General features: G+C 32.5%; 5 protein-coding genes and 2 long non-coding RNA genes across 12 annotated transcripts; 4 read left to right on the forward strand and 3 right to left on the reverse strand.

Annotated features, from left to right (window-relative positions):
- Nucleotides 1–2865: 2865 nt before the first annotated feature.
- Nucleotides 2866–6972, forward strand: LOC105787343 (uncharacterized). 2 transcript variants are annotated; one of them, XR_001131558.2, is made up of 3 exons: nt 2866–3032; nt 3149–3247; nt 5982–6972. It is a non-coding gene; the product is annotated as an uncharacterized LOC105787343 (long non-coding RNA). The 2 variants fall into 2 exon arrangements; XR_008194337.1 differs by having other exon boundaries at nt 6649–6972.
- A 5642-nt stretch (nt 6973–12614) lies between these two features.
- Nucleotides 12615–13620, forward strand: LOC105787344 (uncharacterized). The gene has a single exon (XM_012613705.2). The coding sequence runs from the start codon at nt 12675–12677 to the stop codon at nt 13290–13292; it is 618 nt and encodes a 205-aa protein (XP_012469159.1). The 5' UTR covers nt 12615–12674; the 3' UTR covers nt 13293–13620.
- A 4386-nt stretch (nt 13621–18006) lies between these two features.
- LOC105786192 (magnesium-protoporphyrin IX monomethyl ester [oxidative] cyclase, chloroplastic) lies at nt 18007–19774 on the reverse strand. The gene is made up of 5 exons (XM_012612527.2): nt 19262–19774; nt 19117–19181; nt 18704–19031; nt 18505–18603; nt 18007–18393 (listed from the first exon to the last, which is right to left on the reverse strand). The coding sequence occupies exons 1-5, from the start codon at nt 19721–19723 to the stop codon at nt 18130–18132; spliced, it is 1218 nt and encodes a 405-aa protein (XP_012467981.1). The 5' UTR covers nt 19724–19774; the 3' UTR covers nt 18007–18129.
- A 6407-nt stretch (nt 19775–26181) lies between these two features.
- On the forward strand, nt 26182–27097 carry LOC105786193 (uncharacterized). The gene is made up of 2 exons (XR_001131334.2): nt 26182–26343; nt 26699–27097. It is a non-coding gene; the product is annotated as an uncharacterized LOC105786193 (long non-coding RNA).
- A 1666-nt stretch (nt 27098–28763) lies between these two features.
- LOC105786194 (alpha-L-arabinofuranosidase 1) lies at nt 28764–39142 on the forward strand. Of its 3 annotated transcripts, none has more exons than XM_012612531.2 (18): nt 28764–29004; nt 29628–29846; nt 30159–30213; nt 31071–31282; nt 31525–31646; nt 31760–31913; nt 32632–32701; nt 34905–35050; nt 35161–35206; nt 35334–35386; nt 35904–36048; nt 36504–36622; nt 36762–36833; nt 36907–37010; nt 37391–37447; nt 37532–37730; nt 38417–38563; nt 38763–39142. In XM_012612531.2, exons 2-18 carry the CDS (start codon nt 29670–29672, stop codon nt 38907–38909), a joined length of 2025 nt encoding a protein of 674 aa, XP_012467985.1. In that variant the 5' UTR covers nt 28764–29004; nt 29628–29669; the 3' UTR covers nt 38910–39142. The 3 variants fall into 3 exon arrangements, with proteins under 3 accessions (XP_012467985.1, XP_012467984.1, XP_012467983.1); XM_012612530.2 differs by having other exon boundaries at nt 29667–29846; XM_012612529.2 differs by lacking the exon at nt 28764–29004 and adding an exon at nt 29038–29197 and having other exon boundaries at nt 29667–29846.
- A 6693-nt stretch (nt 39143–45835) lies between these two features.
- On the reverse strand, nt 45836–50224 carry LOC105786196 (pentatricopeptide repeat-containing protein At1g80270, mitochondrial). Of its 2 annotated transcripts, none has more exons than XM_012612535.2 (3): nt 50058–50224; nt 48801–49392; nt 45836–47266 (listed from the first exon to the last, which is right to left on the reverse strand). In XM_012612535.2, the coding sequence occupies exons 1-3, from the start codon at nt 50090–50092 to the stop codon at nt 46019–46021; spliced, it is 1875 nt and encodes a 624-aa protein (XP_012467989.1). In that variant the 5' UTR covers nt 50093–50224; the 3' UTR covers nt 45836–46018. The 2 variants fall into 2 exon arrangements, with proteins under 2 accessions (XP_012467989.1, XP_052490811.1); XM_052634851.1 differs by having other exon boundaries at nt 48801–49257; nt 50058–50221.
- Nucleotides 50225–51899: 1675 nt separating this feature from the next.
- LOC105786195 (kinesin-like protein KIN-14L) lies at nt 51900–58986 on the reverse strand. Of its 2 annotated transcripts, none has more exons than XM_012612534.2 (19): nt 58787–58986; nt 58524–58611; nt 58156–58313; nt 57911–58057; nt 57589–57838; nt 57186–57277; nt 57013–57084; nt 56181–56255; nt 55641–55722; nt 55224–55319; nt 54966–55139; nt 54768–54874; nt 54506–54684; nt 54243–54407; nt 53843–54093; nt 53564–53727; nt 52751–53418; nt 52365–52549; nt 51900–52263 (listed from the first exon to the last, which is right to left on the reverse strand). In XM_012612534.2, exons 2-19 carry the CDS (start codon nt 58588–58590, stop codon nt 52178–52180), a joined length of 3018 nt encoding a protein of 1005 aa, XP_012467988.1. In that variant the 5' UTR covers nt 58591–58611; nt 58787–58986; the 3' UTR covers nt 51900–52177. The 2 variants fall into 2 exon arrangements, with proteins under 2 accessions (XP_012467988.1, XP_012467986.1); XM_012612532.2 differs by having other exon boundaries at nt 58524–58615.
- Between the last annotated feature and the right edge of the window lie 12813 nt (nt 58987–71799).

Genomic DNA, 71799 nt, shown 5'->3' on the forward strand with positions numbered 1-71799 from the left:
TCAAGAAAAACCAATAATGTCGAAATTTTTAACTCCTAAATAACAAAAACCACAATATGGCTTCATAGAATTGTTGAACATGCAACAAAGGAATTATAATCCCAAACAAAAATGAAACAATTTTTCTAGAATTTCATAGGGAAAGATGCAAAAATCCAAGAGATACCCACAAAAGGTAATCAATCCCGAAAATCATAATTGTTTTAGAGCATGATAAAATTCAAATCAGAACAACCCATAAACAAAATAGATCTGAAGATAAGATAATACATCTGAAATCCCACTTAGAAATCGCAACTATAGTGGAGAGAAAATAAGTATCATTAGGCACTAAAGGAGAAGCTTAGAGACGAAATCCATGGCTGGTGTATATATATATATATATATGGGCAAAAACCAGGGTGAATAGTTTCTATCTCTGTGTGTATATATATCTCAAGCATAAACATTAAACAATTGCAACTAACACAAGATTTCATCTTTTTAGTTCAATTTTTAGGAGGGAAAAGAGAACCCTTTTTTTTTTATTCCTCCTCCTATAAATCAAAGGCAGAGCTTTAAAAAAAATAGAGTTGAAAGAAAAAAAAGTTCAAAAATGGTGGAAATGTTTGCGACTGAGAATGGACTTAAAAGGAGACCCAAGGCTTCAAGCTATATCAATCGCCATAAGGGTTGTTACCTTCGGTTTCTCAGTCAAAAAGCAATAGTGGTGATTGGTGAACGATGATGGACAAGTGGGTGTGTGGTGGATCGGTGGTGGCCAGAGTGGTAACGATGATGGTGGTGGCCGGTGGGTGTTGGAGTGGAGAAGGGATTTAAAGGCGTTAATGTTAGGGACTATTGGGAGGGCCGGTTGAGGAAATCAGGAAAAGAAAAAAGGGCAACCTGTTAAGCCATGCTATTCTCCCTAGGGGTGAGCAAAACTCGATTCGACTCGAAAAAATTGAAAAAAAATTCGAATTTCGAGTTAAACGAATAAAGTTATTCGAGTTAATCGAGTTATTGAATCAACTCAATTTTTTGAATTTGAGTTCGAATCGAGTTGAGTTTTAATTGAATAACTCGAATAATTGAATATCAAACTATAATATTTTACATTTTACCCCAAACTCCCAAACCTTTTTACTTTTCCCTCAAAACTTTTACTCCTTCCCACTTTCCCCCCAAAACTTTTATTCTCTTCCTCCCATTTCAATCTACCCAAAATCCATTTCCCACCAAAATTTTACTCACCCATTTATTTTTCTCAAAATTTTACTCCCAAAACCCTCAAAACATTTTATTTTCCCCCAAAATTTTTACTTCCTCCCACTTTTCCCTTAAAACTTTTATTCCCTTCCCATCCCACCTCTCATCTATCCCAAACCCTTCCCCCTCCAATTTTTTTTTAATATTTTCCCTCCATCTATTTACTTTCCCTCAAACTTTTATTCTCCAAAACTTTTATTTTTCCCTAAACTTTTACTTCTCACCCTTTACTCTCAAATAAAAATCAAAATTATCCAAAAAATCACTAAACATAAATAGTAATAATTTTATTTATTTCTACTATTTATATTATTAAATTAAATTTCACATTTTATATTATTTATATTATTAAATTATTTAGTCATATTGAATATTTATATTAAAATTGAATTATTAATTATGCCATAAAATATTCGTGTTAAAATTTTATATTGGTATCAATTTCACATTTTATTTTTAAAATAACTTTTATTAAAAATCATATTTTTGCATTTAATATATTTTTAATTCTAAAATACATAGTGGCAAGAATCAAGATAATTGAAACAACTAAGCAAGCAAAAAGCTAAACAATATATAAAAATTAATAAATAAATTATGAAGTGATTAAAGTTAATAAAATTTTGATTAAGGTGGACAAATTTTATTACGATGGGTGACAATGGTTACAAGGACCCAAAATTATTTTTTAAAATTTAACTCGAACAAATATATTCGATTCGATTCGATTCGATTCGAATTCCATCTCACTCGACTCGATTCGAGAAAACTTCAAATAAAGTTAGGATGATAAAATGAGATTCGAAAACTCGATTAACTCGAAAATTTTTGATTCGATTCGATTCGATTCGATCGAATGCTCACCCCTAATTCTCCCTATTTTTTTGAGGTCATATTTTTACCTAAATTCTAAGTTTCAAATGGATTTTTGGGTTCTTTTCATGGACTTTTAGGTTGGATCGAGTGATTTAAACCAAATTGAAAAGAAAAGAAAAACTAAATAAGACATTAGTGACAGTTCTAGGGATAATTTCATTTCAACCACGTAATCCTGAAGTATGTCTTTTTTTTAGAGGATCAACAATCATTAGTTTTGTATATGTGTTTCAATGAGCAGTTCCAAGGATAAGTACTTGATGTTTTTACTTTCACTTTTGTTGTTCTTGGTAAAGAACACAATTGCAATGTAATGCCTCAAAATTTTTGACATTTATGATTTTCACAATTTTAGGATATAATTAATTAAACTCCCGAGAACATGCATTTCATTATTCATATTATATTGCCAGATTAAATTAGACACTGATAAATATCGTTAATCGAATTTAAACATGAAATATTGAATCGGGATATAGATTAACTTGTAAAAAGTTTAAAGCATAAGGTATGAATGTGAGATATAGAGAATTGTCATTAAAATGGAATGAGGAGGACTAATATTAAGATTTTTCCAAGGACTAAAGTTATAATAAGACCATGGGTAAGCCATTAGTGGAGGAACTCCATCTAGACCGTTAATCTCCACTAAATTTAAGCTTGAATGAATCTTGTACTTGGTTTATGTTAGTGGAATCTGATGAGAAACCACGAAGGAAATATTTAGAGGAAATAGAGGAAAAGAGGGAGAACCTAGCCAAACTAAGTCCATCTCTTCATTCTTATGAATTTCAGTGTTATTTTGATTAAAAGGATGATGCTAAGTTTAAGTAGCCTTATTAACCATGTCAAGAGAGGTTAATTTGAAGACTTGATTGTCGTCAAGGCTGGGTTTTGGATGGAGAAAGGTAAGAAGTTGTGCCATTTATACATTCATAAACTTTGAATTGAAATTTTGGAATTTGTCATTGTATTATCTTATAGTAATTAAGGTCTTAATGTTGTATATGTGTATATTTTTAAGCTAAGGAAACTCTTGGAGAAGGAGCTAGTAAAGGAAAGACTAAAGTGGTAGATTGATAGCTTGAAAGATGGGAATTGGTATTTTGGAAGCTTAATCAAGGTTAGTGCTCCATGATTTCTAGTGTGTTTATTATTGATTATTAATGTGGCTAAAATGTGAGGTAATAGTTAAACCCTGAACTAACTCAATTAGCTAAATAGACCTTTTGATTAACATTGACTGCTAGCATTAATGACAACATTAACGTGGCCGTTAACATATGTCATGTAAACATCAATTTGTTGATGTGACCGTTAACAAATGACATGTTAGTATCGATTGTTGACTTAACATTATCACATCTACAAAAAATAAAAAGTTTTTTAAAATAAGTACACAATAAATTTAGACAAATTATTGTTTAGAAGGTTCATTTGGTTAAGACACCCATTTGTCTAGATTCATTCTATAATTATAAGAGAAACATAATTTTTTTATAAAATTTGAAAAAATTATTAAAATTATAAAATAAATTAGATATTGATTAAAAATTATAATTTTTTTATAAAATTTATAGAAATAATTTATTAAAAACCATAAAAATTTTAAAAAATAATTTCCTCATTTTGATCAAATTATTTGACTAATATAAACTTGTTCAAATTGAAAAATATAACAAAAAATTTGTTAATCTTGATTTTATGATATAAGTTGTTGATGCTCGTTTTCATATTTAAAATAAAAATAATAAACTATTTTTATAAATTTTATAAAATATTATTTTAAAATTAATTTATAATAAATTTTATGTTTTTATAATTTCAGAATGTATTTGGACAAACTTATGTCCAAATTCAAATGAATTTGTACAAAACTTGTCCAAATTCTTTGTGTACTTATTTTAAAATATTTATTTTTGAATTTTTATTTTTGCTGATGCCATTAGGTCCATCTTAGTCAAAGGGACAATTTTTTAATTCAAAAGTTCAATTGGGTGAAAAAAAATTAAAGGGATTTAATTTTTTTTATTTTTGAAAAAGTTTGATTACTTACATTAACCCTAACTTTAGTATGGAATGAATTAACTTGAGTATGGAATAAATTGATTGGTAAGATGTGATATCTACATGAAGAAGAGAGTGTTGTTTAAAGAGCTTAATAGTTGTTCAAAAGAGCTAAAAATTATTATGTTCAAAATTATGTGATTGATGAATAAGGATGTGAAAAGAATTATTAAATGATGAACTAAAGACCTTCTGAACTATCTTGAATATAGAATCTATATATATGTAAAGTGAATTTATATAATGGTGTTATTGTTGTTTGATTGAAGAGATAGTAAACAAGCATGGCTTTATAGTGATCATAAACATGTTAAATGGTAAGTTAAAGGTATGATTAACTTTATTTTAGCGATGCTAATAGCTTATTATGTGATCATAATTTTGTATGAATAAAGAAAAAAGCGAATCATCATTACAATTGTTTATAGCCATTGTAAATCGGTGTAAAACTAGTCAGGTATAAATGACATGTCATAAAATATAGATAATAGTACTGCATAATTATGAGATATATATTGTATAGGTTACATTTCACATCTGAAAATATCGTTTATGTTTCACGTATTGTATTTTGAATGATTATCGTTAGCACTTTGCAACCCTGAAGCACCATTAGCCCTTTACACGCTAGGGAGTTTGGTTGGAACTATCATTGGTGTAACCGGTTAAATTTTTATTGGTGTTTATTCTCATAGGTATTGAAAGAGTGATTTGTTTTCACTCACCGAACACAAGAGTTAGTTTGAAAATGGAATAAGCATTTCCAAATTAATAAGATGTTACTTTTAAATATTTTATTAAAAGAAGTGTCATCTTTCTGGGTATTTTCCCACAAGAATCCGATCGATTTCCCTTTTGTTTAAATTTCAAACACAATTTCAAAGTATATTGATGAAGGTTAAAGAAATAATTAACTTTTCTGCACCTGTAAAAATGGCATGGAAGCAATCTATTATATATAATAATTTTGGACCCTTTCTTTTTGGGGGCCAGAATTTTTGTACCCCTTAGATTATATATGTGTATATATATATATATATATATATATATATATATATGCATTTGCATGTGCATATATTTGTTACAAAAGATGTTTTAGTCCGGAAATAAAAAATATATATTTCAAAGATAAACTTCTTGATATTGTATGTATGAATCAATTTAACTAAATCTAGATTCAACTAACATCTATTTTAGACTTATATTCATCGTTTGCCATCTAATCATGTCACTCGAAAGTGAGTAAATTATAATATTTCGTAATTATATATGATGAAAATCAAGCATATGGAATTATCGAGAATTAAATGGAGTTCTGAGTAGAAGTAAGGTTTGTATATACATCTATATACATATAAAGCTTTGTTAAATTTAATGTATGTTATTCAGCTTAGTGAAATCATAATAACTTTGCATAAAGAAGTTTCATGTTTTTAATCTTAGAGGTTAGAATAAAACTTTGCATAAAGAAAAGAACAGAGAAAAGTAAAAGATATCGGCATGATATTCCCGGCCCCATTGGGTCATAGTACAGGAAAAAGTATTTTTTTTGTGTCTTCTCTATTTTATTGTTCATGTTCAGATTTGTGACTATGCTTCTTAACAATGTCGTTTTCAAAATTTAAATCCGGATGAAATACTTGTGGTTTAAAGTACCATTGTTGAAACTAAGAAAAGGGCACTAAAATCTCTCATTCAAGCCCAAAACTTAAACTCAAATTATTAGAATTTTAATATTTATAACTAGTTTTCTTATTCATAGAAATCGACCTCGTTTGAAATAAAAACAGTTACCAGAAATCCATGGCACTAGTGAAAGTGCAAGTGTCAGAAGACTGATAAAGTGAGGAAGAGGTGACAATCACTGCAGGTTGCAGAAGCTGAAAGTTGAGTGCATCTTTGGGAACTGGCAAAGACTTGCTGTTGTTTGAAGCCCCCACTGATTTTAAAATGTACCAACCAAAAGTGAAAACAAAGGATGAATGATTTTAAAATCTGTCAATGCTGGAGATTAGCTCTACTGTTTTTTTCTTTCTTTTTTCAATCTATTTCTGCAATTTTCTCTTCTTTCCTTTGATGTTCTATTGCTTCTGCCTAGATTTTGGCATGTTGGTAGCAAATTTTCCCAACTTTAATTATATGTCCTTGTACCATAGTGTGAAGTGCAGTTTGGTCCTAGATTTTGTGACAAATGGGAAAAAAACTGTTAATTTTACTAGGTGGAGTAGCATTTTTAAGTGAGGGATATGGCATATTCAGTCAACTAATTATAAGATAACCCGGACCCTTGTAGTTAACCTATACGTATGAAATAAAGTCGAGTTAAATGCAATGATTTTAAGGCACATGAGGTGGAAAGAAGACAGATACACAAAATTAGCAAAAATGTAGATGGACCAAAAATGAATTCCGTACTATAGACCTTCTTTTACCCAAATTTTCATGCTTTTTTTGAAGGCAGTGTTGATCCAAAACCAAACAGAACAGAAAACTGAAACTGAAACTGAAAACAGAAGAGGACCAAGACAAGGTAGGGCAGGGGATGGAAAGCTGAAAGTTGAAATGTTGAATTACAAGGGACATTTTATGGTTAGCACAAGTTATTCTGAGGGAATCAAATAAAGAAAAGATGATGTATTGCAATCTTCCAATGTCATTGATTTTATCTTTATCTAACATATTAAAGTTGGTTTGGTTTTTTTTTCCCCCTCACCTGTCACCAAGCAAAACCCTTTGCTTTATTTCACTGTGTTCCATAGATTCTCTTGAAACATCCCTGGTAATGTCAGGAGGAAAAAAAAATACAAAATCTTATCTTGTAATAGCTTTACAATTCATTGACAGATCTTGGTTTAACGAACTTGTGACCGTTTTTTATATGGGTTTAGCTGTTCATCATGTTTTGTGAGGAGCTTTTACAAATCTGTTGTTTTTTGAGATACAAATCTTGATTATTTGCCTAAGATTATGTTTGAAGTGACAGCTTAGTTGAAATGTTCCAAAGGATGCCTTTCTCATGGCAATGGGCATCTCATTTTGTTATTTGTGGATTAGATTCCTCACGACATTACAGGGATTTAAACTGATGAATTGTTAAAATCCCAGCACCTTCAAAGGAAATTAAAGAAAACATGATCTTTGTCTGTCAGAAGAAATGACTTGTTTCAATGTTTAACTTTGATAGAACCACACCATAATATAGTTTCTCTTCACATCCAATTAATTGAACTAATCAACTGTTAATCTCACTTTTGTACTTAAATCTAAATCGTTTCTTCTCAAAGATAGTGTAAATTGATTGGTTCAACTTTATTTACTTACAATATATGCAGTAGTAAAAAGTTCCTATTTAAACAATAAATGTGCTCTTCAATCCGTCCAAATAACCTAAGTTGTCAATGTATAAGGGTAAAAAGACTTGTTGAAATATAATCAACACATTCACTTATTTCACTAAAATAGTCACCTAAAAGATTTTCTAATAATTAACATGTTGGCAAATATATTCTCGATCTCAAAATCCTTTGAAAATATAAGAGAACTTTGATAATATTAAAATATCTTATTTCTTGCACACATAAAGTCTCCACAAATGAGTTGCTACCCAACGGAACCAAAACAATTTAATTAAAATATGTCAATCAAGTAAGTCAAGTTATACCAATTTTTTCTTTAAGCTGCAACCGACAGTTATAAATAGCACTAACAAAAACTTTAATAATATAATCAACTCAACATTTCTCCTTACCCTTAATCCATTAATGCAAAGTAACAAAAGCATTAACAATGAGGAATCGTCAAATAATATATTGGCGACATTTCACCACCAAATACATATCGAAATCTTATTAGTATCGTCGTCAAAAAATTTCTCCAAAAAAAAAAACTTCATCCACATCAAACAAGAACTTCTTCAAGGAAAAAAATTTCACCTAGCTAGCAACCAATACTCTCAGTATCTTCATTTGGAATTATCTCCTCAAAATAAATCTACTACCTGTTTTCCTGCCACTTGAAAGAATACTTCAATTTAGGTAGCATAGGCTTCTTCTAGGTCAACTCTCTCTGACCTTTGCTTCATAAGAATCTAGAATGTGAGGGAGGAGAAAGGCGATGCCAGCCTTGTATTCTTGGTCTCTACGTGCTTAATAATTTCATTCAATATCATCTCGCCAAGCTCAGCATGAGCAGGAGAAACAACCTTTTGAAGGAACACAACCAGCTTCTTAGTAACGAATTCCTTGTTGCTATGGCTTGGAATGTTGCATATATAAGCTCAAGCTCAAAAGCTTTAGTTTTCACATTGTTGGTCAACTAGGTTACAAGATCATCATAGTCTACCTCTGATTGATCATCATCCATTGTTGGTCAAAGAAGGATTTTCCTTGCATCTTTCATCCCTCCTCAAAGGAAATTTCTATTTATTTTATCAAACTTTGTCAAAATATTTATAAGAAGCAATCGACATTGCATAAAATAGGAAGGAATGACCGTTTTGGTAGATTAGAACACTGTAAGTCTATTAGCTTGAATGAGGCAATTTCTTTTCCAAGCAATAAGCTTGTTTTTATTATACTTGAACAGATATAGAAACTCATTCTTCATTTTTGCATGCACATACGGCATTAGGTGCATCCTTTTCATACTGTAGAAAGTAGTTTTCCAAAGGTGATTGTAGAAACCAACTTTTATTTTAAAAAAACAAATATTAGTTGTCGATGAAAATTGAAGTCGCCACCAATCTTTTATTGAGGTGTGATTGGATCACCTAAAAAATAGCTTTGGTCTACGAGTTTTAGAAAAATGGATCCGGGAGTCGGTTACGTACGAGGAAGGATTAGCACCCTTGTAACGCCCAAATTTGTACCTAGTTAATTAATTAGTGTCTTAATGTCGAAAATTTAAAAATATGATCCTTAATAAAAACTTAAAAAGCGTTATTTATTAAAACTCATATCATTTCGAAGAAAGAAAATGTCACACCCAATGCGTTAGGGCATGACATTCTAATTCCTCAAAAATGAATTAGTCCAAAATACTCGTGTAATAAAATTTAAAAGAAGATTCATTTGTTTAAGATTTATAAAGAAATCGCGGCCCAATACGTTAGGGCACAATTTCTCAAAATCCTAAACTTGAAATATTTCCTTTGTTATTATTATTTTTTTTAAATCTTTGTCTCGAGAAATCAATACGTCACATCCAATACGTTAGGATACAACATATTAAATTCCCGACAACAAGCTTTTCATTTTATTTTTTGATTAATGAGCAATTCTCGATTGTTAGATTTAACGAAGAAAATTGGAACCCAATACGTTAGAGCTCAATTTCCTTGAAAATCCTAAATACGAGTGTTATCTCAATTTTGAAAATTTTAAAATCGAGTAAAATTATGTAATGCTACATTAAGTGTAAAATACAATAATAAATATACAACAATGGCATAGAAATAAACGAAATTAATGTACATAAAAAAACAACATGTAAAGTATCAAATGAACAAAATATAAATGAAAACATAAATCAATAAGGAAATGAAGGAAATAAACAAAAAATATAAAGAGAAAAAAAGGTACAAAATATATACATGAAATTATAAAGAATAAAAGACATATACATGGGTTTACATATAAAATTTTGGACTATAGAATTTATAACAATATATATATATAATGCATTTATGAAAATAAAGAAAATATATAAATATACATATATATTATAACATATGTGTTGAAAATATAAGTTTGTATTTAAGCAAATAAAAACATAGGCATGTGCATATATATATATATATATATATATATATATATATAAATATTCATTAGAAAATATATAAATACATACATGTACATATATACAAAAGTAAAAAAATTGAAACTAAATATAAAAGTATATATATGTACATAAAAGTTAGGAAGTAAAATAAAAATAAAAACATATGTATAAAATATATATAAGCATACGATATTATATATAAAACAATATATATTACATAAAAACGATACATGCATGAATATAAAAATAATAATAATAATAATAATACAAGATTAATGATGCCACATAATAGTATTAATAATATTAAAATAATTAATTTAATAAAAAAACTAAAATAACAAATAGAGGATTAAATAGCATTAATAATCAAAGACCAATGAATTTAAAACAAAGAGTATAAAATAAAAAAATATAAGGCCAAATAAAATGTAAACAAATTTGAAAATAATGAATTTGAAAATGAATAATAAAGGAAAAAGAGATTTGAAATCAACAATATACAAATCAATAAATAAATTATACACAAATCAACAAAATAAGAACGCAAGAAAGAGAGAAATTTGAGTAAATACTCTTAAGAATTATTATTACTCCCCACTTCCAGCCTTTACAATGAAGGGAGAGGCATCTATTTATAGTTGAGCCTCCCCAAATCTAACGGTACAGATTAATTACATCAATAGCTAAAAGGTATCTACAAATTAAATCTCTAAGATTACAAAATCATATCTTCTAAGATTGCATATCATATCTAAGATTGCATATCCTTGAAGATTATGTTTCCATATGCATCAAGCTTGTAGATAGACCTTCAACCTTTTCAAATAATGGGCCATCCCGATCGGGCCAAATGATATAATTTTGGACTTTGTTTTATTATTTTGGGTTTATTATTTTTTTATGAGCCCGGGCTAAATTGGCCTATTACAGTGATCATTGCTTGAAATGTCTTTTTTTCTTTAATTATTATATGTACATTAATCTATGTGTAGATACTAACTTTTGAGGTTCTTTGTAAATATTAATGGTTTACTTCAGCTAATAATTTTCATTTATAAGGCATTTATGGATCATAGTAAAAAGATTGAGGAAAATAACTTTTCCTATAATTTTTATTAATTAATAAATATTACTTTACCAAAATAAATAAATAAAAATTCATTCTATTTATTCATTCATTTATATATAATCAATAATGCCATTAAAAAGTATATTTTTAGTCCTAATATATTATTTTATTAAGATTTTATTTAATTCGAGACGAAAACTCAAATTTAACAAATCTTAAATATTATTTTGACATGGAATTCAAGTCATGCACGCTTACAATTAATATATTACAATTCATCACGTTTGATAATCTTATTATTCAGATAAATTAACTTTAATTTAATTTAATTTAATTCGAACCAACACTAAAATATCTATATCACATTCTAAAAAATCTTTGAACTTTTTTTTTTATGGTAGAATTCAAGCCCCATCACATCTATTTTCAGAATCATTATATTTAACCTTCATTTACTATAATGGGTCAATCAAGTTGTTTTTACCATAATAAGGATAGGTTTGGATGGGCAGTACATTTACATGCGATTAGTATAAATTAATAGTGGTGACGGTGAGATTAAATATTGTAATAATACTATAACGTGAGACAAAAAGTAAGCTAAACGTACAGTATTGCACCCAATTAGCCATCTAAACCCACCCTCTAAGTCTACCAAAACTCTCACTATTGCTCTTCTTTTCCTTTTCAAGATTTTGGAGGACAGTGACAAGTTTGGATTTTATTAAGTTTAGATTTTATTTCTCAATTATTAGCAAAGCCAAAACCCCCATCATCTTCAACTGTATATAGTCAATCTAGTTTTTCCCCAAAAGTCTACAACAACTCTCCAATATATTATACGTAATTCACTTCCTATATCTACAATAATAAGAGCAAGACTGTCTAATATAGTTAAATAAGTGCTCGCAAGTTGGTGAACATGACTAATCTCAAATTGTAAAGTGGATAAGGTGCATGTAAGTATGATACTTTCAAGGTTTGAGTGCAAACAAATAACCCAATATGTAGATTATGTTATTCCTTGGACTGGTAATTTTGGCTGATAATAAGCCTTAAACATAGCCGATGTTGAGTTTCTTGTACACTGTTTTTAAAGATTTTTAGATGCTAAAACCTACGATAGATGATAGACCTCGTCCCAAGTTACTTTACTAGTCTTGGGTTAATGCCTGAATGGCCCCAGTTACACTTTTTAAACAGTGAAAAAAAGTGACAATTTCAAACTATGTAAGCGGGTCTTGAGGGGGAAAAGCCTTGAAATTTGCTTGCTACCAAAATCCAAAAATTTACCGGCCATGGCCTAAGATTCTAAGCCATATGTGCTTATGAAGCAAATTGATAAAGAAATTACTGAGCTGATTGATGTTAAGCAGCAAATAAACACAACATAATTTTATAGTACCGTAATACAGGCTAAGGGTATTCAAGAAAGAGTAATATAGGATCACTTATCAATCACATATGGTTGCTGGAACCAAACAATGTCTTATCAAATTCTAAAATCCATAGAAAAAAGGAAAAAGTAGGCAAAGAGTATTCCTAAATCTGCAAAGTCGATGGCAATGTTTTAAATAACTCAAAAGTTGAGTGGTAAATTCCTAATCAACACCCTTTATAAACTCCATTTGAGAACATGGTTCTGGATTCCCCTTATACAATAAAAATGGTGGTTGGTCCTTCTTACCTAAAAACCTTGCACCCCCTTCAAGCCTTTTCATTGAAATCACCATCTTCAACCTTAGGCTTCATGAAAATCAAAGCTCTAATTCACACCCTTGTCTATGCTCAGTTTTATCGTCTAATTCGAGCATTTTCCAAAGCAAAATCTACTTTCATTCTAATTTGTAAACAAAGCAAGCCTATTCAATATTTGATTTCCAACTCAAAGACCACAAGAAAGAAGTACAAGCACAAGAAACTCTTCTTTGGTTCATTCAGGCTACACTATAATTGGTGCTCTTCTCATGTAACACCAGTTCCAGCTCCAGTTCTAGAAGCAACTCATTCGACCTGGAATTCAGCGGTTTCAACTGATCAGCAATGTGATGAGGACACTGTGGAGTCTGAGCTTTCAGGTTACCTTCAATGGCTAGAAGAAAAGAAGGGTAATGGTAATTCTACTGTTGAGACAGATATCAATGAGATTGATAAGCTAGCAGAAATGTTTATAGCTAATTGCCATGAAAAGTTCAGGTTGGAAAAGCAAGAGTCTTATAGGAGATTCCAGGAAATGTTGGCTAGAAGCATGTGAAGGGTTTTCTTAATTATTTGCTAATAATCCTTTTTTTTTTTGTTAATTTTATATCCTAGTAAAACTTTTCACCTCTTATATATTTTGTGTTTGGAGAATTGTATACATGATAAGAGTGTGGGGTGCTTACTCCTATTCTTCCCTTAAATTTGTGGTGACAGGCCCTCCTTTGTAGGAATAGAAGAAAAAAATCCAGTGCAAATTTCCAGAATTGTATGATCACTTTCATTGAGACAGCTGGTAGATGAATGCTTATCCACTTTGATTAATATATTAGGTTAATTTGGGATCAGTAGCTTTATCATTTGTTAAAGTTATACATAGAGTTGTTACACTTCTACCAATGTAATTAAGCCAACTTTTTCAACCAACTTGTGTAAGAAACATGAACATCTGAAATTAATTATTAGTTCACTGATTTTGTCATGGGAAGTGTACTAGATTCAATGTCTAAATGACATATAATCTCCTTGCTCTAATTCCTTTATACCTATTTTTTTACGAAGTCAAAGCAATTGGGGAATCTTCTTATCTATTCAAAACAATGATATGAAGCTCCCCAAAGAAAGGCAAACTAAAGGAAAAACATTTTGTTGAACCTACTACAAATCCTAAAAAAGGAATGATGATCTTGATGAATCTCATATATGATGAAAGGCACATGTATATGGCCATGGCATGAAGCTCTTGTGACATAAGGTACCCATTGACATAATCAAAGACACATCCTTGTTAGCTTAACTTTCATACACAAATTAATTCAATTTGATTGAATGATAAGGAGTTTGATACTTTTAAATAAAGTCTTGATTTTGAATCTTGTGAATGGAGAAAATAGATATTAAAAAAAAATTTTCTTTACCCAACTCGATATAACTTTGAAATAGTCGATGCCAATATGACTACACTAGGAGATCTTCAACTAGATGCAAAACTTTAGTAAAGTCAAGGACACCTTACACTCACCACAAAGATTTATGAGAAAAATTATAGAAATATGAACCCCTAGCTGTGATTTATTGGTCAACCTTCCCAAAAATAACATAAGTTAAAATCTTGTAATATATATATATAACTATTAAAATTGCATTATCATTTATTTTTCATTTTACATTGCGATGATTGTTTTTAAACTTGTCAAATTAATTGATTTGTTGTAAATATTAATTTACAAATTAATTGATTATCTCTTAAGAGCATGTGGCACATCCATGCTAACCATGACAACTTCTTCGTGAAGATTCTTTTGAGTCAAAGCAAGAGCCTCGAAATTTCTTAGTGACGTTTGTTGATTACCATGAGCACAAATGCTCATTTGACCAGGCCTTAGTTGTTGTTAGCTAGTTGATACTCACAGGTGTCACTGATAGGGTTGATAGGGGTATGGTTCGGCCTTCTTTAATTTTTTGAAACTTCTTTTGCAAAATCTGACATAGTTGTTGTGATGGTCACTAAACTAATTATAAATACAACTAAGGCAAGCGCATCTATCGAATAATAGTATAGTTATGGTGAGTAGGGAATATTGTATCCACGAGGACTAAAAGTACTAGTAATTACCATTTTTCTATTATTTAGCCGACAAATTGGAGCGGTTGTTTTTAATCTAAAACTACTAAACTAATCTAAGTAAGAACGCAACAGAGAATGAAATAGAAAAATAATCGAAGATAACCAATGAGATAGACAATACATAGGAAAGAATCCACCTAGACTTCACCTATTATTATGAATTTGAATTAAACAATTTATTCACTTGTGTCTTGATCGGTAGAAATCCCTAAATTATGTTAATATCTTTTTCGAGAGTAAGAACAATTGACTCTAGGTTGATTAATTGAAATCTCTTTTTAATTAAAACTCTTATTGTCGCATTAACTCGATCTATGGATTCCCCTATTAGATTTGACTCTAATCCGGTAGATTTATGTTATCTTATTTCTAGGATTACATGTAACTCCATTCAATTATCCTAGATCTACTCTTAAACAGGGACTTTTGCTCCACTGAAATAAGCACATTGAACTTGAATTAATATCTTAGAAATATTAATTAAAACAAGAAATAAGCATACATAATTGAGAACAAGAATCAAGTATTTATCACGTAAACCAAAAATCAAATAATAAGATTCATCATTGGTTTCATCTTCCCTAGGTATCTAGAGAACTTAGTTCATAATCTTGAATGAAAACATCTCAAAGTCAGAATAACCACAAGACATAAAGAAACTCAATAAAACTTCGAAAGAAATTAAATGGAGATCTTCGATCTTGAGTGAGATCCGCTTCTGAGTTGATTCTGATGGCGTTCTTCGAGTGCTTTCTTCGATCTTCTCTCAGTGCCCCTCTTAGGTCATCTTCTAATTGGTATTTATAGACTTTAGAATGCTCAGAAAGCCTAAAAATCAGGTTTTTTTCGCGTATTTGGGAAACAAGGTGCGACACCGACACGGGCTGGCACATGGGCTTGTGGCCAGCTCGTGCGGCTCACACGGGCATGTGGCCAGCCCGTTTGGAAATGCCCAGGCCGTGTGGATCCTAGAAACAGCTCTATTTGTCCGATTTTGGCTCGTTTTTCGCTCTTTTTGCTCTCAAATGCTCTTCTAAGTATAAAGACATGAATTTAAAGGATTAGGAGCATCAAATTCACTAATTTATATAATTAATCATCCAAAAACGCATTAAGAATGGGATTAAAAATATGTTACTTTTATGGCTTATCATGTTGCAACTTATGCAAGAGCACGCGAGGGCCAAATAAGTACTTATACTTGTGTTTGGAATGATACCTACTAGTCATGCAATCCATGAGTTTGAGAATTGTGGAGAAGATCCAAATGGTTAAAAGCAAAAATTAAAGTTATGTTGAAAATCTGAAATAAATCTAGTAGGATTCCATGGTGCCAACTTTGATTGGACTTTTCAAGTCTTTTTGACAATCTTTTGGTGTGATTCTAGTGTCCAAATCATATAGGTTCAAGTTATCTTCAAAATGGTTTTGAATCACCTAATTTTGAGGTCTATAGCTAAAGATGTGATTGCTTTCATAAAATAATACATTTCCCTACAGGAAGTTCAAGCTTTATCACAACATTTCATAAAGATGAAATGAATTGTCATTGTAGATATGAAATGTAATGGAGTTGATCAGATAGTAATGTTAACAAGTAATGGTTAAGCTTTTGTATGTAAGGGATTGAATGCGTGCGTAGTTCTCTTAATATACTTAAGATATCATTTAGGTTCTAAATGGTAAGAAATAAAATTGTATGCTATACTTATTGATTGTTTGCTTATAATATGTTTTAGTTGCCTTAATTGTATAACAAAAAGTAAGATAATATTGAAGTCATATTGAGCACCACTAAGCATAGGGGTATGGTCAGTGCGTTGAATTCGTTTTCCATGCATAAGTTGAGGATCAGACACGAGAAGAAGTAGCAAAGCTCTGCACTAATCCCAAGTTACATCACACTAAAGTACATTTGTGCTTTCAAATTCTTTTGATTATGTACAAAGTTATGGATATTAGTTGGTACGTACTTAGGGATGTTTTGTATTTCACTCAGTACTTGTTATTAGTGGGAGAAGTTATGTTTAATTATGGCATTTATGATTAAGTATGCATATGTGTTTCATATGGCATAAGATTATATGGTAAATTTTATGGCATGTTGAATGGTATTTTGGTTAGCAATTAGCTTTATAATAGTTGAGTATTATTTTTATACGTGAATTTTGGATTATTCTACATCAAGTACCGTACTTTGTTACCAATACCCATTAAAGTTTCTAGAACAACATTTCGCTAAAATAATTATCCCTTATAACAATATTTCGTTATAACAATTAAATTTTAGAAGAATCAATTTTTATATTTTATTTTAACCCTTAATAACAACTTGTCACTTATAACAATAACATTCATACTTATGAAGTATATTCTTTATTAAATTAGTTCTCTATAACAACATATTGTCTAAATTTTTAAGTGCAATTATAGTTATTTATATAAGCAAGCCTATTAATTATCATTTATTAAATGAAAATTATCTCAATTAAAGTATTATTTCAATAAAATGATTTAAAAGATATTTATTTGATGAAAATTCATTATATGAATTCTATTGTATTCTTAAAAGTTAAAACAATTATCTCTTCTATAATGAATTCGTTATAAGTTCAGATCATATCTATTCTTTTTGACACAATGCTTAGAACTACACATAGCCCCTCCTCAACCCATAAATAGGAAAATAATACACTCCAACGCACTTGACCCCACGTCCTCTTGTATTGGTAACAATGCTCATACCAGTCGAATTAAGACTTTATCGACTTATATATAAGATTTTTAAAACCAAGTGTAGATACAACAATTTCACAAATTGATTGATATATATATATATATATATATATATATATATATATATATAAACAAGATATATACACATTTGCATAAAACCAAGCATAATCTAAGATTAATCATTTCACTAGAAAAGCACTTCATATTTATGTTTATGTATATACAAATAAGATTATCATGTATAAGAATTTATAAACAACTTATAAAATCTTTTGATGCGAAACTTCATAGGTTATATAGACTATACCATTCCCAACATTAACCAAGGAAAAAAAGCATGCAAGTGAGAAAGCTAATGCAAAATGGCATAAACTTTGACATTTACAAAACATATATAAGGGTGTCATTCGGCGCTAAAATTGTTTCAGTTTCATTTGCTAAAACTTGAGATCATATAACTTGACAGGCAGCATGACTAAAGCTGAAAATGTACCACACCAAAAAATGGAAATCCTACAAAAGAAACATTCTAGTACACAAGTTGTGGTTCAAATTCAGCAAAATCAACAGATCCAGATTCGATCGGCGGCATCAGATACGTAGCTAGGAGCTCTGAAGCCAATGCTGCAATTAATGGAATCCTCTTCAAGTTCTTCACCAATGGAATATCAGAGGTCTCCCCAACAGCAAGCAACTGTTCATTGATCTCAACCATTTTGTCCAACCTCCTCTTGAACTCTGGATTCTCCACATCCAGCACAGCAGGGAAAATCCTGGCTGTTGTGCGGTTTGTCTGTATGCAAGAAATTTCATTATTAACAAGTAAATGATGACCAAAACTCTAGAGTTCATTAAAAGTTATATGCCAAGGTCTTACAGAATAACAGTGGAACCAGAATCTAACCTCAATGATGACATGCATGTCAAATTCTTTGGTGTCGAGTCCAATGCCCTCATAGAAAGCAGTGCGCTGGCAGTCGTTGAGGTACATAGTAACATACACCTGCAGGACAAATTTGTTAAATTTGAAGGCTATGTAGTATTGGTATAAATAACAAAAAAGCTGTATGCGATCAAAGGTGATATGGAAACAAATGGATTACCGAGAGGCAGAAAAATCTAGACCATAGCTTAGCCTTCCAATCATTAAGGAATTGAGGTTGTGCCTTGAGCAATGCAGAGAAGAAGTCGCCGTGACGGTTTTCATCCTGACACCAGTTCTCAAAATACTTGAAAATAGGATAACATTGGTACTCTGGGTTTTCTTTCAGATGCCTGTAGATAGTAATGTATCTCCAGTACCCAATTTTCTCAGATAAATAAGTGGCATAGAAAATGAACTTTGGCTTGAAAAAAGTGTACTTCCTAGCTTTTGTCAAGAAGCCAAGGTCTAATGCCAAATTGAAATCGGATAAACCCTTGTTAAGAAACCTGTAGTCAATCAAATGGTAAAGTTACTTGGGTTTTTTGTTAATGGATTGGCCATAAATAAAGGGAAAAGTATGACTGTGCTTACCCGGCATGCCTGGCTTCATCCCTTGACATAAGAGAGAAAATCTCAGCCACAACTGGATTGGTTTTCTGTAGTATCAAATATTAGGGGAAACAAATGAATATGAGGGGAGAAAAAGAGGGTTGTGAAAGACTAAAATGAATATTACCTTGAGCCTCCTTCCAAGTTCTTTGTAGAGGAGAAAACCAGAGAACTCAGCAGTACAAGACCTCTCCAAGAACTCAACGAAGATTTGTCTCAAAGGACCATCAATCTTATCAGCAGCTTCTTTGAACTCCTTGTTCCTTACAAAATGAGTCTGATTGTAATCAGTCTTGAACTCTTGCAGCAGTGCCTCAAACTCGGACTGGTTAAGGTTCTTGTTAATCTCAGTGTTGAAAAGCGCCTCCATTTCATCAAAGTCGGTGGTGTAAAACCTTGGTGTCAAAAGGGTCTCTTTGATGGCGGTTTTGGCAGCTTTCTTGCCACCCTTCGCGGCGGCCTTTGCTGTTGACTGGGAAGTAGATGACATTCTGACGGTGGTGAACTTCCCATATCGGGAGTTGCTAAAAATTGGACTGCTTGTACCGAATTTGGAGATAGGCTTTACAAGGGCCATCTCCGTTGCCATTTTTTCTTTGCTTTCAGTGGTAGAGACAGAAGAAACAGAGCAGAGGACAGTGGGTTAAGCTATTTTGTTTTATAGTGGACTAACAGTTGATTGTATCTCATCCAACGAAATCTGTGTCTGTGAATCGAAACCTGACACGTGTGATATCTCATAGCTGTTCTTGATTACTCTGTTTGTTTCTGATTATGGGCTGTATGGCTAAGGATTTGTGGTCTACCTTTCACGCCGCTTGATTTTACTCCATAGCCCAAATATCTCTCCCCATCCTTCCACTTCTTCTCAACCCTCACCACTCCCGGTGGGAGTAGGGAGTAAAATTTATTACCATAAATTACTAAAATAGTTATTTTTGTTTGTTTTACATTATATTTTAGTTATTTACGCTTGAATTGTTATATTTTAATTACTTACATTACTTTATTGTAACATTTTAGTTACTGGACGTTTATTACCGTTAACAATGTAATGGTAAGTTGATGTGGTATGTTAAATCATAATTTCAAATGAAAATTTTTGGTTAAATTTTAGCTCTAAATAAAAAAATATAGGGACCAATTATATAATTTAACTTAATATTTTTACTTGAAATTATGATTTAGCGTGCCACGTCAGCTTATCGTTACACCGTTAACGACAATTAATAGCTCAGTGACTAAAATGTTATGACGCATTAACGTAAGTGACGAAAATGTAATATTTCAAACATAAGTGACTAAAATATAACCTGAGGTAAATAAGTGACGAAAATGTAAAAGTAACTATTTTAAAGTTTACCCACTTTCTTAAACCCATTAAATCCAAATCAATTTAATCTTAATTAATTTGTTCCATCAATTTTCAATTTTAATCAAATAAATTAAATAAAATTTTAATTTTAAATCCAAAATCTCTATTCATAACAAAGCCCAAAATAAAATAAATATTTAATAACACCCAACAATACTCGTATAAAGTCAAACCTTACTTCAAAGTAAGCTTAATTACTCAAATAAATAAATAGATCTAATTACACCAACAAATAGATAACTAAATATAAAATTACAATTAATTTAAATTAAATGGGATAAATATCAAATTTATATATAAACTTTGATTCAATTTATAATTTGATGCATGAATTTTGATTTGGTACAATTATATATAGAACTTGAATTGCGATTTATATGTATACATGAAACTTTTTTGGTTCAATTATATACATTTAAATAAATGAATACATACATTTTTTCTTCAAAACAAAGAATACATTCATTTATTTTCATATTTATTAATATAATTGTTTATGTATGTCATATAGTAATGTAAAATAGTACTAATTCTATAATGTTGTCAATAATTTGTGAAAATTAAAATCAAATTAAATTTTCATATATAAAATTGTACAAAATTAAATTTTTGTATGATATTTTACATTAAATCAAAATTTATGTATATTTTTTATATTTATCCCAAATTAAATTGATTGCAAAAACATGTATCATTGGCTTTAATTTAAGCTTAAGGGCATATATTAAATGAAGAGTAGTTTTATAAAATAAAAGTGGGGTACAAGGTGACTCTAAAATAAGGTTGGTTTTATTTTGGTTATTTTAAAATATTTTTTTAATTTAGTTATCCTAATTAAAATAGTTGTGTGAATTAGTCATTGTAGTTAAAAATTTCATTTGTCACTAACAGACTGCTGACATGGCATATTAGTGACTGACAGGTGGCAATTCTTTTTTTTTTATTAAAGCTTAGGTACCTCTCTATAATTAATCAAAATATTTTTCTTTTTTTCCTCAATTTAGTTATTTTAATTAAAATAATTATGCGAATTAGTCACAAGTTACTATTGTTAAAAATTCCACATGCCAATCTATTGAACTAATGTATCACGTCAACAATTTGTAATTAATTCGCACAATTATTTTAATTAAAATATCTAAATTAAAAAACTAAAATAAGACAAATCATAGTTTAGAGTGATTTGAAAGGAAATTCTTAACACGTTATGAAAAGGGAAAACTAGAAAACAATTATTAATTACAATTATTTATGTAAGAAGGTGCCTAATTCGGTGTTGCGCCATGTGATATTTCATTTTACTATCACCATTCACAATCACTAAAAGTAGAATTTTGTTTTTTGGAAAATCGATTGAATTGAACTAAAGATTTTTATTCAGTTTAGTTGATTTTAGGATTATAATCGGTCAATTTATTGGGTTTGTATAATTTAGTCAATTTTTTTGGATTTTAATATAGAAAAATCAAATCAATTGAAGACACACCCTTAAGGCCAGTATATTAATTTATTGAAGTGTTGTTCGTATTGTTGGATGACGTGTTGCAATATCATGTATGACACCTTGTAGATAGAAGAATAAAATCACAAATACACATATATATAAATTGTTTAAGTAGATCGGTGAATATATTTATGTATGTGAGGCTTTGCTAATAGAATAATCTCTTAATAAGTCAATAGTACAATTACAAACTTAACCTAGTGTTGCTGATGGAGACTTGTGATTGTGAGGGTTCACGAACAAAGTGCACCATAGGTGAAGGGGAGCGGATAGAGACTCACAACTATGCCCGACTGAGAGAGAGAGGCTTCGAATTGTTGCGATGATGTCTTGAACAAGTATAAGCGTCGTGGGTGCTTCAAAGGAAGAGCGATGATCATGGCAAAGCCTCTGGAGGGTGGTGAATGTCAATAGTGCTTCAAGAGAGTGAACTGCGGTTGAAGTGAAACCTTCAAACAAGGTATGACGACAAAGGAGTGTGCAGCAGTCAAGGTAAAGTCCTCGGATGGATGTGGGGCATTAACAAAACGTCAAGGAAGTGGACAATAGTTGCAACAAGATCTTCAAAAGAGTATAAGTGAAAGTTAAGCCCTTCCTTCCTGATGAGCGTTCCTCAAACACTAATGAAGAGGAAACAATTGTAAGAAAATGTTTGAGGTTGTCTTCTAGGGCGCACTCTAATAGTCAAGTCAATCTATGTGACAAGAATAAGTAAAGCAAATATAAATAAACCAAGTTCGATCGCAATGTAGATTATTTAAGCTTAAGTTGCATCTGCGATGAGGCTCTTGGACGAGGCGTGAAAGCGTTGAATAGTGCTTTTTGCTAGTGAATGGATCTACAATCATTGAGAGAGAGAGAGATGTTTGTTGGTGTACCAATCATGAGATAATTTTAATACCCCAGAATTTTGGTTTCTAAGAAAGGACAAGTATTTTAAAGGTAAATATTTGGAGAGAAAGTATGAATAATGAAATTTACTAAGGATTAGATTGTAAAATTTTAAAGTTGAATGACTAAAAGTGTAAATTTAAAATTTTGAAGAAAGGGAGAAAATTCAAGAAATATTTTTATGAATGTGACATGGAGATATATATTGATATGTGAAGTTGGAAATCGAGATAATGACTAAATTAAATAAAGTGAAAAAGTATAATGACTAAAGTGCAATTTTAATCCCATTTTTAATTGATATTTGGAGACATAATGATGAGATTAAAATTTCTAAGCAATGAGATGTAAAGGAGAGAGAGAAATTATGGAAATTAAGGTTGAAAAGAGTTGAAATTTGATTGGATGATGGAATAAATGGACTAAATTGAAAAAAATGTAGATTTTTTTACACAATTGGAAGGCTGAACAACATCAGCTTGGGGCAACAAAAATAAAAGGAAAGGAAAGGAAAGAAAGAAAGGGAGAAAGAATGAAAAGGAAAAAAAAATCTCTCATGCATTTTTCTTGAGTTTTTCCTTAAAACAATAGCTTAATTTCATATCCTAGAGTGCTATGGAAATATTTTAATCATGGAAACAACTTAGATGAAGAAGAGAGGGAAGGGAAAGCTTGGGAAAGTGAAGAGAATAGTTAATTTAAAGAGAAGAAATAGGTAAGTACTTAATTGAATTCAAGTTAATTTATTTTAATTTGAATATTTGAGTATTTAAATTTTAATATGAAATAATTAAATAATATATGATTAAGATTTTGAATTTAGTAGTGAATATGTGATTAAAGGTATGTTAGTTATGCAATATATGATAAAGTGATAATTTAATGACTGGTGAATTTTTATGAAACTAAGGATTAAATTATAAAGAGGGAAAAGTTATTTATTTTTTATTGATTGATATGTAACACCCCTCACCCAAATGAACCGATACATCTCGAGTAAAGGATGTCACATTTGGTCACTAAGACTACTTAACTTGAAAAATCAATTTTCAAAACTTGTTTAACATAAATACTCTTTTGAAGCTAATCAAATCATTTCTAGGCTTCCTTTAAAGTTTGGTTACAAACGGGAATCATTCGGGCCTTTTCGGGTAAAAAAATAGGATAAGCAGGGTCAATGTTGTGACATCGGAGAATGGAAGTTGCGACTCTTGGAGCAAATTGCTCCAATGACATCTAGTGTCACAACATTAAGTTTTGATGTCACGACACTAAAAACAGTTCACCTTTATTCCATCTATTTCCAATACTATTTGTCACCAATCATTCCATATCACTTCTAAACATTATACAACATAATTCTCCATTAAAATGTTATATAATTCCACGTATAACTAAATTCAAATTTTAACTAAATTTGTAAGGTTAACAAAATGATTAATCTTTTTCAAATATTTTTGTTGACACCATTTTTTTTGATAAAACGAGGTTGACTTAGATTTTAAAAATAAAGCAAAAATGGGAGTCGCCACCAATCTTTTTTTGATGAGATGTGATCGGGTCACCTTGTAAAACGGTTATTTTTAATAAACGATTTAGATTTATTAAAACAATGCTTTTAGTCTACAAAATTTGAAAAGACGGGTTCGGGAGTCGGTTACGTACAAGGAAGGATTAACACCCTCGTAATGCCCAAAATTGGTACCATGTTGATTAATTAGTGTCTTAATGTCGAAAGTTGAAAACTTGAAAAGAATTTAAAATACGACCCTTCCTTTTTATTAATGTTAAATTTATAAACGATGCTTGGATAAATCGAGGTGGATGCTAAAGACCTTCTTGTCTCAGAGTAATAAAATGTCACATCCAGTACGTTAGGACACAACATTTTAAATCTTCGAGAACAAGCTTATCTTTTAATTTTCAAAACTCGTGCATTTAAATTTCAAAAGGATATTCGATTATTTGGATCAAAGGAGAAAAATCAAAACCCAGTGAGTTAGGGCACGATCATTCGAATTTCCCAAATACGGAATATCGCCTTTATTATTTTTTAGGAAAATCCTCATCTTGGGAAAACAACATGTCATATCCAATGCGTTAGGACACAACATATCAAGTTCCTGAGATAAGCTTTAATATTGAAATTTCTACATTTAAATTGAAAAAGGGATATTCGGTTATTTAAATTCAACGAGGAGAATTGAAGCTCAGTAAGTTAGGGCACAATCCTCTCGTGAATATTGGATACCGAGTATTTGAAAACTTATGGATAAATCGATTCCGATATTTAAGCCAAATACAACCCTTTAAATGAAATAAAATGTAAATGAATGATAAATTAGACCACGAGGTGATAATTTGCAAGCTAAAACGTATACTAACGAACGACAAACAATCAATAAGTACAAGTGAGCAAGACAAAACACATGAATACCATGATTTCATATACATATTATACAAATATTAACAACGATATTGAAAAATGAATTGAGAGTTTTATTTGTATGAAGAACAGTTAAAAAGCACAACAAAATGTAAAGGAAAATTTTATAAATAAAATGAAATACGTTAAAATATGTACGAATTAAAAAATATATAGTATAACTTTTAAGTAATAATATATAATAATTTTAGAATGATAATGCACAATAACTCTTTTTTTTTTTAAATGAATACATAATACATGATGAACCTAAAAAAATAATGCATGATAGGTTTAAAATAATAATATGTAGTAAATTTAAAATATAGTACATAATAATATTATACGATAAATCTTATGTATAATAACTTTAAAGTAATATGAAGTATAAATATTTAAAATAATATTAGATTTAAAGTTAACTATATTTAAATAATAATGGGATAATGAATATTTAAAAAATATATATAAAACAACTTAATAAGGGCCAAATTTGAATTTAAAGCAGAATTAAAGGTAACGAACGGAAATGAATCAAAATGCGGGGCTGAAACGAGATACGCGAATAACAGGGGGATCAAAGGGAAATATTCCCGTCCCTCAAAACGCTGAGTTTTAGTACGGATCAGATTGAAACAAATTTAAAAAGTGCGATTAAATCTGGAAATAAAGTGAATCACAGAGAAGACAAATTGAAAAATATTTGAGAATCAGAGGGACCAGAAGGGTAAATATCCCCTCCACTAGAAATACGAGGATCCTACGCGTGCTGGTCGGGTCATGCGGGTTGTTGATATTGAATAACTTAAACGGCACCGTTTTAAACCATTGAAACAGAGTCTAAACGGCACCGTTTCAATAAGAAACAATGATTCTAACAAATCCCTAAGCCTCAGTAGACACTCCCCCTTTTAAAAAAACATATAGCCCTAAAGTTCTCCTTTGCGCCACTCTTCTGCTTTCGGACTCACCAAGGCTCTGATTACGATGGAGTTCGGCGGCTCCGACGACAAGGTACGCTCCCCTCCCTCTCTTTATTTTATCTTATGCATAAAACATAATCGAAGAACACCCCAAAAGAAATCGAAAATCGCTTCTGCCTTATTTGTTTTTTTATTTTATTTTCGAATGTATATCAGAAGAAAATAATAGATCAAGAAAAAAAATATAAGAACAGAAAGGAAAAAAATGAAAAAAGCTTTTAGAATCACCTCTGTTTTTGTATTTTATTTTTTCAATCTTTTTTCATACAAAAATCCCCCTCCCCTTTTTACAATATTTTCTCAGGCCATTTATAGTTTATTTACACGCTGTTTTTGTTTGCTTTTGCTTTACTTCCGTGTTTGTCTCCTTTTTGCCTTGTTTACAGGTTTTGACAAGGTCAACGAGCGTTGGAGGGATAACCCTGGCCATTTTGGTGCAAGGCCACTGATATCTGTCATGCTTCGGGCAACGAGTGAGCTGCAAAGGCACGAAGAAGCAGTGCGGCGCACATGGTGCCCTAGGGTTTTTTTTTTTTCTGAAACAGCTTAAGCTTTGGGCCATTTTGGGCTGCAATGTTTTTTCTGATTTGGGTTATATTGGGCCTGTTTGTAATTTGGACTTTATGAATATTTTTGTTATTTTGGGTTTTATTTATTTGTGCTTGGGCCTGGGCAAAATGAGCTATTACAATTTTCACTAGGAATCTTGTGCACATGCTTTATTTTAACTTATGTACATGTCATGATCTATTGTTAAAAGATCAAAATCATACCCTTTTCCAATATTTGAGATGTGATGAGTTGAAATTATATCTTCACTCTAAAGCTTTAATTCGAGTCTCTATCACCTATGTATTGAAAAATAACGTGTTAAGCTTATAAAAGTTTAGTAAGTACATTAAGAATTAAACTTACCATTACCTTAATTAAATTTAACATGTCAATACTTTAAATATAACCCAATGAATTTAATTAAAAGATCATTAAATGATCATTTTCACTTACAATTTTACTATATTTCACTTACTCTTAATCAATATTAATTTTCACTTAACACTTTTGTTTTGGCTCATAGTAGACTTAACTGAACAACCAGGATATGCAGAAAGAACACTAAAATGATTATTTGGTTTTATACTTGAGTTGGTTGTCAATTGGTTTGATTTAATAATTTTATTTTTGTGAAGATTGGATGAAAACATGTATGAAATGATTTGGAATTATTTGAATTAGAAATCAAATGTGCATTTTGGTAAAAACAAAGGCAATGTTGCGAAGAGAAGTATTTGACGTCACAATGTCATTTGACAGTGAGTGACATTGCGACATGGGGCGCATGTCGTCGCAACGTGACTCATTGAGATGACGTCGCCGCGGCGAGGAAGCTTTAAAGTCGCGAGGTCAGCTTGAGACTTTTAAAAACTTTACGTTTTGGTCCTAATTCTTACTCGCGGTAGCAAAAAGCTTTGATAAGCTTGTCTGAGACCCAAAAATGATTGTGTGTCATATTGTGAACACATTTCATATTGAATTACATGTTTAAATGGTCGGAAATTGTATGATTGATGTAGTTACTCTAGCAACGATTCTAGCATTCGGTGACTTGAATCCGGTGATCGAGTCGAGTAAGGGCTGTTACAAAATCATTTAGAAAAATTGGAATGAAAATATTTTGAGGATGTAAACAACCACCATTACAGGCTCTTGCCTAGATTCATACAATGGTGGCAAAGATATGGAATGCCTTTTGAACTCACTTTAGAGGTAGTGAGGGAAGATCTATCTGTTAAGAAGAAATTATGGAGATCCAAGTTCATCATGAATTTGCCACCAATTGAAATACAAGGATGCATAGTGTTGTTGCTATTGCACAAGTTACTAAGGAGAACCAGTTCATATTCTGGAGAACAGTGAAAGGAGCATCAAAATTATACTGTAGAATTCTCTTTCTCGAATTTGTTTTGATTAGGCTTAGGAATGTGCAGGTGAGAGGCAATATTTCCGAGGATGCCTCACGAAAGAAAGGGACATAAGGTCACTCCTTTCAGAAGTTCATATAGCGAGCGTGCACAATAGCAATACGACACAATCACGATTGAACAAGATGACAACCATGGAATCTCATTATAGAGTATCTTATAGTTGGCCAGAGAGTTTGTTCACCACCAAAAAAAAAAAAAAACATATATCAATGCCATAACAAATTAAAAATCCATGTATCAAATAAAGCGAAAAGTACTTGGGAAAGGGGGTTAAGATTTCTTTTTGCTCTTTACTGTTTTTGGTATAGTTACACTTTAAAGAGAATTAAACATGATATAGTTAACCGAACCTAATTATTGTGTTAAGCATGATAATAATAATTAATTGCCGGTCTTGGAAATGGATAAGTTCGAGGAGAGGGACCACAAGAAATTGTTAAAGTAAGCAAAGGGGTAGATAGAGCGGAAACTCGAAGTGGACTTTTTCCTTTATTGAGTGAGTTGCTTCTAAGTCGCAAAATCGTCATCTTCTACTATTGTAGGATTGCTAGAAGAGGCGGACATTACAAAGGCTGGAACTTACAAAGTGTAAAGTACATTTTTTTGCTGTCGTGAAAGCAAGGCAACCCGCATACCGAACCGTGGAAGCAAAACACTTGTCCTGTCTTTTCCGCTAACACTTTACTGTCCTCGCGTCAGCTCCGTTGGAGGTAGATCTTTTCCTTCCTCAACACTCTTACTCTCTACTCTATCACTGATTCTGAAATCGCATTGGATCATTTGTTTTGATTTCTTCACTATAAAATGCTGATTGCTTCATCCCATCACTCCCAATACTTTCATCTTATCTGGGTTTCACTTCTTTTTCTTTTTCGTTCTCAATCTGTCTGTGCAGTTTCTAAGGTTTGCCCAATGATGGGTTTTCGATAGTGGCATAATAACAGACTGTTTTTATGCTCTTCTTTTTGTTTTTGTTTCCCTGTTCATTGCTTTGACCTAAGAGTTTAATTGAATCAAGTGCAGTTTTTGTTTTGCTTTGACCATATCTCTTTTCGACGGTCAATCGTGGTACCTGCAAGCAAGTATAGTGTCTGATATTAGTGAATCTTTGCCTCGGATTTGAATCGAATAGCTGTCAATCAATAATAGGAATTAGCTACTTTTTTCATGATTGCTGAGCTGATATTTTTATTTTACTTGTTTTCGTTTAACTTCCAATTATCGTCAAATGATTTAATATTCCCCTTTATACCTATTTATGTTCTTTTTCTGTTTACACCAAAATCCTCTATACAAACAAGTGTTTGAGTCACGCATTGTATTTTTATATCAGTGCTCTGAATGCTGTTTCCTCATGCTGGATGTGGTGTAGGCAATGGGTTATTGCAAGGCTCCTTGTGTGTTTTTACTATGCCTCTTCATCAGTTTCTGCCTTCCCCGTCAATTGTTGGCTGATGAGGTTGACAAAAACCTGACAGCTCAGCTGTTTATAGATGCTTCCGAACAGTCAAGCCGTCCAATACCTCAAACACTGTTTGGAATATTCTTTGAGGTTAGTTCAATTAATATTTGACTAAAATTACAGACGGTTACATAAATCACTTGATTGCTCTAGAATGTTTTCTTCTTAAAAGGAAAAGGCCTTCAACATATCAATCCATGACATACTAAGATGTCATCTAATGATTACATAGTTTTACTTACCAAAAAGATGCCATTAATGAGAAAACTAACAATTTGAATTACTTTCAGTTTACAGCTTTCTGCATTTCTGCAGTGCTTGATTACTTACCTCATTTAGCGATGTTGTAACATTTTCATTTATTGCCGAGCAAATGATCCTTTTGAATTCCTTGCCCTACAGGAGATCAACCATGCTGGTGCTGGTGGGCTGTGGGCAGAGCTTGTAAGCAACAGAGGTTTGTTTGAGAACCTTATAATCATAAGAAGTAGAGAGAAATAATATAAGAGGATATTCTTTCTTTCTGTGTTTAAATTACATAATTGGTGGAAACCCTACTATTGAAGAGAAGTATGAGGTTCAGAATCTTTAGATTGCAAAATTTTCAAGGATATATTTGGTTTTTTTTTCTTGTCTAAAGTACTTGTTCTGACTAATAAATTTAGGGTCCAAATGTGTGCCCTTTGGGAGGGGATTAGACATTGGAGGGTGTGTAGGAGATGGTGAGCAAATAAAAAATTTTAATCACTTGATGGGTCATACTCCATTTTCATGGAAGAGATATTTACCTTTTGGGTGGATTTTGTCTAGAAATTATTTACTTTTCCCCATTTAGGCTGTTTGATTTTTCTATTGCGTTCTCTTTAATCTCTCTTACGCAATGAAGTTCTCCCGTCTTGTTATTGATGTGACTTCTCTGAACTTGTTGGTTTGATTGGCTTTTAAGGTACCTGATCTGTTCAGTCATTTGGGAGAACTCAATTCATAACTAGATGCCTAGTGCAATTCCTATTAGGCTGAAGTTTCAATATGATATGCACGTTTGTCTTTTTGTTTACGTTCTTGCTCAAGTTCTTGTTTTTTTGGTATTCTGCTCAAGTTGTTTGTTTTTTTCTCCCTCAAGTTTGATGGCCATGAGCTAGCTCGCTTCAACAGATTTGGTTGACTACAAATGATCGAGTCACAGAAAAGAACTTCTGGGATAGGCCCTTGTAGTCCCACTCTAAAAATATAAATTATCAGTAAACCATCTGCAGTTGCTAATGCTTAGACTTATCATAATGATATCTTTCTCCTGTTTTTTTCTTCCTCCAGGATTTGAAGCTGGGGGTGCTAATATTCCTTCAAACATTGACCCATGGTCCATAATTGGGGACGAGTCATCTATAATTGTGTCAACAGACCGGTCGTCATGTTTTGAACGTAATAAGGTGGCTCTCAAAATGGAGGTGCTCTGTAATACTGATGGCACTCATATCTGTCCATCTGGAGGAGTTGGTATATATAACCCAGGGTTCTGGGGCATGGTGAGGATAAACTGGCATTATATCAAATATATTATGTAGTGTGCGTGTTTCCCCTCTCTCTCTATCCCTCTTGCTGAAGAAACTTTTCTCTGCCAAATGCTTTCTTAGTCCATACTCTATTTTTCCCTAGTTGTTTAGACAACAAGATTGCAAAATCTCAAGCAGCTTATCTGCAAATTTTAGTCTTTTACATTGTCTGCTGTTCTACAATTTATATAGTTTCTACCTTGTTTCTCATGCAGAATATTGAGCAAGGGAAGAGCTACAAGATCGTATTTTATGTTCGTTCAACAGGAGCAATTGACATTTCTGTATCTTTTACGAGCTCAGATGGCTTGCAGACGCTATCCTCCACCAACATAAAGTAAGAACCTAATTAATATTCTCATACTCTGAAAGATATTGTCCACTTAATGATTCCTTCATACAAGAATTATCGTTTGAGATGCCGTGGAGTTCATCTTCTTGTCCTCGCAGAGCTTCTGCTTCTGATGTTTCAAACTGGACAAAGATGGAGGTTCTGTTGGAAGCCAAGGAAACAAATCACAATTCAAGGCTGCAACTAACAACATCGAAAAATGGTGTGGTATGGTTTGATCAAGTTTCAGCTATGCCTTTGGACACTTACAAGGTTTGTGTTTCTTTCTTAATCATGACATACTGAAAAGTGACTAATTTATGTTTTTGATTGGTTAAACTGCCAACATTCCTTGATTATATAGAAACTCATTATTATGAGATTTAGAGTATGACAATTGCTTTGCATGTTTAAATTGGCTGTCCTGTCAGGCATATGTTTGTATATGTCTTCTAAAATGATGATGAGGATTTCTAAATTAAAATATGTAGTTGATGGCTTCAAAACTCTATAAATATAATTGAAGAAGCATGTACATTTAATGAAAATCCATGTCTAAAATAATTTTGATGAGCAAGCAACTTGTACATACCAATCAAAGCCTAATATGATCAGAATGGTTCTTCAAAGTTTTAGATGCCATTTCTCAACTTGTCATACATTTGAGTAAATAAGTGGCACTTCTCATGTGTAGGAACTGTTCATCTGCATGTTAACAACACCAAAAGCACCTTTTGGATTTTTTTTCCAGAAAAAATATAGTCATTACCGAACAATTTTTTAGTTTCAAAAATAGAAACAGAAGTGGGAAACTACTCTAACTTGATGGAATACTAGCTTCTCTATTTTCTTTGATTACAGCGAGTGATTTGCAAAAACATTAGTTTATATTTTTGCGGGTTTGCTATTGCATGAACTTGTTTCACAATTTCAAACTGCAATACATATATTATATAATCTAATTTTTTGTGTTGTAATGATTTTGCAACAGGGGCATGGTTTCCGAAATGAGCTTGCTGAAATGCTTGCAGATATCAAACCTCGCTTTATTAGATTTCCAGGTGTGTGCTATGTTATGCACCTTGACAGCTTAGGTCAAATTGTTTTGTATATAGTCACTATGCTGAGGTTTTTTTTTTTTTTTTTTTTGGGGGCGCGTTGTTTTATTTTTCAATCTGGTGATGATTTCTAAACTTCAGTGTCTTGGTTATCTAATTTTGTTATACTAAGACTGCTCCATCTGTGATAATTTTCTTTTGGTTAGACCTTCCTTAATAGCCGCTACCTCCTAGAGGTGGCAATTGGGCGGGTGGGTTCAGGTTAGTTCCATTTTGGGTTTGAGTAATTTTTCAAACCATTTTTGGTCAAAGTTATTGAATTTTAAAAGGCAAATTCAGTTGGATTAGGCAAGTCATTGAAGTTGAGTTAGAATTTATCAACCTTAATTAAGCCGGCGTTTTTGTTTTCAATTGGTAGCAGTCCTTCAACACTTTTTTTCCTTTTTTAATATCAGAAGATAAGTTCTTTTAAAATATCATTAGATCATATCAAAGAACAAAAAGCAGTAACTTGAAAGCCATTTACTAATTTAGAGTTATACTACGTTGGATATTGACAGATTTCTCCTAAAAATCATTAATTATTTATTGATTTTTAATATTCATCTTTGATGCATTGGTTTATATGATTTTGTTTACTAATCTTGCTAAAAGTTTGTTAAATTTATTAGTTGTAACCAAATTAATGTTTGAAAGGGAAATGGAATTATAGCTAATGTAAATTTGGATAAGGCTGGGGTTAGGTGGGTTCAAGTTGATTTCTTTTCTAAAGCAGGTTGGCTCAAGGTAAGGTTTGGGTGTTTCTTTTCGAGTTCATTTAGCTTTGCTAGCTCTATATCCATCTCATTATTTTTCCCCTCTATGCCTTCTAGCTACAAGGACTTTGGATAGGTTGAGAAGGGTATGTCTTTGAGATGGCAGACCATGTTCTTAGCAATTTATGCACTGAGCTTGATGGTTTAAGTGCAATATCCATAGAGTAGTTTACTGTCCATGAAGTGTCAGACAGCTCTACCAGGGTAAAGTGATAATACATGTAACATAGAGTGCTTTATTTATTTGAGCCAAGTTAGCAAGTAATAGTTTTTTCATATTGATTTGGTGATTTTGTTTGGTTTTTCCGCTTTGGTGGAGGTAACAAATGCACATTCTAGTACCTCTCTAGGGCAAACACCTATCAGTTTGTGAGGTCTGTGACACCTATCGTTTTGATTGTTAGTAAAGAGAAGGAATAATGGTGTGGTAGTGTTCGATTTATTTAATAAAATTTCCTTTGACTACATTGATGATCGATGGATGTATGAGGGTTGGGCAAATGTCGATTACTATTGAGGAAGGTATCTTTTGCCAAGTTTATTCCAATTCTGAGCTTGATGACAATCTCTTTTTCCAGGAGGAAAGTATTGTTGTGGATGCTTAGTAGTTGTTACGTAGGACTCTCAGATGAAGTTGTTTTAGGACTCTTAAAATAGAATGTGTTTGGTAGGACTTCATTTAGTTTGATATACTTCCTTTAATTATTGTAATCTATTTAAAGGGACAATGAATAAAACAAATGCAAGTTGAATTTTGTCAAAACCCTAAAAGGATATCTAGGTTTGTCTCTAAGGAGTCCTAAAGGTTCCAGGCTCCCTAACTTGAGTGATTTTCTGTCCATTGCTTGGAACTCAATACCAAACTCACGGATGTAACAGTATATAACGAACCATATTTGTGGATGCTTAGAATCATGGAAATTTTAGAATGATTGAGTTCAACCACTAGCCTAATTCCCTAATGCATTATCTGTCTTGTTACTTTTATCTGTACTTGCTATTTTTTTACTTTTTCTGCACTGTTTGCTTAAATGTTTCACTTGGTCTTGATGTAAAATTTTATTAGATGGCTGTTTAGAATCTCAGAATGCCTGTTTAAAATCTCAGAAACCTTTGCTGAGATTCAACCTCTGATCTATTTCAGTATGGAACTCTCTCAATAACATATTATACGGTATCTCTTGTACCAGGTTACCGTACAAAATTTGTTTTTGTATGTTAGTAGATCATTGAATTATACTCTGCTGATTGTTTGTCTTGTAAGTTTTATCTGACACTTGCTGTCCTGGTTTTGTTTTTAAGCACTAGCGTCATATATACACACATATATACATATATATCATGAGTTATAAACATAAAAATGATGTATTTTCTTAATTGTACTGCATTAGGTGGCTGTTTTGTGGAAGGTGAATGGTTAAGAAATGCTTTTCGCTGGAAAGCAAGTGTTGGACCTTGGGAAGAAAGACCAGGGCACTTTGGTGATGTTTGGATGTACTGGACTGATGATGGACTTGGTTACTTTGAGTTTCTTCAAGTGGGTATCTTATTCATTTGTAGGGTTTTATAGATTTCTCCTGAACATGGAGTACGTCAATTTATGCTGTTTAACTCTTGGCATTCTAAATTAGTACTATCTTCTTGCAGTTAGCAGAGGATCTTGGTGCATTGCCAATATGGGTTTTCAACAATGGTACTGTGCATGTACACCATTCTGTTCATGATTTAATTTTTATTTTTTTAGAGTTATAACTAATATACTAGTGGCTAATGCTTCCGGTCACTTTACCTTTTGCCTTGGGCTTTATCAAAATTTACAGGAATTAGTCATAATGATCAAGTTGATACATCCAGTGTTCTGCCTTTTGTGCAAGTATGTCTATGCAATTCTTCCTTTTGCCAATGATATTGGTTAATGGCTGTTGTCTGATAATATGACTGAAGTTGGTTTAATCCCACATGGATTTAGTGTTTGTTTAAGATAACCTGAATCTATTTTGTTTCTAAAACTTGATATCTAGAGATACCTTAGCTTAAGCTTAACTGGAAAAGGGTGAGGATCTGTACTTGATTTGCTGGAAATTTAAGGTATCTAAATCTAATTGGTGGGAAGAGGTAGCTGGGTTGGGATTTTAGAGTTTACAAATAGCTCAAAAAATTTCTTTTTCTTTTTTTTCTCTTCTTTTCCTAGAAACTAAATTTTATATGCTTCATATACATTTAAAAAAAAAATTAATTATGTATTTTGAGAACTTTCCAATGAGAGCTTTAATTAGATTATAAGAAAAAAATAAATTTTGATCTTATTATATGTGAATACTTTGGTTTTTTACTGAGTCATTCTTTATGTTTTGTTTTTTATGATATTCTTTATAATGTGCTGATTGCAGGAGGCCCTTGATGGCATTGAGTTTGCTAGAGGTGATGCTAGTTCTACATGGGGTTCTGTTAGAGCTGCAATGGGACACCCTGAACCTTTCGATTTGAAATATGTTGCTATTGGGAATGAGGATTGTGGGAAGAAGAATTATCGAGGTCAGCAAAATCATGCTTGCACATGCATATGCATGTGAATTTGGTAGTGGCATGGCAGTTATAAATGGGAATCTTTTATAGCTTCTGTAACATTTTAATGCATTTCGTTAATATCCTTTTTGTCAAAAGTTATTTAGTTATTGAAGGCAAATTCTCTTTGTATTGTCCATAAGAAGGTGGATGTAGAGTCCAGCCCTTGAGTTTTTTTGTTGCGAAATTTTGGAAAAAGAGTCCTCGAGTTTTTTGGTTGCAAAATTTTGGAAAAAGAGCTTTTCTGGGAGATGTGGAAAAGTTTTATCCTTCGCTCAAGTATTGCTGGTCATATCACTCTACCACTGTTTTTATTTGATTAGTTACCGGAGTATTATTAGTGAATTGTTATTTCATTTAGAAATATCAGAGTATGGAGACACTTTTTTTTGCTTAATTTTCTTTTCCTATTTTGGATTGAACAGGAAATTACCTCAAGTTCTATGATGCTATAAAGCGGACCTACCCAGATATCAAAATCATTACAAACTGTGATGGATCTTCTCTCCCGCTTGACCACCCAACTGATCTTTATGATTTTCATGTAAAGTTCTTGAAAGCTAGCCTAATGACACTAGAATGGCTTTTTTAGTTTATCTCCTTGTTTCTTTTGTTTTCTCATTTTCATTTTCTGTTAAGAATATGGATGGCAGGATGAATTTTTTTACTTGATATCTTAATAGGTTTATACATCTGCCAACAACTTGTTTTCTATGTCCCATAAATTTGATCGTACAACACGACAGGGTCCAAAGGTATGTGAAGGTGGTTATGAGTGATATTTGGATTTGTTTGTTTTCTTATTTTTTTTTCTTCAACACATTCCAGGCCTTTGTTAGTGAATATGCTGTGACTGGGAAAGATGCTGGCACTGGAAGTCTTTTAGCAGCACTTGCTGAGGCTGCATTCCTTATTGGTCTGGAAAAGAACAGGTTTTTTTTTTTTTTTTTTGTTAATCTTTCTCTTGAACATATTGTATTTGGTCTCTTTCATTTAATTCTTTATAATAGGCTTACCCTAGTATCTTCATGAAAAGCCCTATTGGCTGGCTCATTATTAATTGTTTTTAAGTGTTTGTTTTACTGATCTTGGGAAGTTTTAAAACATTTGACTCTTCACCGAGGACTCTTTAAATTTGTTCATTGAAATGGGAAATTGGCAAAAAATTGCTGTGCTGTTATTTTGATGGTTTTTGTATAACTATTAGAAGTGATTCTGACTCACAATTGTTTATATACCTAAACTATGCTTAAATATCATTATATAATCCTCCTCAGTGTAAGCTACTGAATCTATGTTTGTTATACTGCAGCGATGTTGTGCATATGGCTAGCTATGCACCACTTTTTGTGAATTCCAATGACAGACGGTATTTTTCTCACTGTTTTTTTAAAATGTAATCTCTCTCTTAAATATGTTGTAAATCTGATTTTGATAAAAAATTGTTATTAAGGTGGAACCCAGATGCAATCGTCTTCAACTCCTTTCAGGTGTATGGAACTCCTAGCTACTGGGTGCAACGTTTTTTCACAGAATCAAGTGGAGCAACTCTTCTTAATGCAACACTGCAAAAAGATTCATCTAATTCCCTTGTTGCATCTGCAATTACTTGGAAAAATTCAGAGGATGGTCAAACCTACATAAGGATAAAGGTCTGTAACATGGAGATCTTGACTTATTTCTCCAACTGTTTTCCCATGGCTACTTTTTGTTCATTTTTCCTTTTGCCTAACTAGAAGTCCATGTGCTTCAAGAACTCATTAGTTATCTAGGGCCTGTGATGCTTATCAATCAACCCACAGCATAGGTATCGATATAGATACATTTAAACATATTTAAAAAAGGATTATTGCTTGATTTCCCTGAATGTGCAGGACCTAGAAGAACCTTGTTGGTTATATATACATATGGCCTCTTGGTAAATAGGCATGCATTAAATGACTGCATTGTTTGCATGTATTTTCACATACATGTGTTTGCATATATATTGACATTATGTTTCTTATGGCTATTTGGCTTTCAGATGGAATTGATAATAATGATTTAACAGATGATTTCTCATTATCAAAAGATGGAAGTAAAGTTGGTAGCTTAAATTTTGAACTTGGCTACATCAAAATATCCTTAAAGAACACAAAAAGCTACTTCTCTAGTTAAAAAAGAATGCAAGTTAGGCATTCTTGGATCAAACCTAACATAAATTAAAATCCTTAAATCTAAAAAGTCTCTGCCACTTGCTTAATTCTACCATCATCTTATTAATTGAAAAGATATTGATTGCCTTTTATCTTTTGGCATATATTCCTCTTACATTCAAATATATATATGATGAATCCAGGTTGTAAACTTTGGGAGCAATTCAGTCAACCTCCAAATTTCTGTTGATGGATTGGATCCAAATTCTGTAAAGCTGTCTGGATCAACAAAGACCACTCTCACGTCTGCTAATCTGATGGATGAGAATTCCTTCAAGGAGCCAAAGAAGGTTAAACAGCCATTTTTATTCTCTACTTTTCATCTTCTGTTTTTGCAAAAAAGTCCTTGAAGTCTTTGCATATGTTCATGTTAATGCAACCCTACTGCTTGGTTTGCATATGTTCTGGTCCTCATTCTCACCTTTGTTGATACTTAAAATTTAGATCATAAAAACATTAAGACTAAATTTTCATGGTTGATACATGCAGGTCGCTCCTAATCAAACACTGCTGGAAGATGCGCAAGAGATGAGTGCGCTACTGCGACCACATTCTTTCACTTCATTTGATTTGTTAAAAGAGTCTGTGAGTCTTAGAATTACAGAGGATGATTCTTCTCTCGTATCTTCCATCTGAAATAAATTAATGGGAAGTAGTAATATGCAAAACGTAAAAGATGCGTGGGTCTATATATATTAAAATAATGATAGTTCACCAGCGATCTGGTGGATATCAAGTCTTTGCATTCAATCAGCTATGTATATAAAGTCTCCTCTGCCATTTGGTTTTCATTTTAGGGTTCATCAAATATAACATAACATTTCGTAATCTCACATCCCTGAATAAAATTATGTGTTTGGGTTTTATCATTTTGATCACCTTTATAATCTCATATTTCCAATTACATTGCTAAACATCAAAACCTTAAGAGCCAGTGAACAATGTAGACAAACACGAGCAATGGGTAAACCACAACCATGACCATCAAGAATTTTACCTAATCCCGTGTATGAAGAGGAAAAACTGAAACAGCCGAGGCATTGTTGATCAAGTGATGTGTAGCACCGGAATCTGGGCACCAAGATGCGTCAGCTCCAACAGCAGCAACGTTTACTAATGGTGAATTCCTAGTATGCCCTTGTATTATTGAAGGTGACTCAACAGTTGGCAGGTGGGCCTCCTTGGCCAGCTGAATAACTACCTTGACCAACTGAACTTGTTGCTACATTTGCATCAAGTAATACCCCACTTACACCCTGCAAATTATGGGGCTGTCTACTTGATGTAATCATACTTGATGTAATCATGGGATACCCTGAAATAAAAGGAGATTGCGATTTTTCCAGATAACCACACACTGAGACCAAAGAAACATTGTCAATCAACATCTCCCAAGTGAATCTGATGATGGTTTTGTAGGTTTGTCACTAGCCACTCTAGAAGATCTCCTAAGAAGAATAGGGACAACTTATCAGCAGGGACAACGAGCTCCCAAATGTCTCTAGTTGCAGGGCAATCTTTTAAAACATGAGTCACATCTCCAACTCATAATGATAGAATCCACAAACTATCCAGACTAATACGTCTCCTCATTCTTCACGTTAGTTCGCATACGTTGTTGAAGGGCAAGCCAAAAGAAGAATTTAACCCTTTGAGGCCTCAAAAATTTCCACGGAAGTTGCCAAACTATCTCTTTTGGGTTCCATAACCTACCTCAGATTCTTCCATAGGCACTTTTGAGCATAAAGGACCCTGTTGTTGAGCCACTCCGTATGACTGTCTGAACCGACTACTAGATGTTGAAGGGCAAGCCAAAAGAAGAATTTAACCCTTTGAGGCCTCGAAAATTTCCACGAAAGTTGCCAAACTATCACTTTTGGGTTCCATGACCTACCTCGGATTCTTCCATAGGCACTTTTGAGCATAAAGGAACCTGTTGTTGAGCCACTCCATATGACAGTCTGAACCGACTACTGGATGCGGCGGGAGGATTCCCACAATCCTCCGAATGATCTCGTCTGGGAGTTAGAGTTGGAAAAAATCAAAATTCCAATAACCTTCCTCAGTAACCATTTCTCTAAGTGGGCAATCCATCATCAAGTTAAAAAAAGAAGGCATACGATTACAAAGAAGGCCAACAGTAGGAATCTAAGAATCTTTGCAACAATTAATACTTCTACCATCTCCCACCGACCAAATTAAATTTTCTCAAATGAATGGTCATAAATTTGATAGAGTTTTCCAAAGAAAAGAACCACTACTTTGAATCAAGGTTTCCGGTAAACCATTTTGGATCCTATATTTTGTTTTAAGAACACGAACCTAAAGGGCTTTTGGGTCTGAAAAATATTAAACCCAATTTTCATCATGAAGGTCATATTATGATCTCGTATCCGCCTTAATCCTAAACCACCATTGGGTCGTGGTTGACAAATAACCTCCCAGCAAACTAATGTCATTTTTTACCACTAGTAGAAGATCCCCTGATAAACTGCCTTATCAAACATTCAATTTCATCACAAATACCCTTAGGAATCATCATAGGCTACATAAAAAAAAACTTAGGATTGTTAAAAGAACCAATTGAGCAAGTGTGACTCTTCCCACTAGTGAAAACTAAAGTGCATCCCAACTTTTCAACTTACTTCGAATTTTGTGTACCACAAACCTCAAGGTGCTACTGGTAACTCGCTCATGAAAAAGTGGCATGCCCAAGTAGGATCCCAGATTATTCACTCTATGAAAGCCCAAGAAATTACTAATCCTCCACGTTAGATTCTCATCAACCTCTTTTGAGAAAAAGATGTTGGTCTTTTGCGAATTTATCCAATGTCCAGAAAACTTACAAAACCTATCCAATATGCCTTTCAGAATTCGGGTTTGTTGAACATTGGTGTGACCAAAGAGCATGAGATCATCTGTAAAAAATAAGTGAAAAAGAGGTGGACCTGAATGGGTCAATTAATCGGATCCCAAAGATTGCAATCAATGTGAGCATGAATGTTGTGACCAAGCCACTCCATACATAAGACAAATAAGCACGGAGATAAAGGACAGTCTTGATGAACACCTCTAGTCAGTTTAAATGTTTGTATAGGAACGTCATTCCATAAAATCTACAAAGTAGAGTTCGTAATAGTAGACACTGTCGAAACCATTTTTGAAAAATAAAAAATTTTAAGGTTGTCGACTTTAAAAAATGAAAATTGGGAGTCGCCACCAATCTTTTATTAAGGTGTGATTAGGTCACCTAAAAACGACTTTGGTCTACGAATTTTAGAAGAACGGGTCCGGAGTCGATTCACGCATGAGGAAGGATTAGCACCTCATTACGCCCAAAAATTGGTACCTAGTTAATTAATTAATGTCTTAAGGTCGAAAATTTTAAAAATATAATCTTTAAAACTTAAAACGTTGCATATTAAGACCCTTTTCAATTTAGAGAAGCAAAAATGCCACACCCAATACGTTAGGGCACAACATTCTAATTTCCCCCAAAATGAATTAGGTCAGAATACTTATACAATAAAACTTTAAAAGAACATCCACTCATCCAAGATTTAAGAAATCACACCCAATACGTTAGGGCACGATCCCTTTAGAATCCCGAACTCAGAATATTTCCTTTACTTTAAAAGAACATCCACTTATCCAAGATTTAAGAAATCACACCCAATACGGGCACAATTCCTTTAGAATCTCAAACTCGGAATATTTCCTTCATGATTTTTTAAAAAAATCTTCATTTCGAGAAATCAATGCGTCACATCCAATACGTTAGGACACAACGTGTTGAATTCCCAATAATGAGTTTTTATTTTAATTAAAAGAATATCCATTTTGAAAAAGTTTGATTTTAAAAATCGAGTAAAAAATGTAATGTTATGCTACATTAAATATATAATGCAATAATAAATACTATGATAGCATAGAAATAATACAAATATATGAACAAATAAGTAAAATAATGGCCCGCAAAATATCAAATAAATAGACAAGATAATAAAAATATATGTAAACATAAATTAATAGACAAATAACTGAAATAAATAAAAAATATACATACATCCATGAAAATATATAAGTTTAAAATAATTAAGATAATATCAAAATTAATAAAACATGTGTCTAAAATATACTGAAAAATATTAGTTTTTTTAAGGTGTAAATACATGCAAAAGAAACATATTTATATATATACATATAATAATAATAATTTCATAAAAAAATTAGAAATACTGATTTTAAGAAAAATATGAGAAAGGACTAAATTGGGCGGAAGTAAAAAACAGGTAAATCGCAAATAAATAAAAGTAAAGGATTAATTTGAACGCGAATTACATAGAGGGGCTGGAAGGGAAATTTTCCCTTCTCCTCTAAAACGACGCCGTTCAACTTAGACCCAATTGAAATAAAAATAAATAAAAGGGTAAATTAAGAAAAATAAAAATAAAAAAAACTTAATTACAAAAACATTAAAAGGCGGAGGGGCTAAATAAAATAAATAAATAAAATTCGTAGTGGTATCACCTTCTCCCCCTTTTTAAAATCGTAAATAAGTAAAAAAAATAATCAAAAGAAAAAAATAGTAAGCCACCTTTAAAAAACTGCCAATCGTTCTCTTTTTTATTCCTCTTCCTCCTTTTTTCTCTCCTTTCCTTTACAATGAAGGGAGAGGCCTCTATTTATAGTTGAGCCTCCCCAAATCCAACAGTACAGATCAATTACATCAACGGCTGAGATTAAAGGGTATCTCTAAGATTACAAAATCATATCTTCTAAGATTGCATATCATATCAAAGATTGCATATCATATCTACGATTGCATATCATATCTACGATTGCATATCATATCTACGATTGCATATCATATATAAGATAGCATATCCTCAAAAATTATGTTTTCATATGTGAGCCCGGGCTAAAATTAGGTATTACAGACACAATTACATTAATGAGAAAATCATGCTCTTTGGTGACTCATCGAACCCGATCATATGTCTTTTCCAAATCTATTTTAACGGCCAGCAATCTTTTATTCTTTTGTCGACTCTTCATAGAATGAACAACCTACTGCGTAATGATGATGTTATCAGTGATGTTTCTACCAGCTATGAAGCCTACCTGTTCCTAAGCTATTATTTTCGGGAAGACCACTTTGAATCGATTAGCGATGATTTTCATAACCAGATTATAAAGAACTGAACACAAACTGATTGATCAGAATTGGGAAAAATTTTGGGACTTTTAACCTTGGGAATAACAACAATTAAGGTGTTATTTAAATTCAATTCAATAGGACTCCCAACAAATATCCCCTTAACCCATTCACACACAAAGCCCCCTATTTGATCCCATTGATTTTGGAAAACAGAGGCATGAAAACCATCACTATTTGGCGCTTTCAGGGGACAATATCGAACATTGCCCTCTTAATTTCCTCGTCCATAATCAGTTTTCTCAAAAACTAGATATCAAATTCATCAAGCTTAGGGAAAGCACTTGGGGGAAGGCCTCTCATCGGACTTGGTTGCTCACCATAAAGTTTTTGAGAAAACGTAACTGCCTCATGTTTGAGCTCCTCTTCCTCATACATCCAATCCCCTTTATCATTTTCCAAAGCATTGATCTTATTAACCTTCCTTTTTTGCAAGATGCGCCTATAAAAAAACTTGGTATTACAATCTCCCAAGTTCAACCAATCACACCTCGCCTTCTGTTCCCAAAAAAGCTCTTCATGATACAAGACGCTTTCCAACTCTTCACGTACCTCCATTTTTAATTGCAAAAGATGATCAAAGTGTACTATATTCAATTCAAAACTTTAGTTTAGGAGAAAGAAGTAGAGACCTGTGATCAGACTTGAGTCTCAAAAGGTGGGTTATCAAGCTGTTAGGAAAAGCAGAAAACCAAGCTTTATTACACATTGCCTTATCCAACATTTCTACAATTCCTCCTCTTGTCCAAGTGAACTCTGGACCCATCAAACCTAAGTAATGAAGATTAGCTAAATCCATAAAATCATCAAATAATGAACATCTCCTTCCAATGCCCCGCCCACCCTTTTTTTCATCAGTTGAGAGAATAGCATTAAATCTCCAATTGTTAACCAAGGGATCCTCTCACTTTGTATGGTCAAACTCAGCACTTTCCAAAGAAATCTTCGGTTTTGTTTATCAGGACTACCATAAACAAAGGCAATTAAAACTGGATGTCTAGGAGAATTATTTGATACCCTCGTTAAAATGAATTGGGGTTGACTTTTAATAACCTCTACACAAACAGAATCCTTCCAATCAATCCAAATTCCTCCCGAAAAATCAATAGATTCAGCCTGATGTGAAAACTCAAAACCAAGTTTTTGTATGATTAAATCTGCTTTACACCAACTAACTCTCATTTCTTAAAGTCCAACAATGTTCAGCTTAAACTCCGGATTATATTCACAAAAAATACACGGGAATTTACGACCTGCACACCCTTGACAGTTTCATGCAAAAATAGAGAAACTCATAATAATAGATAAACAAAGAAAAATGGAACTAACCTCTATTCACTATTCGTGGTTTTTTTTTTTAAAAGCAAAATACATTTTCTTTTGGTGAAATTAAAATGAGGGCAAATCCCTAACAACAACACGATTAGTGCGACTCAATCCTAGATCACGTAAACACTCTGACCATTAAGCCAACACGTGAGATTCAACTTGTTGCATATATTAATTATATATATTAATTATATGAAATGTTGATACAATATATTTTAATATGCATTCGACATTAACATTAATGTCTATTTGATACATTAAATCATGTAAAATATGTTGTAAGGATTTACTTAACTGTAAAACGATTTTACTAAATTTAATTAAATGAGTTTAAATTAAATTTGTTATAGCTTTTAAATGAATTTTATTTAATATATTCGTTTTGAAATCCAGCTTTAAATGTGGATATTATTATCCAAGTCAAGTAATATCTGAATCTGCTAGTTAAAATATTAAAATTTAAATAAACCGTATTATCCAAACCAATAATAAATAAATAAATAATTCACAAATAAGATGACTAACAATAAAACTGGATTTTATAATCTTTCCACCATAGTAACTGAACACCAAATAATACATATATAGCTCTGTGAAGGATAACATGAATATTATATAATAACATTTCTATTTTTCTGTAAATTTTTCTAGTGAACATTTTTCTTTTTTGAAGAAAATAGTTTTTCTTAACACAAATCTGTCAAAATCCTATTTTCACCAAGAACATGAAAACTCAAATTCTCACTTCTCAAGAGACAAAATAGTTTATATAGCTATATATTCGATACTGTATTTGAGATTACGGATCCTAACATATAATTTGGTAGAAAACTTGTATTCTCATATTTTCCAAATCAAATACGCATTGAGATCAAGTACCCATGAACCAGAAGTACACTCTTAACTTGATCAGAAAAAAAAAAAAGAAAAAAGAAAAGTAGGCTCTCAACTGCTGGAAAGGCTTAACAAGCTTTTGAGAACTAACTGCTACAATCATATATCAACTTTAGTGATATGAGCACAAATAAAAGAAAATTTAATAACATATTTCTCAAAAGCTTAGTACGGTTTGAAGTTTGAACAGAACAGAATGTCTAGAAGTAGACAACCAATATTTGACCACATGAAACATATAAGAACTGTGCATAGAAATAGAGGTTGCCATTAAAATGGATACCTGAAGTAACCATTGAAATCCTTAGTCGAGCAAATCAGACACTGAAGTCCTCCTGAATGCATCAACTTGAGGCAACAGAGCAGCTAAGGACTTATTAGGGAATATGTTATCTGCTTTCATTCTCTCCCTGATCCCATAAGCTGGAGCTTTGGCATTTATATACGCTCTGACTAGAGTTTGGAATTGACTAACTCGAGCTACATATCCGGCCTGTCTCATTCTATGTAACATTTTTTCTGCGTTATGGATATCACCCCTCCTAGCATACTGCTCCATCACAACCATGAAAGTAGTAAACATGGGCTTAATTTCATTTTGCTGGCATGCCTTCTGCAAGATTGAGTCAGCCTTTTCCACATCCCCTGCTTCCACATGAAGCTTCACAAGAGCATCCCAAGTGAATGGGCCAATCTGGCACCCATTACCAGCCATTCGCTTAACAAGATCCTTCCCTTTTTCCAGCATCTTATGGTTTGAGTATACCTTCAAGAGATGGGTATAATACCTTGCAGGAAGCTTTTTTGATGTTTTTAACAGCCTTTCGAAAATTTCCTCTGATTTTTCAATTTTACCTAACTTTCCCCAGGCTTCAATACCAGCCAGAAACTCTTCAAAGCGGGGTTTTGAATCACAGATCTTCCAAATTCTTTCTACTTCATCAGCCTTTCCAAGACCAGCATACAGAGGAAGCAAAAACCTGTAAACCCAACGATTCTCTTTTATGTTGTCCCCTTCCATTGCCTTCAGAACTTCCTCAGCTTTTTCCATTAGGCCTGCTGAGGCATAGTGCTTAGCCAGGACAGATTGTATCTGGATGTCTGGTTCAATACCTTCAGCCTTCATTGTCTCAACAATTTGCTCCATCCCAGATATGTCATTACATAAACCTTTCGTGTCAATTAAGATTCTGTAAGTAAAGAGCGTAGGTTTGACATTTTCTTTCTCCATTAACAACAGCACATCAGCTATTTTTTTCTTGTCAAGCCTCTTATAGAGGAGCAACAGCTGGTTGCAAGCAAAAGCAGTACTTGGGAATTCTAGGTCCTTCATTTTGTTGAAGACCTCTTCTGCTTTCTTCAGATTGTTAGATACAACACAGTTAGCCAGCAGGGTTCTGTAGATTATCTCTCCTCTGAAAGATTTTGGGATAGTCTGAATGTAGTCTTCTGCCTTCTGGAGACCTCGTATTTTGGCAATCAAATCAAGACGAGAAGCATAATCTTTCTCATTAAATTCAAGCTGCTGCTTCATCTCCAGCCACTCAGAGAGCTGCAAACAATCAATCCATAAGCAAACAGAAAGGAAAGAACAAAATGCAATTAAGTAAAAACCTACGACTTCCAAAAACCTACAACTTCCATGACTAAAATCATACACAATAGAATATCATTCCAATTTAGGCATTTATATATATATATCAAGTAGTTTAGCAACATGGATTAAGGAAAAAAGTGCCCAAGCAGAGTATTGGTAATATTCTAATATTAGAAATCATTTTATCAACCGACCTAGAAAATCCATACCATTTCTGCAGTTGACATTGTGTGAGAATGCTTAACATGCAGTGTAAAAACTAGAAGCCAAAGAAAGCTAAAGGAAGCTGCAATCAAATCTTTGAGCCTTTGGTAATAGCAAGCGCACAAAAAGGAAAAAATCACTTTTTTCGCAAGAGGGTATCCAACTGTCTCCCGACTAAAGGAAAATGAAAGGTGAGCCAATTCCTAGGAGAAATAACATTAAACTAAAGGAAGAAATTTTAGAACTTTTTTTGTGCCAAATTTGTGAGACCAAATTTCTAATTACAAAAACTACCAGATTATCATAGGATGTCAGATTATTGCAAGGACATTTCCAACTAGACAACTAGATGAGCATCTAAAGATTCTAAGGATCAGTTATATTTTTTAATTGAGAGCAAAAGATTGACAAATGCACAAACAAACAATGCATCCGGCAGGCATGATTGATGAAAGCACAATGAGTACTCCTTTGACAAAGAAATATACTAATACATCAGGTAAAATAAACGATAGAAAGAAACCAAAGTTTTGATATACTCCTGCAACATGCATCAAAAAGTGAGGTGGGTACTTATCAAATATTTTATTTGAAATGGTCTGTAATCGAGTTAAAATCCAAACAAGAAGTTTTACACATATGCTTACAAAATCCAGTGATTGATTGCTTGCACATTTATGACATACTATCAGCACAAAGTTGATTTCTTGTTTAGCTCATTTTTCTGACAGAAAACTCAATTTGTATACTTTACTATTTAACTTAATACCAAGGAACTTTAAACAATCAAGTACTGTTTGGTTTTCAGTGACAAATAAGATACACAATTAGAAGAAAATAAGAAAAGTTCTCTTCCTTGCTATATTGAAGAAAAGGAAAAACAAAGAAAACCAGAAAATCTTATATTTCCCAGTTACCCTATGATGGAATGATATTGGAAGTTCCAATCTGCAGCTACTAGTACTACTTACCAAAAAATTAAAAGCCCTTCCTAAAATAGAAAATTTTAAAACAAAACATTAGGGAAAAGGAGAAACAGATTTGCCTAAACCATATGTATTTTATCCTCATGCACTTACAAACAATCAAAGAATAGTGCTTACAATTTATTTAATATTTTCATAAGAAATTATTTAAATAATTTTTTAATGATAAAATTACTTGAATCATGAAATCGCATTGCATATACACTTATATGCAGAGAAGGTAATTTCATACCCAATAAGTTGACCTTAGTTTAATCAACATAAATTCTCAAAATAGATACAATGATAATTCAAATCACCTGCAATGCCCTCCCATACATTCGGCGCTTGCGAAGATTAAGCGTTGCTGATGAAATCTCAGCTCTGCTTAGACTTTTTCCTTCCTCAAGCCACTTATCAAGAACCTTATGAGTAGAAAGACCTGGAGCAGAGATAAGAGCTTTGAATAATCCTGAGGTAGTCCTCCTTCCAGATGACTTTTTATCACTGACATCAGTCTCAGCCCCAAACAATTCTAGCTCATTTGAGGCAGTTTCTTCGACATCAACAGAAAATTCTTGATCAGAATCCAGTCCATCTTCAGTTGCATCCTTAGCAATATGATCTCTTTTGTTCTCAGAATTACCAGCTGTTTCAAGTTCAGAAAAACCATCTTCCAAGTCATCTTCCTCCCCACTGCTTTCAGCACCAGCTTGGGAAGAAAGGCCACATCTCCAAACAGAGAAATTAGAGGAAGCATGTGTTGATCGGTAAAATCTCAATAAAGTTGGACATGTATCAGAAACCAGTTGAGAAGAACCAGAAAAAATAGCATTTTTTTCAATGAAAGTATTTGAAGTTTGTAATCTAGCAGAAGCAGAAAAAGAAGCTCCAGTTCTGATACTTGTATCTCTAGAAACCAGGCAAAAAACATTCATGGATCATTATCTCAAACCAAAAAACATGAAAAAGAAAATTAATTTTCTAATTTCAAAAAGCTAAATGTAGAACTAACAAAGAGAGACAAGAGAAATGACTATTGATGAACTTTTTATAGATATTTTGTAAATGCACGGTTAAATAAAATCGAGAGCACAACCAAACATAGCAAATACACCTATTTGGCTTCCAGGGTATTTTAGAATTCAATATAGTGACAAAATGATATATGAAAAAGGGATTATTATAATTGTTTGATAGTTACGTGTGCAAACAAATGCAGAGTCTTCAACTGGTGATAAGGAAATTGAACAACGTAGGATCAACTCAACTAAATGATATCAAGCAATTTTCAGCGGATTTGTAGTACTTGAAAGTAAACATTTTTTTCATGTCAAACTGTAGCACAGGCTGTTTAGCTATGGAAGAAATAGTCAGGAAAGTAAGGGCAGGGCTAGTTGGATTCAGCTTAGGTTAATTAATCTCTACCAAATAAAACAGATACATATATAACGACCCAACAACATTTTGCCTTTCCTTCTTTTTCTCCTTGCAGGTTTTCTCGGTAAACAAACAGAGACGAAAAAGAGAAATACAAGTAAAATGCAGAGCATAAAAGGAGAGAAAGAAAAAGGTACCTGAGCGGCTTAGGAACTCGGCGTAGTGCCCACATGATGAATATACGAAGCAGAAAATGCCGAAAGCAAACACTCTTCAGTCTTAGAAACCCCCAAAACCCTCAGCAGCCAGGACTTGCCAGCCTTAAACCCTAAAAACCCAAGGCCGAAATTTTCGGTTAGCGTTGCTCTGTTTCCCGTATATATATTAATAAGCTTTATTAGCAAATGGACCTAAAACTATATTCAATTTCTAGTTTTGTCTTAAAGTTTTTTTTTTATCATAATTATCAATTTTATCTTAGTTTTTTAAGAAATACTAGCAAATAAAGAGATCGGAGGTAATTATAGGTCGGGTCAGGTTTGAGTTTGGTTTTAATATAATTTTAGATACATTTTTTAGGCTAGGGACCAAGTCGACCTAAAAAGTGGACCTTAAATTTTGTTTCAAGTCCAGCCCAGCTCACTCGTATTAAATTTTTTATTTTATTATTTTTATATAAAAACAAATTTAAAAGTATACTGAAAACATCACAAACAAAATTTCCAACAAATTGAAAATAAATTAAAAAAATATTTAATATTTATGCTTAAATAACACTAAAATAGGTACAACTTAACAAGCAAATGTATCTAAAATAGTAGTAAAATTAACAATAAAATAATTATTATATAATATTCGAACAATAATAACAATATAATAACAATATTATAACGAAATGATAGCAACAAAACCGTGGAAACAACAGTAGGATTTTTTTTTTTGCAAATTCGGACCAAGCCTAGATCAAAAAAGCTTACCTAAAACCCGCCCGTTTAGAAAATAATCATTGTTTTTTTGCCTAAACATATTTTTCAAGCTTATATTTTTATTCAAATCTTCATTTTTTTGAGCCGTAGTTTAAATATGACATCATATATTTTTGGGCAAAAAGAATAAAATGATAGTTTAAATATATTTTTGAAAAAAACAACCATAAATACATAAAATTTAAGGATGGATTTAGTGTTAGTGCTACCTATAATATTTACAACAATGGATTGTGTGATAAAAGAAAATTAATTCGCCTTTCCATAGCTAGCATGACAGACAGAAGCAATGAAAGGCTGATGATATATGTAGACTGTACAGTACCGCGTTATGTATATTTAAAAAATAAAAAATTACAAGTTCAGGGTGAACCTCGACATATGAACATCGTCCAAGTTCATCTGAATTTCTGGACATGGTTACCCTTGAGCACCCAGCTAGCACATCGTTGATTCCATTAGTGGCTATTCTATTTCATGACAGTACTCTTTTATACCCTAATTTATATTCATCATTTCAGTATTCAAAAGTACGGTATAAAGGCACCAAGACTAAACGACCATATATATAAGATTTTGTGATGGTGAGGTTCTCACGTAGCTCCTGGCAATCACGTAAGCAAAGCACCAAGGGACCCTTACTCGACCATACCAGATAGCTTTTGGCTGACTTCTTTCTTTTTAGATGGCCTTACTGTGGCGTGGAGTATAGGGGTGGAATTGAAAGACTTGAGGTTGAATGTGATAGTGTTGATTACTTTGGTGGCAAGTTTGAACACCAACAGTTATGTAAGAAATCATTGCTTTTTAGTTTTAAGCATGTGTTTCGAGAAGCAAACTCGGCAGCAGACTTCATGGCGAGGCTTCAATCTGGCACACTGCACTGGCTGAATATTCTTTACTCTCCTCCACAGGACATGGAGTCGTTACTGTTAAAAGACAAGCAAGGGAGTTGCCCCGCATCCCAAAATGTGAGGCTGTCAAGAGGGAGAAAGGCCAAAAGGGTCCCTAAACTGCTGCTTATTAATCAGAAACATGAAAGATATTAACAAGTTGAGGCGACCAGATCTTGACAGGGATTAAATTAAAGTATAAGCCAACTTGGGTGTGGAAAAATTGTGAGAAATAGAAGAATAGCGAAGTGGATATATGAAGTAGAGAGATTGGCTGATCTATATCAACCTGCTTCAACTGACATCCTATTATTTCCTATGTACACATCAACTCATTCTAGTAGTCAACTTGTTCTAGCCGTTTTTATATATGTCAGCAACTCAATATTGCTTGAAGTCAAGGCATCAATGGAGCCTAGCATTCAACCATTACAAAGATTACAACCACCGCTTTGTTGTCTTTGCTGATGATGGGTGGACAGGAGGCGGTGTCCTGGCATTCCTGTTATTGCTCATAGGTGTACCTACATAAGAAAATACCAAAACAAATTTCCATCATCATCACAGAAAAAATGTGTTTGGGAACACAAAAACAGACCAGAATGATGCCAACAATTGTACTTACTCAACTCGATTGGCTTCCCTCCAAGGGAAGATCTGCGGGACCTGTTTGACCCTGATGTTTGGACACCGGTAAGTGATTCCCTACGTGCTGCTTTTGCATGAGCCGTGACTGGTGGTGACTTGAGATCATGCACATTGCCCACCCCCCTGACAGGTGACTTTAGTTCTAATGTCTTCTGTAGGTTCCTGTAATTTTTATGCAGAGATGTTCACATTGAATTGCAGTCAAGAACGCTTATCCTATTAAGGTTTTTCACATCTTGACACAACTGCATACAATATTAGACGTTTCTAAAAGAATGTATATGTCAGTATTCTTCATTATGATCCATGTTGCATGGGCCAACAACTATAGTCTTAAGTTAATAAGAACTGAATTTTGCCTACCTTTTCTCAGAGCCACTAATCAGTTTCCCGATGGTTGTTCGCAGCGATTTTCTTACTTGAGATCCTTTACCATTTGCCGTTCTGGACTCTGTAGAAATTACTGTTTGCATGAGATTCTGTATGTCATTTTTAGTGTATACTTTAGGCTCAGGTGTACTTGGTAGCTCGAGTCTAGGAATTTGTGTTCGACAATCAGTCTTTAGTGCTTGCTTTTGGAAGGATGAACTAGTAGGGCTTCGAGGAGGCTTAGAATGATAAGCCTCCATCACTGAGCTGCCGTTGCTGAGATTCCCAAACTGTTTTGTAACTGCCTCTTCATCTTGAAACTGACTGTATTTCTGTACGGATACTGTGCTAGCATGTAAAGACCTACTAACATCTGCTGATACTTTTATCTGACTATTGTCCTCATTTCTAGAGCCTTCCGAGCTCAACCTCCTTGCCCGAGTTATAGAAGATGGAATTTTTGGTCCTCTCCTGTCTTCTGCATTCATTGCCTTCTCAGACTTCATGGTGCTACCATTCTCAATGCTCAACCTTCGAGTACGTGGGGGAGTTTTCTCAATCGCTGCCATTTGTTTCTCAAATGGAGATTTAGGTTCTTTCATTTTGTATGAAGGTGTGCTCGGTGCTTCCTTATTTGCCAATGCCTTCTTGAGGTTCTCAATCTACAAGAATTTATTCAATATTTACAAAAGCAGGGTCAATTGAATATAATTTACATGCAGGCAGAGTAGTAGATTTGAGTAACCCAAACCAAAACGTCCAGTGTTGAATCGCTCAAGTAAATGGCACAATTAATTATATGCTTACCTGCTCTTTGAGCTGCATAACCTCACTGCTTTCTTTATTTAAACGAGCAGCACCAAGTTCCACTGTTGAAACTCTCCTAGCAAACTTCAAGGTACTTAATGTTTCTCCAAAAGAGTCTTCTTCCGGACTCACATGAGCAAACATCAATGTCTTAGCATGTCCACCTAGACATTTTCCATATAAAAAACATCAGTAGAAAAGAAAAACAAAAAACATAATCTAAATGAAGAACAATGTGTGCCATTCTGAAACTAATAAACTGGAGGTTTTGATAACAACCTAATGAGTCTTGCAAGAGAAGCGTGAGTTTGCTGTTTCTGTAGGGTATGTGAGAGTTCTTCTGAGCCAAAGCGGTGACCACATCTCCAAGACAAGAAAGAGACTTATTAATATGTTGAGCCTCCTTTAGCCTATCTCCAGTAACTTCCGATTTGTCCACCCTTTCACTTCCCGCAAGGTCAACCAAATGCAAGCAACTACGAAGCATGTTTCCAGATGTATATTTCCCATGCACGTGTACTGTCAGGATACTGCAAAGTGAAACACACAATCCTCGTGATATCTGTCTTGGACACATGCTCATTATCTGACAATCACTCTCAAGTCCAGGTAACATTGCTATAACATAGAAAATATAAGGTAATTTTTTATATAAAGAAATTGAACCTTTGAAACTGACCTGTGGGAGCGGCTACTTCTGTTGTTGATTGCAGTGGAACAGACAACACGATTCACCTCTCCATATTTCATTAGATTTAGCACATCACTTGTGGACTTCACCGTATGCAATGTAGCATCTGGAAGGCTTAAGCCATTATCATTACTGCAGCTACGAATCTCTAACTTGTGCACATTAAGGATACCATTTACATGAATGCTTTAGAAATTGCAAGAATAAGCAAATTATCATTTTCCAAGACAGAATTCAGTAAGAAAGGATATTTGGTGGATGATGAATCTTCTGAAAGAAGGTCTCTGATTTGTTCATTATATATCTCCACCATTTGAACTTGAATCTCGTAACTTATGATATCTTTCCTTTGATTAGAAATTTCAAAGAGATCATTGAGAGCTAGATAATTAATCCCCAAATCCTTGGTTGATCCACCTGATGGACCACTCTGTCACCATATGAATATGAACCAAACTAAGTCTAACTCAGATAATTAGACCAAGATGATACGAAGCAAATCAAAGGTCTTACCATAGTATAAGTTTTGCCTGATCCAGTTTGGCCATATGCAAAGATACAAACATTATAACCATCCATGACAGATCGAATCAAAGGTTGAGTGTCATTAAACACATCATCTGAAATAAGATTGTGTAAAGAAATCAAATCCATGTACAAGACAAGACATCATAACCAACACACACTAAACTGAATTTTGTTACAATTTACCTTGTGTTGCACTTGGACCAAAAACACGATTAAACTGAAAGACTTTTCTTCCATCCTTTTTGGGTTTCAATGGGTCCGAAATCACAAGTGAACCATCCTCTCCAATAAAATCTATTACATTTCTAGTTCCAGCACAGAAAGCAGGTCTAATTCTGCAGAAAACCCGGATATTTCCTAGAAGGTAAAACTTTTTATCAGGACATGATGATTGTGCAGCTCCAAATTAAAACAAAACTATGATGAACATTAAACTTGTACCTTTCAAATCTTGTACCATATTGTATAACTTTCTGTTCTCTTCCACCACCTTGTGATACTGAACTGCAGCAGTGGACATCTCTTCTACTTGACTTCCTGAGACCGTGCAAGTAATGATGGGAAAAATTCTCAGAAGAAGAATTCATGCATTTACCCCGGTAAGCTCCATGTGTAAAATTGGGAAGTACAATTTATGATACAACTATTTTTTGCATTTATACAGTTTAGCTGAATTCATCATGAGAAAAAGATGACTATGGAGAAGCCATAAAATCTAAGAGCAAACTAAAATATATGCATTTGAAGTTAAAAAGTTTAGAAGAAAAATCTAAATGACAAAGCATGTAGGAAATGGAGCAAATAATCTCAACAAGGGTTACTCAATTTAGCTACAAGATGATTGCTAGCGTAATATACCTATATTTTTCAAATCTATTTGCAGTTGTGATTGTAAGTCTTCAAACTCTCTTTTTGCTGTTAACAACAAATCCTTGAGGTCCTGACAATAAAATTTTAAAAAAATATATGATTAACAACAATATGAGCATTTCTTGTTATCAGGTTGGTTAAAGATTCCAGACCTGATCTTTCAGCTAAAACAGAGAAATGATTCAGTATATTTGGATTACTCCATCACTGTTAGACACCTCATATGTTAGAATAGTCTAAAAATGAGAAGGAATCCTTGCACTTTTTGCCGTCTGGAATATCCAAGTGGTAGAATGCAACATAGACGGACTCTCCATTTTTCCTAGCGAACCCGTAACCAAAAATTGTGTCCACAAGACATGTTTGGACATAAATATGGATATGATCCTCCAAATAAACGATATTTTAAAAAGTTGAGCATACCCGTATTTGACACATGCATGTATTAGACTCAGCCAGCAGGTAACATAGTTTTCCATAATGTTTTTGCAACTAATACAGGATAGATGAAGAAAACGAAATACATACTGAAAGTTCCTTTTCCTGCATTTTCAATAAATTTATGTGGTTCTGATTAGCCTTCTTCGTGCAAGCCCTTGATCCCTGTAAAAACGATGAAGGTCTCATCAGATTTTGGTAATCAATGCCAAAGCAACAGAAAAAGTTGTTATACAGACTGACACAAATCATATGGAGACCTAAATATCTCCATATTATGATACTGAACCAAAACTACCAACAGTCTTTTAATGAATAATTTCAGATTCTCAGGTGTTCATTATTTTACAAACAATGTTTAACTTAGAAGCTGCAGTATTTGCCAGATACTTAAATGATGGGTTTTAAAAATTACTATTTATCCCTAGGATTTTGCATTTTAATGCTGAAATTGATAGCTAAATTGAGGTTAATTTTATTTAAGGTAATTACTAACTTATGCAGAGACAAAATCTATATCATCCTATTCATCATTTTTCTTAAAACACTTACACATTTGAGGCACATACTTATATCCTAACGTAGGTCAAAATGTTAATTTTCTGGCAGACTGACATTTAAATTTCTAGGCCTCATCAATTCTTTATAAATTATATACAGGCCTCACCAATTCTTTAAACATGGATTTCAGCTGTTTTAGAACATAAAGGGCATGACTACACTCACTTAAACACTTCACTAATAAGGAAAGAGGGGGAAAACAGAAAGGAATCAGCTGGTACTCTATTATAAGTTTCAAATCCATAATTTCAGAATTTAGTCCACATAAAGCACTCTTATAGGTGTTCTTTCAGAAATATAGATTATATTGAATTTTCATTTGGAGAAGATAAGAATTTTTTCTTGGCTGCTCTGAGCTCACCTCTGGGATCTTATTTACAAGTTGCTCCTCCAGGCAACTTGAAATCATCTTGCTCAATACTTTGACTGAATCCTGTATCAGAGGAGAATTAAATGCAGAAACTGAAGTCTATACATTCATTTTGTTGAATAAGAACAAGGTCCATATTCAAAACATATATATCTGTATATTACCGGATTTCTACTATGGAAAGAACCCAAAAAGTTGTCATCAAAGTTTTCCTTTGTGTCAACCATGTAGTCGGCTAGTAACTTCACAATTGTATCTACAAGCACATGCATCACATAAACGTCAATTAATAAGGAACTTGATTAACATTCTCTCTAAAACAACAATGTTTGCTTCGGATAATACATATGTTAAGGTAAAAAGACAACAACAAAAAAAAACAAGTAGCCAGAAATAAATGTGCCTCCCTTTTATTTAGCGTTTAGACTACAGGACCAATAACTTTTATTAAGAGGATTCCTATATTGACCGCGTCAAATGCACTATTTGCCAACAGCTTGAACAAACAATGTTGCTGTAGAAAGTTTAAAAGTTTTTAAGGGCAACTCAAACAAAATGAATCAGAACCTTCAAGTTTATAGACTTCGCCATTGGCAGGCGGTCGTTTATCACAAGCAGCAGGCATGTCCAAGCGCCTACAAGATTCTGATGAGGCTCGCGAGTTGATCTTAGTGGAAGAATGCATTACCATGGGGGACCTTGTAAGCTTATAATATCCATTTGCAGTTCCGCAATTAATCTGCTTACATTCATGATATGACTTGAGGGCTAATATGCAGTCTACAACCTTAGCTGAAGACCCTGCGTCCAAGTTATCCTGTTCCAAAGTTTCAACGTAAATTTGCAACCAGAAACTACAACAGTTATTCAATGTGGAAACCAAATTTACCCTTTCGAGATCACAAGCTCCAAAGGCTGGCAATTTAAGGTCTTCAATGGCAACAAGAAAATTCCTAACATTTTCAAAGTATTGATAGGCTGCTGGAGGCTGAAACTCCCGATTGAGTGATTGTGCATGTGAATTACTCTCCACGACCTTGAAATTCATGGGAAGAGTGCAATTTTAAAAGATAAGGATGAGGCTTAGCTTAACTTAACTATACGTTAAACAAAAGATAGTAAATCTGGTGATACCTTGGGTACTGCACCAGGATGGATCTTGTTAATTACATTGCAAAGAATCAAACCATTTCTCAAGCAAGAAATGAACTCTTTTTCTGATGGCTGGCTTGATATCCCCAGTGGACCAACTAAGGTTTCTAACCAAGCAACAGCCACATATCTTCTCAAAGCTACGAAAACCAGTGAACAAAATGGTAATGTTCATCAACTTCTTTGATTAAAATAATAAAAGAACTAAAGGGTTGAATAGTATCAAACTTTTTTCATAACAAAAAGGAAACTTTATTTGCAATGAAAAAATATATATATGAAAACTTCACTTTCTTGTTTCTTTTCAATCTCTTTGCTAACGTAGAAAGAAATGAGTAAAGGAAACCAACCAGCTTCTTCAGCTTTTCTTGAAGCCAAATTGAGGTCATGGAACCCAGTTCTTGTAACATACTCCATTTCAAATCCCTTTTTTCTATTCTTCCTTTCACATATCAAATCAAACTCATCAGAACAAGTTGAAAATAAAGAAAAATATATATCCCAAACTTTAAATCATATCATATAAAAACCAATAAATACCCATTAATTCATTTATCTCCCTATATATTAAAAACTATAACTTGGACCAAAAAATTGAGGAAAAGGAACATACTTTGATAATCTTTTCTAGGTATCCTTTTTTAACCAAAACCAAAAACAAAAAAACTAAAGTTAACCCAGAAAAAAGAAAAGGAACTTAAGGAGCAAAAATGGTGTAGTCGCAGTCAAATGAGGATAAAAAAAATCAAAGGATGTTTAATTCTTTTTTGTGGGATCCCTCTCTTCTTTGTGTCTGCTTTGATATTTTGCAATCTTGTAATTTTGTTTCTTCAAATGGCCTTGGCTTCGGTGTTTGGCTTGGATCCGAAGCTCAGGCCTTCAAAATCGTAACGTTAACTTTTTTGAGCAGAAATTTGAATTCAAATACGTAGGTCCACGCGGGGGATAATCCTATCCGTTGTTTATGCCACGTGGAATACCTGAACCTACGGATGAGATTTATCGTTGGAGAAATGTTTTGGCGATGATTTGAATAGGGCGTGGTGGGCACATCCTTGAGAATTAATGTACGTGCATAGCACGTACAACATATGCGCGTGAGATTTGTGGTATGTGCATTCTTACAAAGATAAGTAAAAAAACTTAGGATTTTACTCTTGGTGTTGCACTAATTTTCACGGAATTTAAAAAATATTTATTAAAAATTGTACTAAACATATAAAAATTCACAAAAAAATTAATTGATGTTTTAAATATAAGGGTAAAGTTAATTATTTATTTCAAATCTCATTATGTATATGATCAATTTTTATTGATTTATTATAAAATAAATAAAATATCCTCGTAAAAATATAATTTAATTTGTATATAAAAATATTTTAGTAATTTTCTGATTGGATGACTGTTTAGTTGACCAATGATAACAACTCAGTAAAACACTTAAAAATATAAATAATGTTGATATTTTATTAATTTTAAAAGATAAAAGATAAAATGTTAAAAAACATAAATTTAAAATATTAAAACCTTGAGATATAAATAATATCATTTATGGATTTTTAACTCAATTGACATTATTACTATTACAACAATAATAATGATGTGGGTTTGAATACGCATAAACATATATTTTCTTCCATTTTAAGGGTTTGCAAATAATGGATAGAAGTAAATTTTGTATAGAAAAAAAGTAACATTTGATTTTATTTTTTAAATAACTCATTGTTAGTGAAATATTTTAATTCATAAGCAAAATTCAATTATAGTTACATGTGCTCTTTTTCAATTTTGGAATTTTTACCCTAACTTAAATGAGACATGTGTTACCCTTAAAATTCTAAGTTTTAATTTTTTTGACAAATTTCTAAATAATTTTCATTTTTTTACCAAAAAACATATGATTATTTTTACTAAAATGCCTTATGCTTTGCCATGTGGTAGCCCTATTAGCCATCGACTTTTTTTTTTTTTTGTAGTGAAAAATTAATTATAAAGCGTCATCTGTCAAACATAAATTATTATGTATTAAAAATGATAACATTGCATGTTATATTGTTATTATTTTCTCTAAATAATTTAAATTAATCAATAGATAAATAATAATAATTATTACTATATTATTAGTAATCTATAGACTATATATAAAAGGAAGCCCTTTTCTTGTAACACAAGTTCTTTTTTTTTCATTTCAATTACAATGATAAAATTTCAGTTTTGATAGTTAAACTCAAATATAATGTTTAATCTTTATATTTTTACCTTCTTTTTTTTTTTTTGCCATTTCAATTATAATGGTAAATTTTTAGTTTTGGTCCCTCTGTTAAACTCAAATTTAAGATTTAATCTTTATATTTTTACATGCTTTTGCTTGCCATTTCAATTATAATGGTAAAATTCAGTTTTGATCCTCTAGTAAACTAAAATTTAAGATTTAATCTTTATATTTTTATTTGACATAATTTAGTTCTCTATTTTTACAATGATATTAGGTAGTCCAAATAATTAACATATTTAGCTATATTGGTTAAATTTTTCTGTCCATTTAAAAATCCTATTCGATCAAAAAAGTATTTTGGCATAATGAATCGGAACAAGTGTTATTAAAAAATTCATATTAGCTACTAAAAATATTAAGTGTGCTAATTATTTGGATTAACTAATAACATGACTCTTTTTTATATTTTAATCATTATAATATAATGATAAATTTTTAGTTTTGATCTCTGCTATGCTCACATTTGAGATTTAGTCTTTATATTTTAATTAATCATCTACTTTTATGATGACATTAGTTAGTCCAAAAATTAACATCCTTAGCTATATTGATTAAAATGATTACGTGAATTTCTCTTAAAAATACCTTCTTAACACAATATATATTTCTAGGTGAAGTTGGATTGGGTATTTTTTTAAAAATTTGACATAAACATTTTAACCAAAATAATTAAGGGTATCAACTATTTCAACTAACTAATTATATTATGTAGAAGAACCAAATTATATAAAATTAAAGAATAGATACTAAATTCTAAACTTTAATATAGTAGAGATCATAACCGTAATTTGATCTAAAACAATCTATGTTTAACACAATTATTAGTTTTTTATTTAATAAAAGGGTAATTATTTAGAAGGTGAAAAATTTTAACTATAAAAGTGGGATTAAAATTTTGCCACATATCTATTAATATTTAAATAATAATAATTTAATTTAATTGGTATAAGTTATTATATAGTTATCTGAAATAAGTGGGAGATAACAAACTAATATTTACTAATATATATGCCTTACAAGTAATAAAAAAGTATGCTTGAATGAAAATTATTCATATTTCATTATTGGTATTAATTGCTTTCTCCACATTGTAAAACCCAAATTTTGCCCGACCCAAAACCCAAACCAGACCAAACTAAAATTAAAAAAAAAGGCTAGCAGTCCATGTAACCCAATTACAAGCCTAGTAACAAACCCAATCAGAACAGCCCAATACTAATAGTAAAAAAAACCCTAAGCCTACAAACTAAAAAAATCTCAGCAAGCAAAAACCCTAGGTGCGCCGCACCTAGGTCTTCTGCCGCCCTTAGGCCTGCCACTGCCTCTGTTGCCACCGCCGCACGCTTCCCCCACGCACGCCTAACACCTGCAGAGAGAAATCAATGCAAACAGCAGAAGCAGACAACGGAGAAACAAACAAAATATAGAAAATAAACAGTTTGTAATGGCCTATAAAAAAACAAGAGCCATTTTATATTTTCTCTTCTTCGGCTACAAACACATAAAAAGAAATACAAAAAAAAGAAGAAGGGATTACCTCTTATTTTAGAGTTTCTCTGTTTGTTTTGTTTTATTTTGATTCCATTTTATTTATTTGTTTATTTTCTTTAAAATACGGAAGATAATAAAAAGGGAGGAAAAGTAGAAAGAAACATACCTAAATCGACCCTTAGATCTGTCGTTATCGGTCCTTCGCCGCCGTCGGATTTGGGTTTAAGGAAGGACCAAGATTTTTTTCCCTCATTGTTTCCCCATTCTAAGGCTTTGGTCTTTGAACGCGCTTCAAGGTGCTGATCAGGAGCGCCCTCCTGCGTCGCCGGCCGTTGGCCACAGCGGCCTGAGCAACGGCCCTGTTGGCCGGACTTGGAGAGGACGAGAGAGAGTTTTCAAACTCTCTGTTTCTTTTTTTAAAGGGGTGGCTAAATTGATTTGTTTCTCTGTTTTTTTTGGCTTTTATACGGGGTAAATACGACGCCGTTTTGAGCCCTTGCATCAGTGGCCAAAACAACGCCGTTTTGTCTTAGACTCGAAATTGACCCGACCCAATAACCAGGATCCGCGTGTTTTGTTGGGAGGGGCTAATTGCATGTTCAGCCCCTCTGCTTTTACAACATAGTGTAATCTGATTCTTTTTTATTTTTTATTTGGGCCATAAGATTTACCGCTCGTTTCATTTTCGTCCATTGAAACGCAGCACAGGAGGTCAATGGGATATTTTCCCAATTAATCCCCGCTTTACTTTGCGCATTTGAAATTGGTCCCTTTATTTATTTATTTTTATTTTAATCTATCCTGCTAATTTAATTTAAGCTACAATTAAGCCATTTCTATCTTAATTCTTTATTTATTTATTTAGTTATTTGTTTGCTTATTTACATCTTTATTTAAAACTTTGTTATACACGTACATACACACATTTTTATAATATACATACACATATTTTATGTTTTATATATTTATACATACATATGTGTTTTATATTCTATAACTTTAATATATATATATATATATATATATACATACATATATATATTTTGTATATACTATCTTAAAATATACGTATATTTATATACATTTTATAATACATATATGTACATATAATTTATAATTTATATACATATATATATATTTGTTATATTTTGACAATTTTAATATATATATATATGCACACATATTCTTATAATTTTATGGTTTTATTAATTTTATTTATTGCATTTTATTTCACTCGATGTTAATTTATTTATTTGCGTATATGTTCATTATTATTTTAAAAGAATGTCTTAGTTATTCATTTATTTATTTGTTGTGATATGATCGATTTGTCTCTCCTATTATTTATCTCGTTTACTATGGCGCGCCTATTATTTACGCTTCCATTATCGTGTTCATCATTGTTTGCTACGCACATTAACGCCATGCTCTACTATTCCGAGTTAGATTAATTTCAATGCATAAATTATGATTTTTTGATTAAGAAAAATCTCGTGTTTAGATTCGAGAAGGTCGTACCCTAACTTACGGGGTTTGTAACAACCCGATTTTAGGTCTAGTCGAAACAGTGGTTTCGGGACCACAAATCCGATGAGAAAAAATAAAATGGGCTGAATTTTCAGGGGTGTCGGACGGTGATTCGAGATCACTAAATCCTACAAATGAGTAGAAAATATTATTAATTTAGTGAGTATAAGTTAAATGTGAAGTTAAGAAAATTTTTGAAATAGTGAATAGTGCACTAGAAATAAATATTAAAATAATTAGAAAAAATGAGGTATCAAGACCTCGGAGATTTTAAACCGAGCCATAAATATTTTTATAAATATTTATGGAGTGTTAAAAAGTTAGTATTAAAGTTTCGTTAAGAAATTTTAAAGTTCCGATAATTAATTGAATAAAAAGGACTAAATTGTAACAAATATAAAATTATGGGAAATGATTAAATAGCTTAAATGATAAAAGCAAGAGGGCTTAAAAGGCAAATAGACCCAATGTTTATTTGGGCTGGACGGCAAAGACATGAAATCAGCAAGGAAGTAAGGAGAATTAAGGGCAAAATTGGAATATTGCAAAATTACTTAATAAAGTTAGGATCCAAGTGGAATTATCTAGATTTCTCTTTATTTTTCTGCATTCTCATCAGCAAAAACACCATAGAAGGGTTTCCTTAAGCTGATTTTTCATATTTTTACTGCAAGTAAGTTCAATTCTTGATTATTTCTTGAAATTTTTGTGTTTTTGTGACTTTTACAACTAGACCCATTTGTTGAATTCATTAGTTTTTGATTCTATGAAAGAATTTGAAAGTTGCTATGAATATGTGCTGGAAGTATATGATGATTTAGCATGGAATTAGAGCTTTAAATTGTTTATATACTGATTTTATTGAAAGAATTGAATAGAAATTGAATGTTTGGGACCTAATAGTAAAACAAGTTAGGGTTTTATGAGGAAATTCTGAATTTCAATAATTATAAATAACTTATAATGTCTAGGTAACGTACTAATTGAGAAAAATTAGTTTAATTGAGGGGTTAATTGAGCAAGGATTGAATTGTATGAACTGTGAAATTTGGGGCAAAATAGAAATCAACATTTTGCACTAAAACAGTTTTGGACAGCAGCGGTAGTTTAACTTTGAAAAATCACAAAAAATTGTGGGAATCGAATTATAGAATGAATAAAATATGAAATTAAATCTTATTGAGTCTAGTTTCTCATAGAAGAAACGGTGTAAGTAATGGAATTGTAAATTATGAGATATAATAAATTTTGTGAGACACAGTCAGAATGATTTCGGGTTATCCTGTTTTAAATTTGGAAAATCATAAAAAAAAATTGAAGAAAAATAATTAGGGGCTTAAATTTATATATTTAAAATCCTGAATGAGTCTATTTTCAAGAGAAACAAACGAAAACATCATCCGAATCCTGTACAAAGAGATAATTAATTTTTAGTGAAGAAGGGTCGGAATTGCCTAGTAGTGAAACAGGGGAGACTTTAAAGAATAAACTGTACTTATTGGCTAAGCCAAAAATTCTAAAAATTTTATGGTAAGAAGATATGTGAGTCTAGTTTCAGATAAAATTAACGGATCTTAATTTGGAGTTTCGTAACTCAAGATATAAATAATTTAGTGACTCTGACTCGGATAGACAGATTTAAATTTACTTATAAGTAAATAGTGAAAATATAGTTAATGTTATTTAAGCGTGTTATATACATTAAGGATGTGGAATGGAGAGGAGGAGGAGGAAAATTGGAAAATATATGAATGACTTGTGTATAAATCGGTCATATATTCGATCATAATCGATAAATGTTGAATTAGAAATGATGTAATGTTTTATTTCAAATAGTTACTATGAGATTGATGATGATCTAATTTTAGCTAAATTAAAAGCTAAAGCGATGTTTTCATTGCAAAATTAAGAATTTCATAAATGTGTTAATGAATGGCATAATCGATAAACGTTGAGTTAAATGATAAATACGTATTAGTATTGAACTTAATGATAATGAATTGTATGAGAAGTAAATGGAAATTCCTATTGCTAGTGATATGATTTAAATTAAAAGAATTATTGTGATATTGAAATGTATATTGGATTGAGAAATTGATTTGAATTGTGAACATGGGAAATTATGAATTGAATGAAATGGAAATGAATCATCGAATTGTTAAGACTTGTGAATTGCATAAAAATAAATCGGGTCTCGTAGGCCCTATTTATTATGAATATAATATTTAGAGGATATATTATGAAGAATTATAAAAGCATGTTAAAAATTTGAAAGTTTTAATTTAGATGAAATTTTGTAATACGGTTAAATACGTTTACAAGTGTATGTGTTCTGGTAATGCCTCGTACCCTATTCCGGCGACGGATACGGGTAAGGGGTGTTACAGGGTTTCGATTTTCACAATAAATCTAAATACACGAATCTTTTCAAATTTAAGTTTTTAAGCGGTCTTGGAAATTAATAAAAGATCGTGTTCTAACTTACGGGACATGATTTCTTTACCAAACCCGAGATAATCGAATCGAATATCTTTCAAATAAACTAATCTTTCGGCATTTATTCTCAAATCGAGAATTTGATACGTTGTGTCCTAACGCATTGGATATGACATGTTGTTTTCTCGATATGAGGAGTTCTAAAAAAAATAATGGCAATATTTTACATTTGGAAATTCGAGAAAACGTGCCCTAACGTGTTGGGTTTCAATTTCTCGTTTGACCAAATAGCCAAATATCCTCTTAAAACTTCAAAGTATGGGTTTCTGAAACCATAAGGTAATCTTGGTTTCGAGGGTTTAAAGTATCGTATCCTAACATGCTGGATGTGATATTCCTTCAGAACAAGAGAATCTTAAATTTCAATTAATGTTATTCAGGTTTTTTTTAAGGATCGTATTTTTTAAAAATCTTCAAAGTTTTCAATCTTCGACATTAATACACTAATTAATCAACTAGGTACCAATTTTTGGGCGTTACGAAGGTGCTAATCCTTCCTCATACGTAACCAACTCCCGAACTTGTTTCTTTGAATTTCACAGATCAAAAGCATTGTTTTAATAAATCTAAACCGTTTATTAAAAACAACAGTTTTATGAGGTGACTCGATCACAGCTCATCAAAAAAGATTGGTGGCGACTCCCATTTTTGTTTTCATTTTCAAAATTCAAGTCGACCCCGTTTTACAAAAAAATGGTGTCGACAGCTTGGCGACTCCACTGGGGAATAAATAAGAGAGTCAAGCCACAAGTTGATTATTTTTTGTCTTTTTGTCAAAAATGGAAAATTTGGTTCAAATTTACGATCATTTTGCTGCATGTAGTCTGCATCGTTTTGTTATATCTGCTTTATTTGTTTAAGTCTCGATATAGTTTTTGCATATTGCATTTACATGATCATTCGATCTTACCTTTTTAAGTGAGTGTGAGAAATTACGCCTTCGTGAGGTTTTCACCTCTGCATGAGATAGTGAATCGCTTCCGGGATACATCCATACCTATGTCTTCGTGAGATTTTCATCTCCGCATGGCCATAGGGAAATGTATTCTCCTGAACAGAACTCAGTCCGTATGAGCCTATAATGGGTGAGGATCGAGGAATCTGCTGGTTCGGGTACTCTTACTTTAGAACCGAACCGCATATAATAAGCCCTAAGAGCTTACCCTAGGTTAAACCACACCGAATCCCTAGAGGTTACCCGAAAACTCGGTAAATCTACGATCATTTTGTTACGTTTCATCTGTTTTGTTGTTATTACTTCGGTTTATAATCACTCTATTGGTTTGATTTTTTGATATGTTTCTACATATTGCATTACATAACCGCTCGATTATACCCTTTAAGTGGGAGTGAGAAGCTATTTCCTTCGTGAGGTCTTCACCTCTGTGCAGGAAAACGGATCGCTTTCGGGATACATTTGTACCTATGTCTTCGTGTGATTTTCATCTTCGTGCAGCTATAGAGAAATGTATTCCCCTGAACTGAACTTGGCTCATATGAGCCTATAATGGGTGAGGATCGAGAAATCTGCAAGTTCGGGTACCCTTTCTTTAGAACCGAGCCGCATATAGTGAATCCTGAGAACCTACCCTAGGTAAAGCCGTGCCAAACCTTAGTGGTCACCCAGATAGGTGTTCTATTATGTTGTTTATTTCTTCTGTACTGACGTATTTTATTTTGTTTTGTTAATAATTGCTTTGCATTTTCATCAAATAGAAAAGAGGTGTTGATTCACATTCAAGTATCTAAATAGAGAGCTTGTCATAAGAAAATGAGTTTCTTGATAAAATGGAAGACAATGCGGTCGTCTGAATATGGTCCGAGAAAACTTAACGAGGGAAGGGTGATAGTCTGGCGAATGAGTACACGACTATGCCTCGTTGCCCGAAGACTCAAGCTGACGAAGACTATTCGAGAGCTGCTGAAGCCAACTTTCTTAAAGAAGCCAATAAGCATAAAAAGGATGAGTGAACAATGGGTCGCAGCTCGGATCAAGCAAAAAGGAGATAGAGGAGGTGCCCCTCTGAAGAGTTTTCGAGATTCAATCTTACATATGGATTTGAAGAAAAGGATCGATGTCTTTACTTCGAGTATTATGATATTGTTGTATATGTAAATATTCGTTTTATGTAAAGAGATTTGTTTTCTAGAAAAGTTGTTCTAATAGAATTGAATCAAGATTAATGTTTTTTTTTTTGCATTCATGCATCTGCATTACATTTCATTGCATGCATCTTTTCATTCATTAACATTACATTTCATTACATACAATAAATTTCCTTGAATCCAAAAGTGTATTGAGTTCAGAACTCTAGTACAGAGCCAGATAAATGATAAAGAATTGGAATTCTTTGAAGATATCGATGGTATGGAAAGGAAAGGTGTTTGTGCCTTTGAAGAATGAACTAAAAAATAAAAGTAAAAACCTATCAGGAATTTGTTTCTATATCCTTAGAGGCGTTCTGAACAATGGGGCTGTGGAGGAGATCCCTGTATTTTTTAGACCTAATTCAGAGTAATGTCCAAAACATGCTTATTGCTCTAAGCCTAGGAGCAATAAGAATCCTTTTGTGAGATAGGCTTATGGTCAATATCTTTATTTCAATAAAATGCATATTTGTTTCTCACTTCGAGCAAATATTCTTTTATTGTTTCCATTTCATTCATAATCATACTATACAGATAAATATTCTTAGATTCTTTTATTCTTTGGATCTGGTTTTGTCCCTATAACAGGTCTCCAGATATCAATGATATGAGCGACACTGCTAGTGTAACACCCCTTACCCGAGACCGTCGCCGGAATCGAGTACGAGATGTTATCCAATTTAACTTACCAATTCAGAGCATAAAAATTTGCTTTTAAAATTAAATTCACTGTTCACAACAAAACTGTCCACCTGCGCGACTGTCACTAATTTACTTATAACTCAAGCTACGAAACTCAAAATTTAAATCCATAAATTTTCCCTGAAACTAGACTCATATTCCTACTTACCATATAATTTTCAGAATTTTTTACTTAGCCAATTAGTACAGTTTATTCATTAAAGTATACCCTGTTTCACAGCTTGACAGATCTGACCTCTTGCCACTAAAAATCAATTATCTCTTTGTAAAGAATTCATATAAGGTTATCGTTTGTTTATTTTGAAAATAGACTCACTAAGAAATCTACACATATAAATTATGACCCATAATTCTTTCTGTAAAATTTATAATGATTTTTCAAAGTCAGAACAGGGGACTTCAAAAACTATTCTGACCCTATCTCACTAAAATTCAAATATCTCAAAATACAGAATTCCTTTGCCTACACCATTTCTTTCATATAAAAATAGACTTGATAAGCTTTAATTCCATATATAATTCACTCTCTAATTCAATTTCTACTATTTATGGTGATTTTTCACATTCACGTCACTGCTGCTGTCAAAGAAACTGCTTCTTTGAATTAGTTACCATTTTAACATACATAACACCAAAACATATTCTTTAATAGCTACTTCAATAGCTAATATTAGCCATATCATTTGAACATGCTCAAAATGATCAAGACTCTATACATGCCATAGTTTAAACATTTTGAAAATCACATAATACCGAGATGATTATGATAGTGTGATACGAGCTCCGACGATCCCCAATTCGATCAAGTTCAAATCACTATAAAACAAAGAAAAGAAAGAAAGGTGTAAGCTATAAATAGCTTAGTCAGTTACATGTAAACAATAATTACTCATTTAATAATTAACACTTTTAACATATAACTAATCAAAACATTTCTTAACAATTTCAATCACTTACACATGCACAATCTTACCAATTCACTTGCATATACATTTTCACACTTAACATTTATCACATATGCTCAATTCTTTCAATTGTACCTGCATACGCACTTCATTTCATATTCACTTTAACCCATCATTAATCCCGTTGAACACTCGGAATATACACAGATACGTAGAGATTTAGCACATAAGTGCAACAACGATATGTAGCCGGCTACCACTGTTATGTAGCCAAAGCTACCATCGAAATGTAGCCGGCTACCATCAAACGTAGCAAGCTACCACCGATCAATAACACTGGAAATGTCCACGGGCTGCTCACACAAGCTGTCAGTGTCGCAACACATGCTAGATCACCCAGCACCCGGGACTCACTGTAACACTGTAACACTGATCTCTAGTGACATGTCACTTGTATCCACTTCTATTCCTAAGTTCAATCGGGAATTTACACTTAACACTTTATTTTCAACACTTTAACACTTGAATAATTCATGAATAATTTTCCTTCCACATTGAATATTAATTCACATATCAAATATAACTCACAATTTATAAAAATATAACTATTATTTACACATAACTTACCTCGGATGCAAAACGACTATTTTTGTAATTTAGTCGATAACTTTCTCTTTTCCCCAATCACTTGCACTATTTCTTCTTTCTTGATCTATATTAACACAATTTAATACATTTTATCAACATTTCATTCAAATACAATTCATACGCAACATTTTGGCAAATTTACATTTTTCCCCAAAACTTTTCAAAAATTCCACTTTTGTCCCTAAGCTCGTAAAAATAAAATTCACTAAATTCTTAAATTTCAAACTTCACTAAATCATATTTCATGCTCATAACAGCCCTCAATTTCACAAAATCACAACTTTATGCACACTTTACCATCTTTCACAATTTAGCCCTTTTTCAACATTTTCATTGAAATTCATCTAGTAAAACTTGTAATTAACACTTCAAACATTCATTATCTAACATCACTAATCAATTTACAATTATATCACGAATGGGTCAATTTTTAAACTTCAATTTCATTTAAATTAAATGGTAGAAACATGAAATTCAAGCATCAATAAGCATAAAAATACGAAATAATTAAAAACGGGGCAAGAAATCACTTACAATTGAGCTTAGAAAAATCAAGAACCTTAGCTATGGTAACATGAAACTTTCGGCAGCAAGCTTCTGATTTTGAAGAAGATGGACACTTATTTTCTCTTTATTTTGTCTTTTTCCCAATTTGGACAAAAATGCCCTTGACCCATTACTTAGATATTTTTCTAGAAATACCCTTTTGTGTCCATAACACTAATTTATGGTCTAATTGCCACATAAACACTTCCAATTTCATGCAATAATTCAATTAAGTCATTTAATCACTAATTAGACACACTTTGCATTTTTCTCGATTTAGTCCTAAAAATTCAATTAGGTACTAAATCATTAAAATTTTCTATCCATATTTTCACACAATATTTCAATCAATCAGTAACTAATAAAAATTTATAAAATTAAATTATTTCACTTCGAATTTGTGGTTACGAAACCACTATTCCGATTAGGCCCTATTTCGGGCTATCACAGCTAGTGACTCAGAACTTTCTTTTGAGCAAGTTATATGTCTAGAAGAACCTCAAGACTTCGAAGATGATCGAGACTGTAGCTTATCTCCTGATTTATTAAAGATGGTAGAGCAAGTCGAAAAATATATCCTACTTTACAAAAAATCAGTGGAAATTGTGAGCTTATGAGAAAGTAAAGAGGTGAAGATCGAAGCCTGTATCACCGCAAAGATAAAGTGAGATGTCATTAAGCTACTTCAACAATTCAAAAATGTTTTCGCATGGTCGTATCAAGATATGCCTGAGCTACTAAGATGTGTGGACACTCTTGAGGCTGAGAAGATCTTGGAAGAGGTCTATAAGGGTGTCTGAGGAACACATGCTAATGGTTTTGCAATGGCTAAGCAAATCATGAGATTCAGGTACTGTTGGTCCACTATAAAAGGAGATTGCATCAGTT

This window comes from Gossypium raimondii, chromosome 1 (assembly GCF_025698545.1).
Source record: "Gossypium raimondii isolate GPD5lz chromosome 1, ASM2569854v1, whole genome shotgun sequence".
NCBI classification, from domain to species: domain Eukaryota; kingdom Viridiplantae; phylum Streptophyta; class Magnoliopsida; order Malvales; family Malvaceae; genus Gossypium; species Gossypium raimondii.

Coding starts and splice junctions, on each gene's coding strand:
- LOC105786192 (XM_012612527.2), bottom strand. CDS start 19,723: ATGGCAACGGAGATGGCCCTTGTAAAGCCTATCTCCAAATTCGGTACA. Junction 19,182..19,261: donor AACTTGGAAGGAGGCTCAAG/GTAATATTCATT, acceptor TTGATACTACAG/AAAACCAATCCAGTTGTGGC. Junction 19,032..19,116: donor GATGAAGCCAGGCATGCCGG/GTAAGCACAGTC, acceptor GATTGACTACAG/GTTTCTTAACAAGGGTTTAT.
- LOC105786194 (XM_012612529.2), top strand. CDS start 29,099: ATGCTGATTGCTTCATCCCATCACTCCCAATACTTTCATCTTATCTGG. Junction 36,834..36,906: donor CAACACGACAGGGTCCAAAG/GTATGTGAAGGT, acceptor AACACATTCCAG/GCCTTTGTTAGTGAATATGC. Junction 37,448..37,531: donor GTGAATTCCAATGACAGACG/GTATTTTTCTCA, acceptor ATTGTTATTAAG/GTGGAACCCAGATGCAATCG.
- LOC105787344 (XM_012613705.2), top strand. CDS start 12,675: ATGGTTCTGGATTCCCCTTATACAATAAAAATGGTGGTTGGTCCTTCT.
- LOC105786195 (XM_012612534.2), bottom strand. CDS start 58,590: ATGGAGTATGTTACAAGAACTGGGTTCCATGACCTCAATTTGGCTTCA. Junction 58,314..58,523: donor AAGAAAAGCTGAAGAAGCTG/GTTGGTTTCCTT, acceptor TGGTTTTCGTAG/CTTTGAGAAGATATGTGGCT. Junction 56,256..57,012: donor TTGTAAATAAGATCCCAGAG/GTGAGCTCAGAG, acceptor TCGTTTTTACAG/GGATCAAGGGCTTGCACGAA.
- LOC105786196 (XM_012612535.2), bottom strand. CDS start 50,092: ATGTGGGCACTACGCCGAGTTCCTAAGCCGCTCAG. Junction 49,393..50,057: donor CGAGTTCCTAAGCCGCTCAG/GTACCTTTTTCT, acceptor CCTGGTTTCTAG/AGATACAAGTATCAGAACTG. Junction 47,267..48,800: donor TGTATGGGAGGGCATTGCAG/GTGATTTGAATT, acceptor GATTGTTTGCAG/CTCTCTGAGTGGCTGGAGAT.